This window comes from Emys orbicularis, chromosome 19 (assembly GCF_028017835.1).
Source record: "Emys orbicularis isolate rEmyOrb1 chromosome 19, rEmyOrb1.hap1, whole genome shotgun sequence".
Taxonomy (NCBI): domain Eukaryota; kingdom Metazoa; phylum Chordata; order Testudines; family Emydidae; genus Emys; species Emys orbicularis.
The window spans coordinates 21,587,646-21,649,826 of record NC_088701.1 but is presented as its reverse complement, the minus strand read 5'-3'; the positions used below and the strand labels follow the sequence as shown (position 1 = coordinate 21,649,826).

The window sequence follows — 62,181 nt, the reverse complement described above, 5'->3', positions numbered from 1 at the left end:
TCTGCCACGGGTCGTTTCCACCCAGTATGGAACCAACCTCCTCTCGGCACGAGACCCGCGTTCGGGATCTAGTCGATCTGGATCCTCCCCGCCCTGCTGCCCGGCGCGGACACGCCGCCGCTCCGGCTGGGCCTCCCCACCGAACGCCGACCTCGGATATCGGCCCTAAAGCAGTCGGACTTCATCTGTCGGGCCGATGTTGGGAGTCGCTCCGGTCTACAGACGACTGTAGACCCCCCTCCCGTGGGTGCATCGAGTCTGTTCCCCCGTTGGACCCCTGCGGCCGTGCAGAAATGGACCAAATGACGAACGATCGCCTCTCCAGCGCTGGAGAAGGGGCCCCCGACGGCTGACGCGGCCCAGTGTATCGAGCTCACCAGAGGGCAGCAAACTCACATGCACACTTCAGCTCAGCCCCATCATCCAGTGTCAAATAATTCCCGCAGCGGAGAGAGGGAGGGTGGGAGCTGCGGGGTGGGTGGGGAGAGGAGGCCGCGCCACTGCCCGGGGCAAAGGGATTGCTTGTGGCACGAAGCGCGGTTCACCCGTGGGACTCCACGCTGCAGGAGGCCACGGAGGCCTCAGCTCCTCCAGGAGACAGCACCGTGCAGCGGGGTCGTACAGCCCTGGGGGGAGCAGGGGTGCACGACCCCTCACGCGCCCCCACTAGGGGCTGGCCCCATTGCAGCTGCCACTGGGTGGGAACAGGGGCAGCAACGACAGGGGCTCTCGACTGCCAGAGTTCGGGGCTGGTGTCAGGAGGGAACGTTTCCCCCCCCACACCGTCGGGGCAGGAGCTGGGGGGGTGAAGCCTTCGTCAGGGCAGCATTGACAGGCTCCATGGGCCAAGTGGCTGCTGGGGGAGACCCCCTGGTTCGATGTGGGGTGAGTCCCACAGCCCCTGCCCTTAGGGCTGGGGGGGCACCCTGGATGCGCTGCTAACCAAGCCCCAGCCCCTGGATCCTCCCCCACTGTGGCTTCCCCCGACCCCAGGCCTCTGGGGCTGGGGGAGCTGCCCCGGGTCCCGTCCTGCCATGGCTTTCCGGGGGCTGGGGGCTCAGCAGGGGCGGGGCTGCCGGCCGGGGCTGCTGCCCTCACATCGCCAAGGCAGCTGGGGGCTCTGACCCGGGCCCCGGCCTCGCTGCGCCAGGGCTGGGCAGAAACCAAACGAGACGCAGCCCCCACCCCTGGGGGTCCCCCGGGTGTGGGCACTGGGCAGGGGGTGCAGGGGCTCTCTGCAGAGCCAGTCCCCTAAACCCTTCCGGGGCGACGTTCCGGGGCCAGGGCACTCAGGGCAGGGGGGTCTGGCCCCAGGGCCCCTTCCCAGGGCAGCGCTGGGGCCGGGCCCCCTACGAGCCCTCCGGCTCCCTCCCCAGCTGGGTACCAGCCTGCCACAGGAGCGTTGTTTTCTCGTGGCACATGGTGCCGACGCCCCCACCCGGCCCTGGCCCCCGGGGGAGCCTGAGGTCACCGGGATCTGGGCCTCCCCACCACCCGCCTGGGAATTTCCTGGATTTCCACCCCTCACCCTGGGAACATCTGGGTCGGGGGTGGGGCGGCTGACATCAGCCCAGCCTCCCGCACCCCCACCCCTGCCCCGGAGCGCCCGGCCCTCTGCCCCTTGGCCAGGCCCCAGCCAGGGGGGCTGAGGGGACAGGACCCCCTCCCCCCCTCTGTGCTGGGTGGAGCAGGGTTTGGTGAGTGGGCTCTTCCGCGGCCTGCTCCCACTCCCAGGGGGGGCCTTGGGGGGGCTCCTCAGGCCAGTCCCCTGCTCTGGGGAACGACTTGAGGGGCTGGGGGCCTTTTATGGGGGGGAAACTCATTGACAGGGGCAGGTGGGGGGACGCCCCACCCTTTGCACAGACCCGGGGCCCATCGAGGCGGCGCTCAGAGGCTCCCTCAGCCCCCACCCCCAACCCCCAGGCACTGGCTTGTGGGGCAGGCCCCTCGCTGGGGGAGGCTTTGGGGGGTTTCCCTGGCATCCCAGGCCACGGGGGGCAGGCCTGGCGGCGGGGAAGGGGGAACAATTGTCCCGGGCTCCGAGCTCAGGGCCCCCGACGTGCTGGGGCCCCACGTCTCTTGCTGGGCCGGTGCACTCCAGAGTGGGGGGGCTCTGGGGAACAAAGGGGGGCTCATTTGGGAGCGTCTGGCACCCGAGAGCGGAGCAGGGGGCTCAGCCAGCGCCCGGTCAGCACGGGTCCCCCAGCCCCCCCATGGGCACTGACCCCCCCCCCGGCTGCTGGGCGGGGGACAGGCGGCAGCGACTGAGCTCCCTGCCTCCCCCCAGGGCAGGGGGGTCACGGGGGGAGGGGGAAACTCGCTCAGACGGGAGCCGGGACCCTAGTCACAGAATTCCCAGAAGAGCCGGACTGGGAGGTTTGGGGGCTGAGCCGGGACAGCTCCCCTCCCCCCCCCCCCAAGGAAGCCATGCGGGGGGGTTAGTCAGCACAAGATGTTTTGGCCGGGGGCGCCCGGCGCTCGCTCCCTTTCCCGGGGGCCTGCGGCTCTGGGGGGCTCCGGGACAGGATGTGGGGAGAGAGGCCGGGACACGGGGCAGGGGGAGCAAAGCAGATGGGCGGTGATGGTGTTTTACATGGTTACAGCGGGGGGCTGGGAGCCAGGACACCTGGGTTCTTCCCCCGGATCTGGGAGGGGAGCGGGGCCCAGTGGTCAGAGCAGGGGATTGGGTGTCAGGATGCCTGGGTTCTCCCCCCGGCTGTGGGAGGGGAGCGGGGCCCAGTGGTCAGAGCAGGGGATTGGGTGTCAGGATGCCTGGGTTCTCCCCCGGGCTCTGGGAGGGGAGTGGGGCCCAGTGGTCGGAGCGGGGGGCTGGGAGGCCAGGACGCCTGGGTTCTCCCCCCGGCTCTGGGAGGGGAGTGGGGCCCAGTGGTCGGAGCGGGGGTCTGGGAGGCCAGGACGCCTGGGTTCTCCCCCCGGCTCTGGGAGGGGAGTGGGGCCCAGTGGTCGGAGCAGGGGGCTGGGAGCCAGGGTGTGGAGCTGAGGCAGCTGCACTGACTCACCCACGGGTTCAGGCGTCACTTCCCAGATCCCCCGGGCGGGCGGAGAGTTTTATCAGCAAACAAATGTTCCGGTAACCCCCAGTGCCCCCGTCAGGTGTGTGTGGGGGGGGCAGGCCGGGGGAGGTGGGGTCTGAGGTTGGTTCAGTGACTGTTCTAAGGAGGATGCAGGGTCGAGACTCAGGTAAGTCACGCAAAGGATGTGAAAATCTCTCCCCCTCCGCCCCCCACCCAGCTCTGCCGGTGCCCCTCACTCCCGGCCCGCAGCCCCTGCTAGCCCACCCCTGGGCTCCCCCCGGCTCTGCCGGTGCCCCTCACTCCCGGCCCGCAGCCCCTGCTAGCCCAGCCGTGGGCTCCCCCCCAGCTCTGCCGGTGCCCCTCACTCCTGACCCGCAGCCCCCCCTTAGTCCATGCCAGGACGATGCTGCTGGACGGGTGGAGTGTTGCTGACACAGAGAAGTGTCCCTGGTGCAGGATTTTCACCCCACTCACCCCCACTTCCTGCTCTCAAAGCGACAGCTGGACTCTCCCCGCTCGACCCCCCCCCCCACGCCGGACACTCCGTCTAGAACTGCCCTCAGTGCGGCCTGGGGGGGGGCTGTCCCTGGGGCAGCAGGGTGAGGTGGGGGGGACTGGAGGGATTCCTCGCTGGGCCGGCTTCCTGGCCCTGCTCCGGGCTGGAAAGTCCCAGTAATGGGAGATCTCAGAGCCCCCATCCCGCCGCATCCTGAGAGCATCACCCCGTCCTACCGGTGCGGGAACCGAGCCACACGTCCAGGGTCACACAGGGAGCCAGTGGCAGAGGGAGGGTTAGAACCCAGGTGTCTGGGGCCAGAGGGCAAAGCAGTCCAAGTGAGGGGTTCTGCTGGCGGGGAGGCGTTCCCCAAAGCCCATGTGCGGGGAGGGCATCTGGAAGAAACAGCCTGAGCTCCGGGGGGGGGGGCAATCTGCCCACGGGCGGGTCCCTCCTCCCGCGACGCCCGTGCCATGGTGCCCAGAGCTCTCGGAGCGACCCCCATGCCAGGCATGGGCACCGGGCTCTGGGATCCCGACCTAGGAGCGCCAAGGGGCAGCAGGGCGAGCTAACAGCTGAAAGAAAGGGAGGGGCTCCTGCTCTGATGTCATGGGCGGGGGTGATATCATAGCCCTGATGATGATGTCACGGCCCGACTGCCTCTTAGCCAAGAGGCTCCCGGGATGAAGATTAACCCAGTCAGCTCTGCCCTGCTCCCGCCTCCTGCCATCCCCCCTTGGGCCCGTGAGCGAGGTGGCGGGAGAGGGTCCAAGGGGACTGGCTTCAGGCCAAGCAGGGCCTGGGGCTCCAGGCCGGGGCCCATTTCACAGCAGGAGGAAACTGAGGCAGAGAGGGGAGATCACCGCGCCAGCTGCCCTGACCGGGGCTATGTGAGTGGCTAGTGGACTCTGTTCTGGCCGCGGGGGTCCGGAGGGCCGGTGGTGTGTGTGTGCGCCCTGCCCTGGCTTTCCTGTTAAAACTCACGTGTGAACTTTCCTCTGCATGGTGGAAAGCCACATGTGAGGCCACCCCCGGGCAGGTGGGCTGAGGCGAGCGGCACCTGCGTGGTGACCACGGTCCCGTTGCAGGCTGGGCGGGGGGGGGGGGGTGAGGTGCCTGGGGGCTCATAAGTGGGGGTGACGGTGTCAGTGCATGTCCCCATGTGAGTGGCCGGTGGCCGGCCTGCCAGGCCCAGCCGTCAGCCCCCATGTGGGAATGGCCGGATCCCCCTGGGCTTTGCTGGCTCCCTGGTTCCTCACCCAGCCCCGCGGCGAGGGCTGGAATCTCCCCCAATCCGCCCCCCAAAGCTCCCAGCCCTGTGCTGGGCCTCCTCCCCTGGCCACCTTGGACGCGGGACATGAGGAACCAGGGAGGAAATCCCTGTGACTATCGATCCAGCTAATATGGGGGGGGGGGGGTCCAGCCAGTGCCTCCAGCCGCATGCAAAGTGCCATTGTCCTGCAAGCCCCCCCAGAGCCCCCGGCTATGGTTGGCAGCCTCCCTTTCCCCACTGCCTGCTCCCCTGGGATGCCCCCTCCCCCCACTGCCTGCCCCCCGGGGTACCCCTAGCCCCTCCCCCCACTGCCTGCTCCCCTGGGGTGCTCCCCCCCTCTGCCTGCCCCCCTGGGGTGCTCCCTGCCCCACCACCTGCTCCCCTGGGGTGCCCCCAGCCCCTCCCCCCACTGCCTGCTCCCCTGGGGTGCTCCCCGCCCCTCCCCCCACTGCCTGCTCCCCTGGGGTGCTCTCTGACCCCCCGCCTGCTCCCCTGGGGTGTCCCTGGCCCCTCCCCCCACTGCCTGCTCCCCTGGGGTGCTCCCAGCTCCTCCCCCCACTGCCTCCTCCCCCGGGGTGCTCCCCGCCCCTCCCCCCACTGCCTGCCCCCCTGGGGTGCTCCCAGCCCGTTTCCCCACTGCCTCCTCCCCCGGGGTGCTCCCTCCCCCCACTGCCTGCCGCCCTGGGGTGCTCCCAGCCCGTTTCCCCACTGCCTCCTCCCCCGGGGTGCTCCCCGCCCCTCCCCCCACTGCCTGCTCCCCTGGGGTGTCCCTGGCCCCTCCCCCCACTGCCTGCTCCCCTGGGGTGCCCCCCCAATGCCCGTACTCCTGGGGTGATCCCCCCACTGCCCCTGGGGTGCCCCCAGCGCCCCCCCATTTACTGCCCCCCCGGCCCCTCTGCGGGGAGCGGACACCCCCTCCCCTCCCCGCTCCCTCCCCGCCCCGCCCCGCCGTCCCGTCGGGGCGGGTCCGGGCAGCGGCCCGGGGCGCCCCGCACTCAGCCCGGAGCCGGCGGCAGCTCCGCATCCCCGTCCCCGGAGCCCCGCGGGAAGCCCAGGAAGCGGCCCGAGCCCCGCGGGAAGCGGCCGGGCTCGGGGGACTGGGAGTGGAGTGAGTGGCTGGGGGGCTGGTGATTGGGAGTGGAGTGGGGGGTTGGCTGGGGGCTGGTATCAGAGGGGATTGGCTGTGGGGCTGGGAGTGGAGTGGGGTGGGGGGCTGGCTGGGGGGCTGGCAGTTGGGAGTGGATTGGGGGGTTGGCTGGGGGGCTGGTGGCTGGGAGTGGATTGGGGGGTTGTCTGGGGGCTGGTATCAGAGGGGGTTGGCTGTGGGGCTGGGAGTGGAGTGGGGGGCTGGCCGGGGGGCTGGTGGCTGGGAGTGGATTGGGGGGTTGGCTGGGGGCTGGTATCAGAGGGGGTTGGCTGGGGGGCTGGAATCAGAGGGGGGATTGGCTGTGGGGCTGGGAGTGGAGTGGGGGGCTGGCCGGGGGGCTGGTGGCTGGGAGTGGATTGGGGGGTTGGCTGGGGGCTGGTATCAGAGGGGGTTGGCTGGGGGGCTGGAATCAGAGGGGGGATTGGCTGTGGGGCTGGGAGTGGAGTGGGGGGCTGGCCGGGGGGCTGGTGGCTGGGAGTGGATTGGGGGGTTGGCTGGGGGCTGGTATCAGAGGGGGTTGGCTGGGGGGCTGGAATCAGAGGGGGGATTGGCTGTGTGGCTGGGAGCGGAGTGGGGGGCTGGCAGTTGGGAGTGGATTGGGGGGTTGGCTGGCTTTGCTGATTGTGTTTATTAATTAGCAAATTAATTAGTGATGTGGGGGGAAGCCGAGTTGGATTCCTCCTTCCACTCTGAGGGTCTGGGGGGCACAGGGCTGGTGACCCTGGGGCTGGGTCGGGGTCGGTCACTGGGGGAGTTTTACCCCCGTCCAGGTGCCTGCTGGGGGAAGTGTGTGTGTGTGTGTGTGGGGGGGGCAGGTGTGTATGGTGTGCGCAGTGTGTGTGTCAGGTGGTTGTGAATGGTGTGCACACATTAGGCGGTTGTGCAAGAGGTGTGTGTCAGGGTTGTGCACAGTGTGTGTGTGTGTATGTGAGAGAGGTGGCTGTGTGTGGCAGTTGTGAGAGGTGTGTCAAGCAGTTGTGCATGGTGTGTGTGTGTGTCAGGCCGTTGTGTGTGTGTCAGGGTTGTGAGAGGTGTGTCAAGCGGTTGTGCATGGTGTGTGTGTGTCAGGCTGTTGTGCACGTGTCAGGGTTGTGCATGGTGTGTGTGGCAGTTGTGAGAGGTGTGTCAGGTGGTTGTGTGTGGCAGTTGTGAGAGGTGTGTCAAGCCGTTGTGCACGTATCAGGGTTGTGCATGGTGTATGTGTCAGGTGGTTGTGTGTGGCAGTTGTGAGAGGTGTGTCAAGCAGTTGTGCATGGTGTGTGTGTGTGTCAGGCTGTTGTGCATGTGTCAGGGTTGTGCATGGTGTGTGTGGCAGTTGTGAGAGGTGTGTCAAGCCGTTGTGCACGTGTCAGGGTTGCTGTACATGCTCTTGCCCAGTGGTTGCTCTTTGCTCGTCGTTTCCTGGCTGGGGGGGGGGGGGGGAGCTGGAGGGGTGTTGCCCCCTCGCTCCCGGGGGCCCTGGGGAGGTATGTCCCGGTCCCTGGGCTCCTGGGCCCATCCCCCTCGCGGAGGTGGGGCGGGGGGCAGGGCAGCGTACCGGGGGCCCAACTTGTGCCCCCAGAGCAGTGCGGCCCCAGTGGGCTGGACGGTCCAAGGGCCCGGGGGTGGGATATTGGGCTCCTGGGTGGCTGGGCCACTAGCCCCCTGCCTGTGGCTCTGCCACACCCGGCGATTCGTCACCCTCTGCTCTGCGTCCTCCCAGCCCCACCGCTGGCCTCTGGCTACAGATGGGGAAACTGAGGCCCGGAAAGGAGTGAGGGAGTCACCCCAGGTCACACAGCGAGTCAGGGGCAGAGCTGGGGCTAGAACCCAGGAGTCCTGACTTCCCCCTCCCCCGCTCTAACCACTAGCCCAGAGCTGGGGCTAGAACCCAGGAGTCCTGACTTCCCCCTCCCCTGCTCTAACCTCTAGCCCAGAGCTGGGAATAGAACCCAGGAGTCCTGGGCCCAGCCTCTCTCTCATTTCTTGGCGTGAGATTTAACATGCTGCCAAGTCTCTGTCACATCTGACTTCCGGGGCGCCCTGCGCTGCCCGGCTGCCCGGGGAAGCTGGTGGTGCCCGGGCTGTGTGATGGATGGGGCTGGGCTGCTGAGCCGGGGTGGAGGCTGCGGCTGGTATCTGGTACCGGCCTCGTACAGGTACCACCCCGCCCGCATCTTCAGAGGCACCTGATGGGGTGGGGCTGGCCGGGGGCGCCAGGCCGGGCCGTGTGCCCGGGAGCCCTGCTGCACGGCTGCCCCGGGCACCTGGCTCGGGGAGGGGAACCTGCACCAAGTCGGGCCCTGCGGGAAGGGGCACCGGGGACCCCAGGCAGCAGGACCCGGGGGCTGCTCCCCTCCCACCCCACTTGAGGCAACACCCCGACTTGATGGCCCCACCCCCACTGTCCCCAGTAGACGGTGCCCCCAGGGCTGGGCTAGCAGGGGGCTGCGGGTCGGGAGTGAGGGGCACCGGCAGAGCTCGGGGCAGGGGTGACTACAGTTGACCCCGATGCCCAGGCGGGTCCCTGGGTTTGGCACCTGCCTCTGACTCCCCCCATGTGAGTGTGTGAAACCACTGCCCAGCGCCCCCCCCCCCCCCGCCCAGCCCTGTCCCCTCCCCTCCGGCCCAGCGCCTGCGTGTTATTGTGCATTTGGGCCTCTGACTGCGTGTGCCTGCGTGTCTGTGCGTGTGAGAGCGTGTGGGACTGCAGGGCCCCGTGTCTTCTGCCCTCCCCTCGGCTCATCCCTCACGCTCTCCCGTCCCTGGTGCCCCCCCCCCCCCCCGCCGGGGCTGTTCCCCGGGGTCCTCCCCCGTTCCTGGGCGGGTAGGAGCTCTGGCCACGGGGCCAGGCCTGGGCAGGGCCCTTCATCTGGGACCCGTTGTGCGGGGGGTCGGGGCCCGGCCAGTTTGAGCCAGGACCCCAGATTGGTTCCAAGTGAGCCCCCCCAGGGGGGGCAGCGATGGCACATGCAGCCCAGATGCCCATATGATGGGCTGGCTCCGGCTTTCCGCTCCCCTCCGGCTCTGGCTGCCTGGGCTCGGGGGGCACCAGAAAGGCACTGAACCCCCGACCCCACCTGGGACAGGCAGCCCCCAGCCTCAGGGGAAAGTGGTGGTGATATGGGGGGGGATATTTACCCCATCCCTGCCCAGGGCAGTGACCCTGCCAGGCCCGGGCGGTCTCAGTGCCAGGGGACGAGCTTGCCCCACGCTGCCCCCTGAGCCAGCCTGTTCCCTGCCCTGCCCCCGGGCACTGACGTGGGGCTGGGAGCCCAGCTCAGGGTTTCCACAACCCCCCACCTCCCCTGGGCTGTGTCAGGAGCCAGGCCGGGAACATTCGGCTCCCACCCACGCTGCCCGCCCTGGGGTGTCCATCTGTTCTCACGGGGCCCCGGCAGGGCGGGGGCTGGGGGGGGGGAACTGAGTCAGCGAGCGGGGAAGGAAACGGCCCCTTCTCTGCACGCGAGCGAGCGAGCAAGCGCCCACCGGGGGTGTGCGGCCGGCGTGTGCTGCGGACGCGTCTCCGGCTGCTGGCACGGCCCAGCACCGTCTGCTCAGCGCCTGCTACGGCCCCGCCTGCCCTTGGCCCCTCCTGGGGGCACCTGGCCTGGCTGGGGAGCCGCTGGGATCCAGAGCGTAATGAACCCACGGGGCAAGGGCTGGCCCAGCTACTGGTGCCCCTCACTCCCGACCCGCAGCCCCTGCTAGCCCAGCCCTGGGCTCCCCACCCCCAGCTCTGCCGGTGCCCCTCACTCCCGACCCGCCGCCCCAGTCGGAGGTGAGGATAGGGCCAGGTTCTCCCCAGCGTGGAGAGTCTCTGCAGGAAGTGAAACAGCTTCTCCTGGAAACCTCCCGTCACACCTCCCTTCCCCCAGCTCCTGGCATGACGGGGCAGGGGCAGCCCCACAGGGCAGGGGCAGCCCCAGAGAAGCTGGGGAGGGGGGGAGGTGTCCGTCTAAGGAAAGCAAAAGTCCTGCAAGGTGGAGAACAGGGAGGTGAAGCTGGGTCCTAAAGGGGCCCCCAGCCCAGCTCTGCCGGTGCCCCTCACTCCCGACCCGCAGCCCCTGCCAGCCCAGCCCTGGGCTCCCCCCATCAGCCCCCGGGTGCCAGGGGCAGGTTCTGGATACGCAGGCCAGGCTCGGGGGAGGAGCGCGTGGTGGCGATGGGGGCATGTGCCTGAGGTGCTAACCCCGTCCCCGGCTGTCTCCCCGCCCCGCGCTCCTGGCACCCTGGCGAAGATGGCGTCACGGCTGCAGCGAGGGGCTGCCAGGTCCCTGCCCCTGCGCTCCCCGCCTTGCTGGACCCTGGGGAGTTTCCAGGCCTCGCTCCTCCCTCCTGGCCCCCAAGGGCCCCGCAGGGCCCGGCTCCCCCGGATCTCGCTTGTGGTGAGTCTGACTCAGAACAGAACAGGCCACGGCCCCTGCCCGGGGAGACTTGGGCAGCAGCCGCCAGGCTCCCTGCCCCCCCCTCCACTCCCAGCCGCCAGGGCGAGCAGCCTCGTGCCCTGGAGACCCTACAAAAACAAACCAGGGCGAGCGGCCCCGTGCGCCGGAGACCCTACAAAAACAAACCAGGGCGAGCGGCCCCGTGCGCCAGATACCCTACAAAGCCAAACCAGGGCGAGCGGCCCCGTGCGCCGGAGACCCTACAAAGCCAAACCAGGGCGAGCGGCCCCGTGCGCCGGAGACCCTACAAAGCCAAACCAGGGCGAGCACGTGATGGGGGGTGGGAGGAAGGTTCTTCTAAGGAATTGTGTGTGCGCGCGATTGCGTGTGTGTGTGCGGTGAGTGGTGGGGGTGGGGGGGTGTCACACGTGCCCATGTACTGGAAGGGGGTTCAGGGGCTCTGCAGCTGTCTGCGCTGGCGGGTTTAACCCTCGCAGGCCTGGCTCTCTCTGTCCGGCTGCTATTTCTGGTCCTGTCCCAGGCGCGGGCGCTCGGGGGTTGCCCAGGCCCTGGCATGGGGCCCGCAGGGCGACTGGTGATCTCCTGAACCCGTGAGGCTGTCAGGGGAATTCCAGTCGCTGCAGGGAGCCAGAGGCCTTTGGCCAGGCCAGGGCCCCTCCAGCCAGGCGCGGGGGGGCCTGCAGGACACGGCTGCTCCTCCTCCCGGCCCCCCAGAGCCCAGGGATGGTCTGGGAAATACTTCGTCCTGGCCTGAGGGCGGGGACTGGCCTAGACGACTCGAGGTCCCTTCCAGGCCTGTGATTCTGTAACATGAGACCCCCCCAGCTGCTCCGGTGGGATCCCCACCCCGCGACCCCCCTGCAGGGCAGCGCTGTGTCCGCGCCCTGGCCTGGGCCGATTTCCGCCCCCCTCCCGGTGGGGGGCTGCTCGGCCTCGGTGCAGGGCCAGGGCTGGGCCTTGGGCGTTATCACACCTGCTCCTGCAGCGCCTGGCTGAGGCTGGGGCCGGATGTGCAAGGCGAGCTCCACCCGTGCTGCCTGGGCCACAGGGCGGGTGGCTAGTGGTGAGTCCCCCCCCAGAGCCTGCCCTGGGGCTCCACGAGGTTGTGTGGGGCTGGAGCTGCTGGGCCAGGCAGGTGATGTAGGGGGGGATTCGGGGCGCAGGCCCCCGAGGGGCTGCCCGAGTTTCTCTCCCCGGCCCTGACTGGCTCCCATCTCTCCTGCTGCAGCGCTGGCTTTCAAGGGGGCCAGGGATCCCCAGGAGACCGAGCTGAGCCAGGGCCCCGGCCCCACGGCTGCGCCCGGAGACCAAGGCAGAGCTGTGGGCAAAATGCACCAGAGACACAGCCACCCTGACCCCAACCACGGTAAGTCCTAGCGGCGAACTCCACCTTCAGCACGGGGGGTGTCCCAACCTGGGGCTGCCCCACAGCTCTGCCGGTGCCCCTCACTCCCGACCCGCAGCCCCCTGCCAGCCCAGCCCTGGGCTCCCCCCTCCCTCCCAGCCCTGCCGGTGCCCCTCACTCCTGACCCGCAGCCCCCTGCCAGCCCAGCCCTGGGCTCCCCACCCCCAGCCCTGCCGGTGCCCCTCACTCCCGACCCGCAGCCCCCTGCCAGCCCAGCCCTGGGCTCCCCCCTCCCTCCCAGCCCTGCCGGTGCCCCTCACTCCCGACCCGCAGCCCCTGCCAGCCCAGCCCTGGGCTCCCCCCCAGCTCTGCCGGTGCCCCTCACTCCCGACCCGCAGCCCCCTGCCAGCCCAGCCCTGAGCTCCCCACCCCCAGCTCTGCCGGTGCCCCTCACTCCCGACCCGCAGCCGCCTGCTAGCCCAGCCCTGGGCTCCCCCCAGCTCTGCCGGTGCCCCTCACTCCCGACCCGCAGCCCCTGCTAGCCCAGCCCTGAGCTCCCCCCAGCTCTGCCGGTGCCCCTCACTCCCGACCCGCAGCCCCTGCCAGCCCAGCCCTGGGCTCCCCACCCCCAGCCCTGCCGGTGCCCCTCACTCCCGACCCGCAGCCCCTGCTAGCCCAGCCCTGAGCTCCCCCCAGCTCTGCCGGTGCCCCTCACTCCCGACCCGCAGCCCCTGCCAGCCCAGCCCTGGGCTCCCCACCCCCAGCCCTGCCGGTGCCCCTCACTCCCGACCCGCAGCCCCTGCTAGCCCAGCCCTGAGCTCCCCCCAGCTCTGCCGGTGCCCCTCACTCCCGACCCACGGCCCCCCCAACCAGCCCTGGCTGGTGCTGTGGCTGGCGATGCTGCTCTCTCCCCAGGTCGGACTCCGGAACCCCCTGAAGCGCCGGTGCCGTGGCCGGGTGCCCCGTCCTGCGAGTGGGGCTCTCGCGCCTTCGTCTGCCTGAGCCAGCGCGCCCAGATCAGCTGGCACGTGGCCACTCACTGCCGGCCCCCAGCCCGCCCCACCCCCAGCCAGGTACGGCGCAGCCAGTGTGGGGGGGGGACGACCCCAGGGCCTGGGCTCGGGTACAGGGAAGGTGGGGGAGGCTGAGCCCCGAGAGGAGCTGGGGGGCAGGGGAAGCCAAGGGGAAGCTGGGGCGGGGGCAGTGGGGGCGCAGGGAGCTCTGGGGGGGGGGCTCTGTCCAGCCCCTAACGATGGGGGTTTGTCTCGGGGCAGGCGGAGACGCGGCGGTTCAGGTGCCCGGCCTGCGGGAAGGGCTTCAAATACAAACACCACCTGAAAGAGCATGAACGGATCCACAGCGGTGAGACGCCCCCTGCCCCCCTCCACTGTCCCCCCCCGCCCTCCCAGCCACCCCCCCACTGTCCCCCCAGTCACCCCCCCGTCAGCGCATCCACAGCGGTGAGACCCCCCACTGTCCCCCCAGCCCCCCCGCTGTCAGCACATCCACAGCGGTGAGACCCCCCTGCTCCCCCGGCCCCCCACTGTCCCCCCAGCCCCCCTGCTGTCAGCACATCCACAGCGGTAAGACCCCCCCGCCCCCCACTGTCCCCCCCAGCCACCCCCCACTGTCAGCGCATCCACAGCGGTGAGACCCCCCCTGCTCCCCCGCACCCCCACTGTCCCCCCAGCCACCCCCCCAGCTGTCAGCGCATCCATAGCGGTGAGACCCCCCTGCCCCCCTCTGTCCCCCCACTCTCTGCCCTCCCCCCTCACTCTCAGCGCATCCACAGCGCTGAGGGCCCCCCAGCCTCCCATGCAGCCCATGCCCCCCATGTCCCAGCGCTCGGGGTGAGAGCGGGGGGGGGGGCTGGGATCTCGGGGGTGGGGGGGGACGGGATGGGCCCTGCGTCTGCACGTCTCTTTTTCTCACCCCCTGCGGCTCTCAGAGCTCGTGTCCCCCCCCCGTCCATCTGTCCGTCCCCCCCCAGCACTGACCCCTGTCTCCGTCCCCCCAGGCGAGAAGCCCTACGAATGTGCCACCTGCGAGAAGCGCTTCTCCCATTCGGGCTCCTACAGCTCCCACCTCAGCTCCCGCCGCTGCCTCCTGCCCGCCCCCAACGCCCCGGCCCCATGGCAGAGCCGCCCATGTGCTGCCAGGCCTCGGGGGGGCCACGGCAGAGACCTCCGCTCCCCACACAGCCCCGGCCCGGCTTGGCCCCTTCTGGGCCCCCCTGACCTGGGAATGGAGGGACCCAGAGATGCCAATGTGCCAGGGCCTGGTCCTGACCGGGGCTCCCCCGAGACCCCCACCATGGAGCAGCCCTTGGACCTGTCTCTGCCCAAGCCAGGCAAGGAGACGGAGCCCGGCCCAGTGCCCTCGGAGGAGCCCCCGAGCCGGCTGCCCTACGAACCCCTCTACCTGCCCACCTCCCTCTGCACCCTCTTCCCAGCCTTCCTGCCCAGCACCCTCAGCCGTCTCCTCCCGCACGGGGCCCCTCGGCTGCACGGGAACCCGGAGCTGCCGGCCCCCCAGTTCCTGCCCTTTCTGCTCTACCCGTACGGGGCGGAGTCGGAGCCAGCCCTGCCCATGGGCCACAGGGAGCAACACGGGCCTCTGGTGAGAAACTGCCCTGGGAAAGCGGGGCTGCGGGTCAGGAGTGAGGGGCACCGGCAGGGCTGGGGGTGGGGCGCCCAGGGCTGGGCTAGCAGGGGCTGCAGGTCGGGAGTGAGGGGCACCGGCAGAGCTGGGGGGGGGGAGCCCAGGGCTGGGCTAGCAGGGGCTGCGGGTCGGGAGTGAGGGACACTGGTGGAGCTGGGGGTGGGGCGCCCAGGGCTGGGCTAGCAGGGGCTGCGGGTCGGGAGTGAGGGGCACTGACACAGCTTGCGGGGGGGCAGGGCTGGGCCAGCAGGGGCTGCGGGTCGGGAGTGAGGGGCACCGGCAGAGCTGGGGGGTGTTGCATTCCCTGGTTTGGCCCATGCCGGCCATGGGGGGCTACGGAGCTCCCAGCCTCGGCCCCGCTGATAGCCCCGTTCCCGCCCCAGGGAGCCGGCGGGGCCGGGTGGTGCCCCCTGCAGGTGGGCGGGGAGCCGGGGGGCGGCCGGAGGCGGTTACGCAGGACCCCCGACGGGCTGTATCTCTGCGAGCTCTGCCCCAAAACCTTCCAGAAGAGCAGCTCCCTCCTGCGGCACCAGTACGAGCACACGGGTGAGCTGGGGGGGCCAGCGGGGGGGAGATGGGGGTCCTGACTGGTGGGGGTAGTAGGGAGGATCCTGGGGACAGGGAGACGATGGGAGCCCAGTGGGGGGGACGGGGGTTGGGGAGACGGCGGGGAGAGCCCAGCGGGGAAGGCGGGGAGAGCCCAGCGGGGGGGACCTGGCATTGGGGCGACGGGGGGATCCCAGCGGGGGGGACCCGGGGTTGGGGAGACAGGGGGATCCCAGTGGGGGGCTGGGGGTTCCCCGCACTGACGTCCCCGTCCCCGCAGGGAGGCGCCCGCACCGCTGCCCGCTCTGCCCCAAGGCCTTCAAGCACAAGCACCACCTGGCGGAACACGCCCGGCTGCACTCCGGGGAGCGCCCGTTCCAGTGTGCCCGCTGCGCCCGCCGCTTCTCCCACTCCGGCTCCTACTCGCAGCACGTCAACCACCGGCAGGGCTGCTGCCGGGCCTGGGGCGCCCCCGCCCCCCGCGGGGAGACCCTGGCCTCCACCCCCCACGGGGAGACCCCGGCCCCCCATGGGGAGATCCTGGCCCCCGCCCCCCACGGGGAGACCCCCACCCCCCACGGGGAGACCCTGGCCCCTGCCCCCCACGGGGAGACCCCTGCCCCTCAAGGGGGAGACCCTGGCCCCCTGTCACCAGGGCAACACCCCAGCTCCCTCCCCCCACAGGGAGACCCCGGACCCCACCCCCTGTCACCAGGGCAACACCCCGGCCCCCATCCCTCACAGGCAGATCCTGGCCCCCACCCACTGTCACCAGGGTGACACCCTGGCTGCCTCCCCCACAGGGAGATCCTGGCCCCCGTCCCCCACAGCCAGACCCCGACCCCCCCCTGGGAGATCCCGGCCCCCAACCCCCATGGCCAGACCCCAACCCCAGCCCCCCCCGGGGAGATCCTGGACCCCGCCCCCCTGGGGAGACCCCCGCCCCCCAAGGGCGACACCCCGGCTCCCTCCCCCCACAGGGAGACTCCAGCCCCTGCCCCCACCCCCTGTCACCAGGGTGACACCCCAGCCCCCACGGGAGACCCCAGGCACTGCCCACGGTCTCCCGGGCGACACCCCAGCCCCCAGGGAGAGACCCTCCCCCCCACCCCAGTAGGGAGACCCCACCCCAGCCTACTGCGGGCACCAGGACCTCAGGGAGACTCCACCCCCCATCTGCCCCCACTGGGCCTAGGACCTGGGGCTCGGGCCCAGGGAGACGCTGCCCCCCACCCCCTGCGACTCCCCCGTGCGTCTGGAGGGGGGGTGGGCCACATGCCAGGGCTCAGGGCCCCACCCTCAGGCCAGGCCCCCCAGCTGTGGCTCCCTCCCCTGCCGCCCATGGCGATGGCCCTGCCACCGCTGGGTGGGCACCACGGGCACCCGCCCCAGAGCCCGCAGTTAACGGTGCACAGCAGAGCCTGAGCGGCAAAGCTTTCCTGCCCCCCCGGTGCCCTTGCATCCAGGCACCAGTGCGAGTCCTGCCCCCCCGCCCCCGGGGCACCACCAAGGGAGATTCGCTCTGTGGCCCACGAGGATCCTGGCAGCGCGTGGCACAACCTCGGGAGGGGGGGGAGCGGTTGTTCTGATTGTAAACTGGTCAGAGAAATCAATCAATAAATAACCATCCCCCCTCGGCATGGCTGGGTCCTGCGCGGAGCGGGGCCGATGCCCGCAGGACAGTGGGGAGTGGGGCAGGGGGCACTCAGCGCGGGGGGCAATGGGGTTGGTGCCCCCAAGGGACTCCTGGCTTCTCTCCTCAGGGAGGGGAGGGGGGAGCAGTGGGTTAGAGGGGAAGCGATTGGGGGAGGGACTAGCAGCCTGACCCCCCTCCCCAGCCCCTTGGGACCCCCCACCTCCACGTCACCGTAACTGGGGTGATCCCCTCCCCCGCGGCGAATCACAGCACAGAGACGGGGGGCTCCCTGGGCAGACGGCCATTTACTGCCCGGGCTCGAGAGTCCAGACAGACGGTGCCCTGGGCACGCACAGACCCGGCAGGGCAGAGGGCGCCGGGCACAGGCTGGCTCAGAGGGTCGGGGAATGGGGCCCGGGGCCTTTCCCCTCTAGGGGCACCGGCGCCCATGCAGCTGCCCTGAGTAGGGCCCAAGGGAGGGTCTCCATTGTCCAAAGCCCGGAGGTGGGATGGGGCCCCAGGGCCATTGTCCTTGGCTGGCGCTGAGTCCAGTCTGTTCCAGGCGGCGGCCCTGGTCCTGGCAGGGGTTCGGTGCCCGGGCGCTGCCGGGGGCTCATTTGGCGCCGGGGGCCGGGAAGATGCGCTGGAACTCGGAGAGCAGCAGCTCCACGGCCTGGTTCTGGTGGACCATGTCCACGGCCATGCTGGCCAGCTCCTTCTCCGGCCGCAGCAGCGTGGGGCCGAAGACGATGCCGATGTTCTGCCGGGTCATGCGGTTAGCGTCGGCGTGCTCCATCACCCTGGGGGGCGGCAGAGAGGGGCCTCGAGCCTGACCCGCTGCCCCCCCACGGCCACCGGGGCCGCCCGATCCCAACCTGCTGCCCCCACGGCCACCGGGCCCCCTGATCCCAACCCGCTGCCCCCACGGCCACTGGTACCCTCAATCCCAACCCGCAGGCCCCCACGGACACCGGGGCCCCTCAATCCTTACCTGCAGCCCCCCCAGACACTGGTACCCCTCAATTCCGACCTGCAGCCCCCCACGGCCACAGGGGCCCCCCAATCCCAACCCGCTGCCCCCCATGGCCAGTGGGGGCCCCCAATCCCGACCCGCAGCCCCCCCAGCCACTGGTACCCTCAATTCTGACCCTCTGTCCCCCACGGCCACCGGGCCCCCCGATCCCAACCTGCTGCCCCCACGGCCACTGGTACCCTCAATTCTGACCCTCTGCCCCCCATGGCCACCGGGGCCCCCCAAACCCAACCCGCAGCCCCCCCAGCCACTGATACCCCTCAATCCCAACCTGCAGCCCCCCACGGACACCGGGGCCCCTCAATCCTTACCTGCAGCCCCCCCAGACACTGGTACCCCTCAATTCCGACCTGCAGCCCCCCACGGCCACCGGGGCCCTCCAATCCCAACCCGCTGCCCCCCATGGCCAGTGGGGGCCCCCAATCCCGACCCGCAGCCCCCCCAGCCACTGGTACCCTCAATTCTGACCCTCTGTCCCCCACGGCCACCGGCGCCCCCCAAATCCAACCTGCAGCCCCCCCAGCCACTGGTACCCCTCAATCCCAACCTGCAGCCCCCCACGGACACTGGGGCCCTTCAATCCTTACCCGCAGTCCCCCCAGACACTGGTACCCCTCAATTCGGACCTGCAGCCCCCCATGTCCACTGGTGTCCCCCAAAACCCAACCCGCAGCCATCCACAGCCACTGAGGCCCCTCAATCCTTACCCACAGGCCCCATGTCTCCCAGGGCCCCTCAATCCTGCCCCTCTGCCCCCCATGTCCACCGGTTTCCTTCAACCCCGACCTGCTGCCCCCCATGTCTGCCGGGGCCCCAGCCCCTGGCTCTGTCCCCCCCCCCCGGATTTCCCAGCCCCCCCTTACTTGCGGAGGTGGGCCAGGATGTAGCGCAGGGTGGCGTAGTTGGGAGGGGGCAGGCTCTGGACCAGCTCGGCCAGGTGCTGCACCCGCTCGCCGTAGGCCGGCAGCTCTGTGGGGAGAAGGACGTGGCTCTGCAGCTGGACGAGATGGGGGCACGGGGGCCCCGGGGCTGCCCCCCCACCCCCAGGAGTCTGTGGGCACTGGCCGCGCAAGGTCGCCTGGGCCCCTGGGGGTTGGGGGGCCCACAAGGGGGGGTGGAGGAACACAGGGCATCAGCCAACACCCGCCTCCCCTGCCCCTGCCTGGGATTGGGGCGCAGGGCACAGGGGAGACACCATGGTGGGGGGCTGGGCACTGGATAGGCCCGGGGGGGAGGAGCTGGGCCCCAGAGAGGCCCCACAGCGGCGGGGGGGGGGCTGAGTATAGGGGAGGCCCTGCGGAGGGGCAATGTGGGGGGCGGCGGGTCCTTACTGACGGCAGCCACGAAGGCGTCGAAGAGGGCGAAGGGCACCAGGGGCTCGGGCAGCTCGCGGAAGAAGAGCTTGAGGGCGCCGGTCACCACATGGACGTCGTCCCACTCGGGGTCAGCCAGGCTCAGCCGCTCCTCTGCGGGACACGGGCGGGTCAGCCCCGGGGGGGCAGCATGGGGAGCGCGGGGGGCACCACGAGGGGCGCAGGGCCGGCCCGGCCGCGCTGGAGTGACCGAGCCAGCGCCATGGGCAATGAGCGCCCAGGGTGTGGACTACGGGAGCCACTGCACCCCCCTCACCCACTGCACCCCCAGGTCCCCCTCACCCAGTGCCCTCCCAGCCACGGGCACCCCCACATCGAACACCCCTGCACCCCCCGAGCGCAGCGCGCCCCGCTGGCGACGCCTGGCACCCCCGCATCCAAGACCCCCATGCCCCGCCGGCAACGCCGGGCACCCCCGCGTCCAAGACCCCCGCGCCCCCTGAGCGCAGCGCGCCCCGCCGGCGACACCGGGCACCCCGCGGGGCTCCACGCACAGGCCCAGCCGCGGCCCCATCGCAGGGGGAGGGGACGCGCACGCGGTGCCCGCCCGGCACGGCTCTACCTTGGCACGGCTGCTCCAGGAAGACGTAGCGCCCGTCCGAGGTCACTGCCCGCTCTGCAAAACAACACACCCCGTCACGGCCCCGCTCTGGCTGGGGGTTACGGGGAGGCCGGCTGGGTGGGGCCACTGCAGCCCCGGGGCAAAGGCCAAGGGCCCCCTCTCGCCCCCCGGGCGCAGACGCTCACCCCGGTCGACGGCAAAGCGCAGCTTCTGGATCACGGCCAGGTTCCCGCTCACCCGGTAGATCCCGTCCACGTCCAGGCCTGCAGGGGCGGGGGAGGGAGGGGTGAGACCCTGCTCAGGGCAGTTATGACCCCTGCCCCTCTCCTGCAGAACCCCGTGTGCCCCCCACCTGCCCCCGGCCCTGCTCAGAGCTCCGTGTGCCCCCCACCTGCCTCCTGCCCCTGCTCAGAGCTCCGTGTGCCCCCTGCCTGCCCCCCCGCCCCTGCTCACAGCTCCGTGTGCCCCCCCGCCCACCCCTCAGACCCTGCTCAGAGCTCCATGTGTCCCCCGCCCCACCATCCCGCTCAGAGCCCCATATGCCCCCCTGCCCCCCCTCCGCTCGGAGGTGCCCCTGCCCACCTCCCAAGCCCCGCTCGGAGGTCCCACAGGGAGCACATTTGCCCCCTGTCCGAGGTCTCTTCCCCCTCCCCGGGTGCCGGTGGCGCTGGCTGGGGCGCGAGGGGCTCTGGGACGCCCCCGTATGGGGGGCCCCTGCAGAAAGACACCCCCGAATGGCAGGCAGGGCCCCAGGGAGGGAGGGGCTCTACGCTGGGGGGGGCCTGGCACACCGGGCACCTGCCCGCGGGGCTCCGACCTCTCTTCTCCACGGCCTCCACGCAGAGCCGAACGAAGCGGGGCACCATGTCCTTCTCCCGCTGGCACAGGGCGTCCAGCCGGCAGCCGAAGACCTGGTCTGGAGAGAGGGCAGCGGTGGGCGCCAGGCCAGGCAGAAACAGACCCGGGGGGGGGAGGGGGGACCTGCTCTCACCCCAAGGGCTGCCCAGCCCGTCCCCTCGCCCCACCAGCTGCAATCCCAACAGCTGCCACTGGGGGTGCTGTGGGCACCAAGTTTCGGATGGGTGAAAAGGGGAGGCTGGGGGGGGGGGGGGGGGCTGAGAACAGGGCCCAGGGGGAGGGAGGCAGGGCTGAGTGCGGGCAGGGGACAGTTTTTACAAATATGCAAATTGCCTTATTAAATAATTTGCATCAAATGTCCCCTAAGGCCATGCAGTCCTGTATCAGCGGGAGGGGGGGCAGGGCATATGGGTCCCCACCTTGATTGAACACCCTTCTTCTGCAGCTTCTGCAGTGGTGGGGGGGCAGCGGGTGGGTTACAGGGGGGGCTGGGGGAGATGAGGCGCAAGGGGCGGGGGTGTTGTGGGGGGGCAGGGGGTGGGTTACAGGGGGGCTGGGGGAGATGAGGCGCAAGGGGCGGGGGTGTTGTGGGGGGGCAGGGGGTGGGTTACAGAGGGGCTGGGGGAGATGAGGCGCAAGGGGCGGGGGTGTTGTGGGGGGCAGCGGGTGGGTTACAGAGGGGCTGGGGGAGATGAGGCGCAAGGGGCGGGGGTGTTGTGGGGGGGCAGGGCGTGGGTTACAGAGGGGGCTGGGGGAGATGAGGCGCAAGGGGTGGGGGTGTTGTGGGGGGGCAGGGGGTGGGTTACAGAGGGGCTGGGGGAGATGAGGCGCAAGGGGTGGGAGTGTTGTGGGGGGCAGGGGGTGGGTTACAGAGGGGCTGGGGGAGATGAGGCGCAAGGGGCGGGGGGGTTGTGGGGGGCGGGGGGTGGGTTACAGAGGGGCTGGGGGAGATGAGGCGCAAGGGGCGGGAGGGTTGTGGGGGGGCAGGGGGTGGGTTACAGAGGGGCTGGGGGAGATGAGGCGCAAGGGGTGGGGGTGTTGTGGGGGGGCAGGGGGTGGGTTACAGGGGGGCTGGGGGAGATGAGGCGCAAGGGGTGGGAGTGTTGTGGGGGGCAGGGGGTGGGTTACAGGGGGGCTGGGGGAGATGAGGCGCAAGGGGTGGGGGTGTTGTGGGGGGGCAGGGGGTGGGTTACAGGGGGGCTGGGGGAGATGAGGCGCAAGGGGTGGGAGTGTTGTGGGGGGCAGGGGGTGGGTTACAGGGGGGCTGGGGGAGATGAGGCGCAAGGGGTGGGGGTGTTGTGGGGGGGCAGGGGGTGGGTTACAGAGGGGCTGGGGGAGATGAGGCGCAAGGGGTGGGGGTGTTGTGGGGGGGCAGGGGGTGGTTACAGGGGGGCTGGGGGAGATGAGGCGCAAGGGGTGGGAGTGTTGTGGGGGGCAGGGGGTGGGTTACAGGGGGGCTGGGGGAGATGAGGCGCAAGGGGTGGGGGTGTTGTGGGGGGGCAGGGGGTGGGTTACAGGGGGGCTGGGGGAGATGAGGCGCAAGGGGTGGGAGTGTTGTGGGGGGCAGGGGGTGGGTTACAGGGGGGCTGGGGGAGATGAGGCGCAAGGGGTGGGGGGTGTTGTGGGGGGGCAGGGGGTGGGTTACAGAGGGGCTGGGGGAGATGAGGCGCAAGGGGTGGGGGTGTTGTGGGGGGGCAGGGGGTGGGTTACAGGGGGGCTGGGGAGATGAGGCGCAAGGGGTGGGGGTGTTGTGGGGGGGCAGGGGGTGGGTTACAGGGGGGCTGGGGGAGATGAGGCGCAAGGGGTGGGAGTGTTGTGGGGGGCAGGGGGTGGGTTACAGGGGGGGCTGGGGGAGATGAGGCGCAAGGGGCGGGGGTGTTGTGGGGGGGCAGGGGGGTGGGTTACAGAGGGGCTGGGGGAGATGAGGCGCAAGGGGCGGGGTGTTGTGGGGGGGCAGGGGGTGGGTTACAGAGGGGCTGGGGGAGATGAGGCGCAAGGGGTGGAAGTGTTGTGGGGGGGCAGGGGGTGGGTTACAGAGGGGCTGGGGGAGATGAGGCGCAAGGGGTGGAAGTGTTGTGGGGGGCAGGGCGTGGGTTACAGAGGGGCTGGGGGAGATGAGGCGCAAGGGGCGGGGGTGTTGTGGGGGGGCAGGGCGTGGTTACAGAGGGGCTGGGGGAGATGAGGCGCAAGGGGTGGGAGTGTTGTGGGGGGCAGGGGGTGGGGTTACAGAGGGGCTGGGGGAGATGAGGCGCAAGGGGCGGGGGGGTTGTGGGGGGGCAGGGGGGTGGGTTACAGAGGGGCTGGGGGAGATGAGGCGCAAGGGGCGGGGGTGTTGTGGGGGGGCAGGGGTGGGTTACAGAGGGGTTGGGGGGAGATGAGGCGCAAGGGGCGGGGGTGTTGTGGGGGGGCAGGGGGTGGGTTACAGAGGGGCTGGGGGAGATGAGGCGCAAGGGGCGGGGGGTGTTGTGGGGGGGCAGGGCGTGGGTTACAGAGGGGCTGGGGGAGATGAGGCGCAAGGGGCGGGGGTGTTGTGGGGGGGCAGGGGGTGGGGTACAGAGGGGCTGGGGGAGATGAGGCGCAAGGGGTGGGGGTGTTGTGGGGGGCAGGGGGTGGGTTATAGAGGGGCTGGGGGAGATGAGGCGCAAGGGGCGGGGGGGTTGTGGGGGGCAGGGGGTGGGTTACAGAGGGGGCTGGGGGAGATGAGGCGCAAGGGGGCGGGGGTGTTGTGGGGGGGCAGGGGGTGGGTTACAGAGGGGCTGGGGGAGATGAGGCGCAAGGGGCGGGAGGGTTGTGGGGGGGCAGGGGGTGGGTTACAGAGGGGTTGGGGGAGATGAGGCGCAAGGGGCGGGGGTGTTGTGGGGGGGCAGGGGGTGGGTTACAGAGGGGCTGGGGGAGATGAGGCGCAAGGGGCGGGGGGTGTTGTGGGGGCAGGGGGTGGGTTATAGAGGGGCTGGGGGAGATGAGGCGCAAGGGGCGGGGGGGGTTGTGGGGGGCAGGGGGTGGGTTACAGAGGGGCTGGGGGAGATGAGGCGCAAGGGGCGGGGGTGTTGTGGGGGGGCAGGGGGGGTGGGTTACAGAGGGGTTGGGGGAGATGAGGCGCAAGGGGCGGGGGGTGTTGTGGGGGGGCAGGGGGTGGGTTACAGAGGGGCTGGGGGAGATGAGGCGCAAGGGGCGGGGGGGTTGTGGGGGGCGGGGGGTGGGTTACAGAGGGGCTGGGGGAGATGAGGCGCAAGGGGCGGGAGGGTTGTGGGGGGGCAGGGGGTGGGGTTACAGAGGGGCTGGGGGAGATGAGGTGCAAGGGGGTGGGGGTGTTGTGGGGGGGCAGGGGTGGGGTTACAGGGGGGCTGGGGGAGATGAGGCGCAAGGGGTGGGAGTGTTGTGGGGGGCAGGGGGTGGGTTACAGGGGGGCTGGGGGAGATGAGGCGCAAGGGGTGGGGGTGTTGTGGGGGGGCAGGGGGTGGGTTACAGGGGGGCTGGGGGAGATGAGGCGCAAGGGGTGGGAGTGTTGTGGGGGGCAGGGGGGTGGGTTACAGGGGGGCTGGGGGAGATGAGGCGCAAGGGGTGGGGGGTGTTGTGGGGGGGGCAGGGGGTGGGTTACAGAGGGGCTGGGGGAGATGAGGCGCAAGGGGTGGGGGTGTTGTGGGGGGGCAGGGGGTGGGTTACAGGGGGGCTGGGGGAGATGAGGCGCAAGGGGGTGGGGGTGTTGTGGGGGGGGCAGGGGGTGGGTTACAGGGGGGCTGGGGGAGATGAGGCGCAAGGGGTGGGAGTGTTGTGGGGGGCAGGGGGTGGGTTACAGGGGGGCTGGGGGAGATGAGGCGCAAGGGGTGGGGGTGTTGTGGGGGGGCAGGGGGTGGGTTACAGAGGGCTGGGGGAGATGAGGCGCAAGGGGCGGGGGGTGTTGTGGGGGGGCAGGGGGTGGGTTACAGAGGGGCTGGGGGGAGATGAGGCGCAAGGGGTGGAAGTGTTGTGGGGGGGCAGGGGGTGGGTTACAGAGGGGCTGGGGGAGATGAGGCGCAAGGGGTGGAGTGTTGTGGGGGGCAGGGGGTGGGTTACAGGGGGGCTGGGGGAGATGAGGCGCAAGGGGCGGGGGTGTTGTGGGGGGCAGGGGGTGGGTTACAGAGGGGCTGGGGGAGATGAGGCGCAAGGGGCGGGGGTGTTGTGGGGGGGCAGGGCGTGGGTTACAGAGGGGCTGGGGGAGATGAGGCGCAAGGGGCGGGGGTGTTGTGGGGGGGCAGGGGGTGGGTTACAGAGGGGCTGGGGGAGATGAGGCGCAAGGGGTGGGAGTGTTGTGGGGGGCAGGGGTGGGTTACAGAGGGGCTGGGGGAGATGAGGCGCAAGGGGCGGGGGGGTTGTGGGGGGGCAGGGGGTGGGTTACAGAGGGGCTGGGGGAGATGAGGCGCAAGGGGCGGGGGTGTTGTGGGGGGGCAGGGGGTGGGTTACAGAGGGGTTGGGGGAGATGAGGCGCAAGGGGCGGGGGTGTTGTGGGGGGGCAGGGGGTGGGTTACAGAGGGGCTGGGGGGAGATGAGGCGCAAGGGGCGGGGGTGTTGTGGGGGGGCAGGGCGTGGGTTACAGAGGGGCTGGGGGAGATGAGGCGCAAGGGGCGGGGGTGTTGTGGGGGGGCAGGGGGGTGGGTTACAGAGGGGCTGGGGGAGATGAGGCGCAAGGGGTGGGGGTGTTGTGGGGGGCAGGGGTGGGGTTATAGAGGGGCTGGGGGAGATGAGGCGCAAGGGGCGGGGGGGTTGTGGGGGGCAGGGGGTGGGTTACAGAGGGGCTGGGGGAGATGAGGCGCAAGGGGCGGGGGTGTTGTGGGGGGGGCAGGGGGTGGGTTACAGAGGGGCTGGGGGAGATGAGGCGCAAGGGGCGGGAGGGTTGTGGGGGGGCAGGGGGTGGGTTACAGAGGGGTTGGGGGAGATGAGGCACAAGGGGCGGGGGTGTTGTGGGGGGGCAGGGGGTGGGTTACAGAGGGGCTGGGGGAGATGAGGCGCAAGGGGTGGGGGTGTTGTGGGGGGCAGGGGGTGGGTTATAGAGGGGCTGGGGAGATGAGGCGCAAGGGGCGGGGGTGTTGTGGGGGGCAGGGGGTGGGTTACAGAGGGGTTGGGGGAGATGAGGCGCAAGGGGCGGGGGTGTTGGGCGGGCGGGGGGGGTTACAGAGGGGTTGGGGGAGATGAGGCGCAAGGGGCAGGGGGGTTGTGGGGGGCAGGGTGTGGGTTACAGAGGGGGCTGGGGGAGATGAGGCGCAAGGGGCGGGGGTGTTGGGCGGGCGGGGGGGTTACAGAGGGGCTGGGGGAGATGAGGCGCAAGGGGTGGGGGTGTTGTGGGGGGGCAGGGAATGGAGGAGACAAGGTGGAGGTATGGAGCAGGGGGTGGGGAAGGGGTACAGGGGGATGGGATGCAGGGGGATGTGGGGAAGGTAGATGGGGGCAGGGGGAGCGATGGGGGAGGGTGTCCCCACCTCGGATGAGCCCCATCTCCTGCAGGCTCTGCAGCGGTGGGGCAGGGGAAATGGGGTACAGGGGGATGGAATGCAGGGGAGTGGGACCCAGGGGGATGAGATGCAGCGGGTGGGGGGGCAGGGGAATGGGGTACAGGGGGATGGGATGCAGGGGGCGGGGGGCAGGGGGATGGGATGCAGGGGGATGGGATGCAGGGGGGTGGGGGGCAGGGGGTCCCCACCTCGGATGAGCCCCTTCTCCTGCAGGCTCTGCAGCGGGGGCCGTTTGACGATGAAGCGCCTGAGTTTGCTCTTGACCCGCTTCCTCTCGGTGCTGTCCGGGCTGCGGAGGGAGCCTGGAGGGGGGGCAGAGGCGGTGAAGCAGCCAAAGAGCCCCCCAGGCCCGTCACCCCCTCCCCTCCCCCGAGCCCAAGGCCAGCCCCCTCCCCCCCATGTGGTGGGCACCTACCGGAGGATTTCCAGCTGTCCTTCGGCCTCAGCCCCTCGTCCTCCTCGTCCCCGCTCAGGTCCCCCAGCTCGGAGCTGCCCGCCCGGCGCAGCACATAGCCCGGCTCGTCCAGGGGGTTCTCCCGGTCCTGGGGCGCAGGGGGTGTGTCAGGCCAGGGAGCAGCCAATGGGGGGGGGGGGTGATGTGACGGGGGATGGGAACCACTCCCAGACACACAAGGGGACAGAGGGGGAGGGGCAGCGTGCTGGGCATTCCCCACATTCGGGGCAACCCAGGGCTGGGACAGCAGGTCGGGATTGAGGGGGGCCAGGGGGGCAGAGCCCAGGGCTGGGCTAGCAGGGGCTGCAGGTCGGGAGTGAGGGGCACCGGCAGGGCTGTGGGGAGGGAGCCCAGAGCTGGGCTAGCAGGGGCTGCAGGTCGGGAGTGAGGGGCACCGGCAGGGCTGTGGGGAGGGAGCCCAGAGCTGGGCTAGCAGGGGCTGCAGGTCGGGAGTGAGGGGCACCGGCAGGGCTGTGGGGAGGGAGCCCAGGGCTGGGCTAGCAGGGGGCTGCAGGTCGGGAGTGAGGGGCACCGGCAGGGCTGTGGGGAGGGAGCCAAGGGCTGGGCTAGCAGGGGGCTGCAGGTCGGGAGTGAGGGGCACCGGCAGGGCTGTGGGGAGGGAGCCCAGGGCTGGGCTAGCAGGGGGCTGCAGGTCGGGAGTGAGGGGCACCGGCAGGGCTGTGGGGAGGGAGCCGAGGGCTGGGCTAGCAGGGGCTGCAGGTCGGGAGTGAGGGGCACCGGCAGGGCTGTGGGGAGGGAGCCGAGGGCTGGGCTAGCAGGGGGCTGTGGGTCGGGAGTGAGGGGCATTGGCAGGGCTGTGGGGAGGGAGCCCAGGGCTGGGCTAGCAGGGGCTGTGGGTCGGCAGTGAGGGGCACCGGCAGGGCTGTGGGGAGGGAGCCCAGGGCTGGGCTAGCAGGGGGCTGCAGGTCGGGAGTGAGGGGCACCGGCAGAGCTGGGGGTAGGGAGCTCAGGGCTGGGCTAGCAGGGGCTGCGGGTCGGGAGTGAGGGGCACCGGCAGGGCTGTGGGGAGGGAGCCCAGGGCTGGGCTAGCAGGGGCTGTGGGTCGGGAGTGAGGGGCACCGGCAGAGCTGGGGGTGGGGAGCCCAGGGCTGGGCTGGCAGGGGGCTGTGGGTCGGCAGTGAGGGGCACCGGCAGGGCTGTGGGGAGGGAGCCCAGGGCTGGGCTAGCAGGGGGCTGCAGGTCGGGAGTGAGGGGCACCGGCAGGGCTGTGGGGAGGGAGCCAAGGGCTGGGCTAGCAGGGGGCTGTGGGTCGGGAGTGAGGGGCATTGGCAGGGCGGGGTGGGAGGGAGCCGAGGGCTGGGCTAGCAGGGGGCTGCAGGTCGGGAGTGAGGGGAACCGGCAGAGCCGGGGGGGGCGGGTCGGCAGGGGGCAGCTCCCTTATCCCCTCCCGTCCCCAGCTCTCCCATGGGTGGGGCCCCCCAATACCCAGGCCTGGGCCGCGTTAACCCTTTGCCCGCCGGCACTCACCAGCCTACGGATGACGCCCTTGATAGTCTGGTGCCAGTCCTGGATCTCGGCCTCGCTGTCCGACTGCAGCAGGAACTCGTTGCCAGTCACTGTGCGCAGCTGCCGGAGGGGGGGCACGGACAGGTCAGCGGGCCAGGCAGGGGCAGCCCCCCCCTCCCGCAGGGCCCCCCTTGGGCAGTTGAGGGGACCAGGCTGCTCTGGGGCAGGGACCGTGGGGTGCAGGGGTCCAGGAGCCCCGGAGTTCGGCAGTGGTGCCAGGACGGGACACTGGGTGCCAGGGGAGGGTCTGGATCCCTGGGGGGGCATTGCAGGGAGCAGGGGGGGTTCTGGATCCCTGGGGGGTGTTGCTGGGATCCTGGGGGGGTTCTGGGTCCCTGGGGGGGCATTGCAGGGAGCAGGGGGGGTTCTGGGTCCCTAGAGGGGCATTGCAGGGAGCAGGGGGGGTTCTGGGTCCCTGGGGGGATGGCTGGGAGCCGGGGGGGTTCTGGGTCCCTGGGGGGGATGGCTGGGAGCCGGGGGAGGGGTTCTGCGTCCCTGGGGGGGCGTTGTTGGAAGCTGCAGGGGTTCTGGGTCCCTGCGGGAGCATGGTTAGGAGCCGGGGGAGGGGTTCTGGGTCCCTGGGGGGCCGTTACTGGGAGCCGGAGGGGGGGTTCTGGGTCCCTGGGGGGGATGGCTGGAAGCCGGGGGGGGGTTCTGGGTCCCTGGGGGGGATGGCTAGGAGCCGGGGGGGGTTCTGGGTCCCTGGGGGGGCGTTGCTGGGAGCCGGGGGGGGTTCTGGGTCCCTGGGGGGGCGAAACTGGGAGCCGGGGGGGTTCTGGGTCCCTGGGGGGGGGCGTTGCTGGGAGCCAGGGGGGGTTCTGGGTCCCTGGGGGGACGTTGCTGGGAGCCGGGGCTCCCCCCACGCTCACATGAATGACGTTCTTCTTGCTGGACATGTCTCGCGCCCGCTCCAGCACGGCGCCCCGCAGGTCCACGCTGCTCTCCGGCCTGCTGCTGGCGGGTCTCTGGGGGGCCATGGGAGGGGGTGTCAGGGCAGCACCCATGGGCATCGCTCAGCCTCGGGCCCAAAGCACCCCCTGGGCTGCAGCGTGGGCTGGCACGGGGGGGCCTGGGGGCAGGGCGGCCCCTCCCCAGACAGCTCCCAGCTCCTGGGGTCTGGGACAGGTGTGACCCCCTCCTCTGCCCCTCTCACCTCTGCCCCCTCCCACTCTCCCGCTCACTCCCCCCCCAGCTCCCCACTCACCCAGCTGGTGGGGGCCGGGCCCTTGAGATCCTTGTAGAAGACGAGGCTGTTCCCAGCCAGCACCACCCAGGAGACGCCCCAGCTCTTCCTGCCAGAGAGAGGGGGCTGAGCCCAGCTGGGATAGCTCCCTGCCCCCCGCCCCTTGCTGCCCTGGAACCCTCCCCCTGGGAGCCCCAGCTCCCCCCCCCCCGCCATGCCCTGAGCTCCCCCCTCCTTGGGCCCCGAGCTTTCCCCCCCGCCCCCCCGCGTGCTCTGGGCAGCTAGAAAGGCCCCATTGTCCATTCATGCCCAGGACGTCCCTTGTCCAAACCCCCTGGGCTGTGAGAGGCTGAGCGGCTCCCCGCGCCCCGCCACAGGGACCCCCCCTGCTGCCCCCGCAGGCCACCTCCCCCCACCACAGGGACCCCCCCCTGCCTCCCCAGGATGCCTGCCACCTGCTGCAGGGACACCCCCCCACACACGTACCTGAGTTTCCGGCCACCCTCTGCAATCTTGGTTTTGTTCAGGTGCCCAGCCTTCTCCACCTCCTGCCGCGGGGAGAGTCGTCAGCCCCCCGACCCCTCACAGCCCCTGCCCCCCACTCCCTGCCTCTCCTCCACAGCCCCCTGGTAACCCCACCCCTCACCCCCCACAGCCCTGCCTCCCACTCCCTCCCCCCAACCTGCCCAGGCCAGCACCCCCCAGCCTGAACCACCCCAGGCTACAGCCAGTTCTTGGGAATCTAATCAATTTGGGGGTGACCAAGGGGATGGGGGCAGGGCCCATTCACCCCCCCCCCCGGCTCTGGGAGCTGCTGGCTCAGAGCTTCCTGTGCAGTCAGCGGGGGGGGGGGGGAGGTAACTCACATGGGGTAAGTCGGAGGAGCGAGGGGGGGAGTCCCCGGGGGAGGAGGGGGAGGTGGAGGGTGGACCGGTCCCCACCCAGTCCTCAAAGTTGTGCTGGGAGCGATTCCTGCGGTGAGACACCTGCAGAGAGAATGAGAGAACAGGGGAGATGGGTCACTGCCCCCCAACGCCCTGCCCCCCAACGCCCTACCCCCCCACCTGGCCCCCAACACCCTGCCCCCAACGCCCTACCCCCGCCCTGTCCCCCAACACCTGGCATCCACACCCGGCCCCCACCATGTCCCCCAATGCCCTGCCCCCCAACACCCTGCCCCCCACACTACCCCCAACGCCCTACCCCCACCATGCCCCCCAACACCCTGCCCCCAACACCCTGCCCCCAACGCCCTACCCCCGCCCTGTCCCCGAACACCTGGCATCCACACCCGGCCCCCACCATGTCCCCCAATGCCCTTCCCCCCAACACCCTGCCCCCCACACTACCCCCTACCTCCCCAACACCCTGCCTCCCCACCATGCCCCCCAACACCTGGCATCCACAACTGGCCCAACACCCTGCCCCCAACGCCCTACCCCCCAAAACCCTGCCCCCCACACTACCCCCAACACCCTGCCCCCAACGCCCTACCCTCACCATGCCCCCCAACACCTGGCATCCACACCCGGCCCCCACCATGTCCCCCAATGCCCTACCCCCCCAACACTACCCCCAACGCCCTGCCCCCCAACGCCCTACCCCCCCGCCCTCTCCCCCAACACCCTGCCCCCACCATGCCCCCCAACACCTGGCATCCACACCCGGCCCCCACCATGCCTCCCAACACCCTGCCCCCCCCATGCCCCCCATACCCCCCCATCCTGCCCCCTGAAAGAGGATGCGGGATTTGCATGGGGCTCCCCCCAGAATGCTAACCCACACCCCAAACACACTGTCTCCCTGAGAAATAACATGGGGCTGCTGCCCCAGACACCCTCCTGCCCCCCCAGAGCCAAGGACCCACCCCCCATGCACCCTGCGGCCCCAGAGACAGAACAGTCCAGACACCCCTCTCCTGACATTCGCCCCCCCCCCAGATGTGGCCCGAGGACCAGCCCCGCCCCCAACACACCGACCCTACAGAAACAACACGGGCGCTGCCCCCAGTCCCCCCCACGCGACCCCAGTCCCTTGCGGGCATCTCACCTTGGGCACGTGGGACTCCGGCAAGATCATGGATTTGGTGTAGCCGAGCCGGGTGGCCCGGACGCTGCCCCCACCCTGCGCCAGCGTCTCCCCCGGGTCAGCGGCTGCCGGGGGCTCGGGGCTCAGGGCCTCCACGGGGACCAAACTCTGCAGGGGAGAGGGGAGCGAGTCAGGGAGTGCCCCCCATCCCGCACCATGGTGATGCCCCTCACTCCCGACCCGCAGCCCCCTGTCAGCCCAGCCCTGCCCCTGGCCAGCTTTGCCGGTGCCCCTCACTCCCGACCCGCAGCCCCCTGCTACCCAGCCCTGGGCTCCCCCCACCCAGCTCTGCCGGTGCCCCTCCCCCCGACCCGCAGCCCCCTGTCATCCCAGCCCTGCCCCCGCCCAGCTCTGCCGGTGACCCTCGCTCCCGACCCGCAGCCCCCTGTCAGCCCAGCCCTGCCCAGCTCTGCCGGTGCCCCTCCCCCCCAACCCGCAGCCCCCTGCCAGCCCAGCCCTGGGCTCCCCCCACCCAGCTCTGCCGGTGCCCCTCACTCCCGACCCGCTGCCCCTGCTAGCCCAGCCCTGCCCCCGCCCAGCTCTGCTGGTGCCCCTCACTCCCGACCCGCAGCCCCTGCTAGCCCAGCCCTGGGCTCCCCCCACCCAGCTCTGCCGGTGCCCCTCACTCCCGACCCGCTGCCCCTGCTAGCCCAGCCCTGCCCCCGCCCAGCTCTGCTGGTGCCCCTCACTCCCGACCCGCAGCCCCTGCTAGCCCAGCCCTGGGCTCCCCCCACCCAGCTCTGCCGGTGCCCCTCACTCCCGACCCGCAGCCCCTGCTAGCCCAGCCCTGGGCTCCCCACCCCCAGCTCTGCCGGTGCCCCTCACTCCCGACCCGCAGCCCCTGCTAGCCCAGCCCTGGGCTCCCCACCCCCAGCTCTGCCGGTGCCCCTCACTCCCGACCCGCAGCCCCTGCTAGCCCAGCCCTGGGCTCCCCACCCCCAGCTCTGCCGGTGCCCCTCACTCCAGACCCGCAGCCCCTGCTAGCCCAGCCCTGCCTCCCACCAGCTCTGCCGGGGCCCCTCCTGACCTGCACTGCTCTTGGTACCGCGCTCCTGGGACACTGTCGCAGCAGGAGACTCACGGGTTTTGCCCACGGCCCACCCAGCTCCCTCCCTTCCCTGGGGTGCTTCGTTAGAGCAATTAGTGCTGAGCCTTCTAAAGCACCTGGCGGGCAGCCCGGATGCTTGGCTCGGCCAGGCCAGGGCATGGGAGGCCGGGCAGCACACCCGGCCCAGGGGGACAATGGGGCAGCCCCCCCGCTGCCTACCATCTCCCGGTGGCGCCGCGGAGGTTTCCAAGACTTGTCGCCTGTCTCCGGGTTGTAGAAGTAGCTGCGGCTGGTGCTGGGGTCGAGGTGGCGCTCCCAGGTGTCCAGCACCTGCAGTGGGGGGGCGCTGGGGTTGGGGGGCTCCCCCCTCACCCTCTTTATCTCCTCCAGGTTGCAGTAAATCGGGGGCTCCTCCATGGTGGCTCCAGGGGGCGGAACCTGCAGGGCATGTGGGGGGCTGGTTACTGTCAGGGCTGCTGCCCCCAGCGGCTACAGGGAACCCCCCAGCCCAATGTCAGAGTTGGGGGTGCACAGTCAGAGAGAATCCAGGAGGGGCTGCGGGTCGGGAGCGAGGGGGGGGGGGGGAGCCTGGAAAGTGGTGGCCCGAGCCAGAGGTGCTGGTGCAGAGCAGGTGACCTGCTGGCCCGGGAAAGAGACAAAGTGTGGGGGGGAGGAGCGGAAGGGGGACAGCGGGGGGGGGGGAGACTGTGGCTGGGCAGCTGGAAGGGGTCAGTCTCCTGGGTTGGGACTCAGGGGGAGGGCCGTGGGCTCTGGCTCCCCCCCAGATGCACTTTGCTGAGCGTCCCTGGTGGGTGCTAACCAGCTCTGTCCTACGCTGGGTTCCCGGCGACGAACAACCCGCCTCTCACCCGCTGGCTGGGAGTCACTGCCGGCCGCAGGTGGGGGGCAGAGCCCTTGGGGGCGTGTCAGGCTCCCCCAGGGGAGCTCACCGGGTGACAGAGGGCAGACCCACGAGGCGCCGAACCGAGCCGGTTCCTTGCCCGGGGGGAGTGAGCCCCGAGGGGAGACCCCGCCCCAGAGTCCTGGGTGGCGGCATCCGGAGCGGGTGCCGAGCACCGGGCCTGTGACCCCGCCACCACCCCCCGGCTCCTCCTCCCCCCCCCCCCCCCCCCCGGCTCTGGGCGAAGCAGAGAAACTTTTGCTTTAGCCAAGGTTGGGAACGGTTTCCCCAGAGCGGCTTGGAACAGTGCCAGGGGCCCTGAGCCGCCCGTCAGCTGGTGCCCCCTGCAGCCTCCCTGGTCCTGAGCCCCCTGTTCCCTCCCCCCTCCTGAGCCCCTGTTCCCTCCCCCCCCCGAGCCCCCGGCTCCCTCCCCCCTCCTGTACCCCCAGTTTCCTACCCCTTGCTCTGCCCACTCCACCCTACCACTTCCTGTGCCCCCCATCGTCCCCACCCCCATACCCCAGGCCCCCTCGTCCCTGCTCAGCCCCTCTGTCCCCTATCCTGTGCCTCTCTGCACCCGGTTCCCGCCCCGCAGTGCCCTTCCTCCCTCCCCATGACTGTCTCCTCTTCCTCCTGCCCCCCAAGCCCCGCTGCCCGCCCTCCCCCCAGGTCCCAAGCAGACACTCACGGCTTGGCGCTGCTGCCTAGCCCGTCAGTCCGCCCCCCCCTCCTGGGGGGGCAGCTGAGCACTCAGCCCCGGCCCCCAGCAGCAGCTGGGCCTGTAACTCTTGGGGAGCTGAGCCTGTAGCGTTGCTCCAGGCCGCACCCCATGGGGCAGCCCCTCCCACCGCTCACCCCACATCCTGTGGGTTAGCACAGCCCCTGCACCTACACTTCCCTCCCTGTGGTCAGAGAGAGGAAGAAAGAGGAAGGCGGGTGGGTGGGACGGGGGAGGCTCCCAAATGAACCCAAGGCCAGGGCCAGGCAACAGGGAGCCCAGGCTGGGCTAGCAGGGGGCTGCAGGTTGGGAGTGAGGGGCACCGGCAGAGCTGGGGGTCTGGAGATCCCAGGGCTGGGCTAGCAGGGGCTGAGGGTCGGGACTGAGGGGCATCGGCAGAGCTGGGGGTGTGGGGAGCCCAGGGCTGGGCTAGCAGGAGGCTGCCCACGTGCTGTGGGACTGCTCCACCCCTGCCCGTCTGCTCTGGGTGGGTGATATGGAGAAGGGCGGGGCAGGATGGGGGGGAAGCCAGATGCGCACACCCCACCCCTGCCCCTCCCCCAGGAGGCCATACTCACTCCAGGGGGGCTGACCCCCTGCCTCACCGGCTCCGGGCACCGCTCCTGCTGGCATCTGGGGGCGGGCGCGTCCCTGCCGGGGCTCTGGGCCAGGCCGGTGGCGCTGACGCTCCTGCTGACGGGGTGGGCCGGGCCGAGCTGGGGGTTGGGGTCCCAGGCCGGCAGGCTCAGGCTGTGGCAGGAGTGGTGGCCAGGCTGGGCAGGCCGGGCTGGGGGGCTGGACAGGTCCTGGAGGGATCGGTACCGCGGCTGCAGGCCTGGCGAGGGGGAGAGAACAGCTGGGTCAGAGCCTCTGGTGCGCCAGGGGGCAGCGGGGGGAGGGGAGGGGGCGTCTCGGCTTGTGAACAGCACGTGGGGCGACAGAGGGTACCCCACTGCTCAGCTCAGAGCCTGGGACCCCCCCCCCCAGCTCAGGGCATGACCCCACTGGCCCCCTGGCTTCACAGCTCATTCGACAGAAGCCTCCTCTAGCGCCCCCTACTGAGCCCCCCCTCCCAGCAGCACAGCGCCCCCTGCTGAGCCCCCCCCCCCCCCGCTCTCTGCAGCACAGAGCCCCCCAGCGCCACACTGGGGCCAGCCCTGACTGCCAGGGGAGAGCCCCCCACCTGCTCCCTGCAGCACAGCGCCCCCTGCTGAGCCCCCCCCCCCGCTCTCTGCAGCACAGAGCCCCCCAGCGCCACACTGGGGCCAGCCCTGACTGCCAGGGGAGAGCGTCCCCTGCTGAACCCCCTGTGACAAAGCGGGAATTTTGTAACATTTCCACGAAGCCTGTGCGTGCCTCAGTTTCCCGCTGTGCTGCCCTGTTCCCCGGGGGTAGCAAAGGGCCGTTTGCTCCCAGGGCAGGCGAAGAGGTGGAGGTGCGGGTGGCGCCCCCACTGGCCCGGCCTTAATCCCAGGAGCATCTGAGAAGACAATGGCCACCCCAATTGCCCAGACACCGATACCTAGCAACCAAGGACAGAGATCTGGGCCCCACCTCTCCGCAGGGGGGCTGAGCCGCAGCTCCAGAGAGGGGCGAGGGGGGGAGAAGGGCTGGCTACTGGGAAGGGGGTGGGCTCACAGAGAGTCAGAGCTGGAACAAGGGGGTTTCCCACAGCCTGGCTGGGTGCTGGGCTACCCAGAGCCTTTGTCCCTCGGCACTAGCCCAGGGCCTCCCTGGGCCAGGCTCCAGGTGACGGACGCCCGGCTGCCTGGCCCCGCCGTGTGAGCGCCCCTGCGCTGGCAGGCGAGGGGCACAGAGCGGACTAGTCGCCCTCAGGGGTCTGTCTCAGTGAGACTCGCTGGTGGGACGCAGGGGGGCTGACGGCCACGGGGCCGGTCTAAGGAGGCGAGGAAGCCACGTGGGAGACCCTGGAGGGCGAGCGACACCCCGAGAGGGTCTGGGTCCTCCCAGAGACGGTCCTGATCCTGTGGATCTGTGACACCCCCAGGCTGGTCCCTGCAGCCCAGTACCCCCTCGTGCCAAGCTGGGAGGGGAGAGAGCCCCCTGCTGAGCCCTCACCCCACTACCTGGCAGACACTCACCCGGGGACGGGTGCTGCCCGGTGCCAGCAGCTGCGAGCAGCGTGGCGCTCAGCCACGGGCCACCCTCCACGCAAGGGCCCACCTCCGCCACGTAGGTGGCCGGCACGAAGATGGGCCGCGCCCTCCGGGGATCGCTGAGCCGCCGCACCTGCCACCAGTCCTCGTTGGACTTGTGCAGCAGCAGGAAGCGCTCGCCCTCTGCGATGGCCACCTGGCGCCCGTCCTCCGCCTCGTACTGGTAGTCGTAGAGGGCTCGCAGCGCCACGGACGAGGAGGAGCCGGGCGAGGAGCCGGCCCGGCGCCAGGACCGGCCTTCCAGCCGCCACCGCCCGGACAGCATCTTAGCGAGGGGGAGAGCGGCTGGCCGCCGTGTGCGCGCCGCCAGCCCAGCCCAGCCGGGGCCCAGCACCGTCATCTGGAAGGAGAAGGGAGGGGACCAGGCTGAGACACGGGGCGTCGGCCCCAATGGCATGGGGAAAGGTGGACCAGCTGGCTTGGAGAATGGGGGCTTTCCCCTCTGGGACGCACGGTGCCAGTGTGATCCACTCCTCCCCCTGGCCCCAGACCTCCTGGCCTCAGGCCTGCTGCTGGACCGGCGGGGGGGGGGAGGGGGGCTGCAGAGACTGGGACATGGCTGCTTGCCCTGCCCCGCCAGAGGACATGTCCGAGGCAGGGCTCAGTGCCCTGGTAGCGGCCAGCGGGTGAGGCCACGTGGCTACAGGAAGCCCAGATGCTGCTACAACAGGAAGCCAGCCAGCTCTGCGGCTTTCCAGCCAGTGGCTCATCGCAGGCGGCCACGTACAGCTCGGGGTGACTGGCTCTGTTGGGGGGGGAGGCAGGGCCCTGGCATGTCCTCCCCTCCCCAGACCAGGGAGCCTTGGGCAGAGGGGTGCAGAAGCGGCTCTTGCTCCAGGGCCCGAACCAGCAACACAGCCCTGGGGATCCCCCCTCCTCCCCGGGTGACCCCAACATTTCCCCCAGAGGCGGGACATTGGGACTCAGAGTCCCCCATGTGGGGCATCTTCCAGGCCCCTTCCTCCCCCCATGCGCCCTGGGCCGTGGGGATGGAGGTGGAGCCGAGAACTGGCATGGCAAGGGGGCTCTGCCCATGCTCTGTGCCCATGGGTCCGTTGCACGTGCCCAGAGCCACAGGGGCAGGCGTCTGCGTGGGGCTGTGCAGGGGAGGGGGGCCAGCTGCCCTCATTCAGGCCCAGCTGAACCCAAGGAGAGGACGTGGCCAGGAGGGAGCTCAGGCTCCGGGACGGGCTGGGCTGAAGGTGCTGGCGCGGCACGCAGGGACTCACCACCGCTGGGGTGCTGCCATGGGGTGGCCTGCAGCACCTGCGGGGGGGAGAAGAAAAACAGGCACTGAAGGGTTAATGCTCTCCGGGCACCAGGGCGCCGAGCCGGGTGCATCTGTCCCCAAGGGGCGAAGGTCGGGGCTGTGCTTACGAAACTGGCACCCCTGCCAGCCCAGGCTCTCAAAGGCCTGTCAGCAGGTCAGCCTCCTGGGGCACGGCGTGGGGATACCCCCAAGGCAGAGTTACCAGCAGAGCCAGGGGTGGAACCCAGGAGTCCTGACTCCCAGCCCCCCGCTCTAACCGCTAGATCCCCCCTCCCGTCTCAGAGCTGGGGATGGAACCCAGGAGTCCTGGCTCTTGACTGCCCATTCTGCATGTGACTATGGGAAGGGGGAGCCAGACACAGCGCGCCTGTCGGGATCTCCAGTGGCGGGATTGGTGTTTGCTCTGCCGTGCGTGGGGCCAGTCCACACCCTCTCCTGTGCAGCCAAGAACCAAGGCGCCGGTTGGCACCAAGGAGGGGAATTAAGGACTGGCGTGACTGGCCAAGGGCCGGGTGGGGGTATGTGTGTGTTCTTGGTGCCCGTCTCTGAGATGCTCCGGCTGGTTGGAGGAGCGGCTGGGGGGTCTTGAAGTCAGGGACCCCGAAAAGGCAGCCGCTGGCCCAGCCTCACTCCCCTCCCCCCGCCCTCGAGGCAGCACAAAGGACCTGGTTTTAATTGTTTTCGTACAGTCACCCCCACCCCACCCCCCCGGCGCACAGAGCGCAGGTACCGCATTTCCGCTCGGCGAGGGGCACCGGCTTCCTGTGAGCCGAGCTGCGGCGTGAGCAGAGTGAGTCTCTGTCTCCAGCACCCTGGGGCGCAGCCCACGCTCAGCACAGATGGGAAGGAGGGAACTGGGTGGGGGGGGAAGACCCATGTGGAATAAAACAATCATGAGAGGAGAGTCCTGTTCCCTCTAACCCACCTCCCTGCCGGGGCCTCATCAGACTCCATCGCACCCCCCAGGACAAACCTCAATTTGACGGGATGCAGCTAGCTCTGGGTGGTGCCCCTACATTGCAGCCAACGATGAGGATTAACAGCCCTTCAAGACTCTGCATCCCCCAGGCCCTCTCTGCTTCTTTATCACTGATTCCAAAATACGCCATGCCCCCCCTTGGCCAGGGGGCTATTCCCCGGAGACCCCTTCAATCGAGTCGCTTTGGGGGACTGCATCTGACAACCAAGCCTCGTCAATTACCCCTGCCTCTGTCCAGTTCTGTCCCTTCCCCTCGCCCTGAGTTCTGAAATGGACTATCCTTGGCACGTCACCAGTTAAACAGGACCCTCGGCCCGCGCGCGAAACCAACGGCAGTCCATCGAAAATGCAGCCCTGCGGCTGAGGCGCTGAGCAAACAGCAGCCAACTCCAACCGGAGCCGCGGGGAGGCATGATGCCTCCGACAATCAGAGACACACCCACTGAGAGGGAGGGAGGCTGCCATGGGGATGGGGTACAGGGCAGGGATCCAGGAGATCAGGGTTCCTCTGCTGCCTGGTGACTTTGGGCAAGTCATGTCATCTACCCCTGGCCTCAGTTTCTCCATCTGGAAAATGGGGATCTGCGTCTCCCACAAACAACACACCTGGATTTTCCTCCTTCTCTCTCTTACCAATCGCATGCCCCCCTCGTGGGTGTTGGGAAGCCTGGGGCCTTGTCCTAGGGCTGCCACTTCAGAGGTACAAAAACATAGGACAGGTGGGGTGATCCTGAGCCTCTAAAAATGGACAGCCGGCAGCGTGTGCCGCGCAAGCATCCTTGCACATTTCCCAGGACAGCTACCTCCAGAATCGGCCCATCCTGGGAAAATCTGGACAGGCAGCAGCGCTGCCTAGTCCGCCCCTTTCGACCATTCCCAGGAGTAGAGTCCCACCTACCACCCCTCTGTTTTATTCTCCGTCCCTGCAGCCTGGACAGCCCGGCTTAGCCTGGGTGGCTCCCCCAGACGTTGTTTTGAACGCTGCATTTCCTTGCGTGCCGGGGGCGGTGTGGAGACAGACAACATGTGGTTTGAATCGCCGGCTCAGCGCCTTTCCTCTTGCAAAGTTGTGCCTCAGACAACCTGCAGCCGCGCGTGGCACCAGCCTGGCGGTGGCTGTGCGTGGCTCCTGCCCGATCATGGCCGTGCGTGGCACCAGCCCGGCGGTGGCTGTGCGTGGTTCCAGCCGGATGATGCCCGTGCGTGGCTGTGGTGGTAGGATTTAGCCCGGCGGTGGCTCTCTGCACCTGTATGGGATGCCCAGGCCGCAGCACCACAGGGTTTTTCCTACGGGCGCATGCTCTCGGCGGGAGCCTTGCAGAGATGCCCCCCTCCCCACGTATCTTTCTAGGGAGCCCCATGGCTCTGAGCAGCATCTCACAAGGGCTTCAGCCCTAGAACGGTGGGCAGCCTGCGACTGGCGAGCCCCCCGCCAGCGCCAGGAGCCTGGGGACCTTCTCCCTGGCTAAGAGGCTGGCCAGAAAAGTCCTTCCCCGCCCCATTAGGCCCCTTACCTGGCCGCTCACTGTCCAGTCGCTCCCCTCATTGGAGCGGGACCTCCTCAACTTTGCTGGCAGCTTCTCAGCAGCAGCTGCCAAAGGAGGAGGGTCCTGGGACAGCTCGGGCCCACGTCAGCAGCTGTAGTGACACCTCCCCGGCCATGTGACAGGCAGCCAGGGCTGGCCCTGGGCACAGAGCTTGGCTGTCTGCTGGGGGCACCAGTACTCCTGGGTTGTATTTCTGGTTGTGGGAGAGGAGTGGGGCCTAGTGGATGAGAGTGGTGGGAGAGGCTGGGTGTCAGGACTCCTGGATTCTATTCCTGGTTGTGGGTGGGGAGTGGGGTCTAGTGGTTAGAGCCGGGGGAGGGGTGTGAGATCTCCTGGGTTCTAGTCCCAGTTCTGGAAGGAGATGTGCTCTAGCAGCAAGAACAGAGGACTGGACTCAGGACTCCTGGGTCCCCTCTGTGTCTGTGTCACAGGGTGAGCAGCGGGCGTTCTCCACTCAGGCTGTGCCAGGGAAGGTGAAGCTATCCAGCGCCGCCGGGCTGACGCTGAACCGAGCGTGCATCCGGCAGTGGAATCCGGTGCGCATTATCGCTCGTTGCTCTCTTGTGCCATGCTGTGCGGTACCAGCTGGGTTAGCTGAGCTCTGGAGCACACGCTGGCCTCCTCACAACCCCAGTGAGCACTCTGGGGTGCTCCCAAGCGCTGCAAGTCCGAGGGCTTGGGAGTCTCCATCCTCGTCCTGTCTGTTATGAAGGAAGCTGTTAGCCCCAATCTGAAAAAACTTTCCTGGATTTTCCCAGCCAACTCCACAGCCCACACCGAAAGGAAGGGTGGACCAGCGGTGGGGCACATGCATAACCTGGGTTCAATGCCCTGCTCTGGCAGCCTCACTGGGTGACTATGGGCACGTCACTTAGTGTCTTTGTGCCTCAGTTTCCCTTCTGTGCATCAATGGGGCCAGATAAGGGTTAAACCCTAGACAGATCGATCCAGCCCATTGTCCCTGGGAATGCTGTGAGGTCTCGACATCATGACATCATTCTCCTACGTCAGATGTGCTATGACATCACCAGAGGCGGCGCCCAAACGTGAGGGCGAAGGCGTGTGCGAGGTCAGAAATGGCGTGCGTGTCACGCGTGATGTAGGGGTGCAATGCCGTGATGTTGTGGCTTTCCGTCGGGCCGCACACCCCCATGATGTCAGGGCGTGTGCTGGTGACATCACAGCGTGGTGCAGGGATGTTCCCACGGCCATTTTGGATGGGGTAATGAGGTGAGGTGTGTGAAATGAGACTAATGGGGGGGGGTCTGCCGCGTCCCATGGTAACCATAGTAACCACGGCCATCCCAGCCCCGTTTCCTGGTAACCATAGCAACCCTGGCCAGGACCCCTCTCCTTGGTAACCACCTGCCTAGCGGCCTTTTCACGACACTTCCGCGCTGCGCCGCGGTGCATTGTGGGGCTCGTAGTCCCGCCGCGGCTGGCGGGCGCGGGCGGCGCCGGGGAGCGAGGCCGGCGGGACTACAGGCCCCAGGCGCCGCGGCGCGGCCCGGCCCGGCCCGGCCCGGCCCGGCGGACCCGTTGCATCAGCTGGCGGCGGGGAGCGTGGCCGGGCGAGGATGCGGCTCTACCTGAGCGAGGGCAGCGCCCAGGGCCTCAAGGTGCTGGCGGCGGCCGGGGCCAGCGGGGCCCGCGTGCGGCTGGAGCGGGTCCCCCCGGACGGTGAGTGGGGCGGGGACCCCCCCGCTCCCCGGCCCAGCGCCCGCCCCTCGGCCCCTCCCCCCATCCCAACCCCCTCCTGCCCCTCGGCCCCTCCCCCTAGCGCCCCCCAACCCCCTCCTGCCCCTCGGCCCCTCCCCCTAGCGCCCCCCTCCCAACCCCCTCCGCCCCTCCCCCCAGCGCCCCCTCCCAACCCCTCCTGCCCCTCGGCCCCTCCCCCCAGCGCCCCCTCCCAACCTCCTCCTGCCCCTCCCCCCAGCGCCCCCAACCTCCTCCTGCCCCTCGGCCCCCCAACCTCCTCCTGTCCCTTGGGGCCCCCCACCTCCGCCCTCTCCCAACTCCCTCCTGCCCCTCGGCCCCTCCCCCCAGCACCCCCCTCCCAACTCCCTCCTGCCCCGTGCCCCCCGGACCCCCCAACCTCCTCCTGTCCCTCTGCTCCCCCCACCTGCGCCCCCTCCCAACCCCCTCCTGCCTCCTCCCCCCAGTGCCCCCCCAACCCCCTCCTGCCCCTCGCCCCCCCGTGCCCCGCCCCCCCCCGCGCCCCCATCCCAACCCCTTCCTGCCCCCAGCGCTCCCCTCCTGCCCGCCCCTTGGTGCCCCCCCCCCCGGACTCCCCTTCCCGGGTGCAGATCCCTGAACCGCCACCTGCCTGACCTGCTGTCCCGTGCCTGGGACTCCCCCGGCTCAGCCCCCCCCCAGTGCCCCCCAACTCCCATCTGCTCCAGTGCCTGCCTCCCAATTCCCCTTCCCCTCCAACCCCAGCCTCCTAGTGCTCCACTCCCCTGGTGGTCCTCCCCCCTTCCAGCCGGGGACCCCCAGGGCTGCTTCCTCCTCCTCCTCTCCCCAGGACCCCTCCCGTCCAACCTCCCCCTGCTCCCCCAGAGAACTGTGCCTCCCCCTCCCCCAGGATTACTCCTGGCCATGCCCGTGTGCCCTCCTCCCCATATCATCCCCCCTTTCTGCCCAGGGCACATCCCCTCTGTCCCCTCAGGAGACCTCCCCTCCTGCCCATGGCTCCCTCACAGTGCTCCCCTCCCACCTGGAGCCCCCACAGGTCCTTGCCAGATGTGTCCTCCCACATGTGTAAGGACACCCCCCCCCTTAGCATGGACCATCTTCTATGACCCCCTTCCTGATATCCCTAGGGAGTGTCCTCTCCCCCTTCTCAGGGACCCGTCTCTACTGCCCCGTTTCCCTAGCCCCTTTTTCTCTGGGGTCACCTCCCTCAGGGCCCCCCAATCCCCCCGTTGTGCCTTAGCTCCCTCAGGGCCCTCCATCCTCCTCTCTCACTAGGCCCCGGTCTCCTTGGCTCACAGTCCAGTGCCCTAATGCCACGTGCTTTCCCCTCGGCAGGTCGCGTGGTCCCTTTCCTCACCCACCCGCGGGTGCCAGCCCTGCACCTGGACAGCGGCACTTTCCTCTTCTCCCCAAATGCCATCTGTCAGTAAGTGTCCCCTGCTGGTTTCTGGGCTGGAGGGTCTCCCGGCCCCGGGGCGAGGCTGTGCTAAGTCGCCGGAGGGTCAGCGCTCCCTGAGCACACGCTGTCCCGCTGCTGGGAACGGGCCCCTCCAGTGGCTCCCCGGTGCCTGCTGCAGTCGGACGAGGAACTTGGCATCTTGCTGTTCTCGGGCCCTGGCCGGTTCTTGGGCAATCAGCGTTTAGGGCCGGGTCCCGCCCCAGGATCTCGGGCCTAGCAACCCTCTGGTTTTGCTGAAGTGTTTCCTGCAGCTTTCAGGGCCTGGGGGAGGGGTTCCTGGCGGCAACTGGGGAGTGGGCTCTGGTGCAGCAGTTCTCAAATGCGGGGTGTGGCCACCAGGGGGCCAGAACAGCCTGGGTGGGGGGGTTTGCAAAGTATCGACCTCTTCCCCTCCCTCCCTGTTGCTCCTGGCTGTGCCTCTGGAGACAGGTGGGGCACAACACTGCAGGAGTAAGGTGAGTTCTCGACCCACCTTGGGCAGGACGGGGGGGGAGGCGGGGCTTCTGCTGCCTCCTCAGGCCCCCCATGCATCCCCCCATGGCTCCCGCTACCTCCCCCTCTCACCTCCCCCCCCCCACACCTTCCAGGGCTTAATTTGTCCTGGGGCTTGCTGAGAAAAGGGATATTAAACAGGCAAGTATCACTTTTCCCAGCAGACTACTACATGAAGAAATGACAGGGATTTGGGGGGGTGGATCTGCACGTTTATTTGTTTCTCCGAACGTTAATTGAGTGTGTTAGGAAAACGTGCCAGTGCGGCCGCCAGCGAGAGTTGGTGGCCGCCCTCTGAGGCCACCAAAAAAGTGTTAAATCCCCTGCCTAGTGGTTAGAGCAAAGGGTACGTTGGGACTCCTGGGTTGGTGACGTGCTGTGTGAGCGTGGGGAAGTCAACGCTCCGGTGACGGGCGCTGAGTGGAGTGACCTGGGCTGCTGGATCTGCCACGTGCGTTCAGCGCTCCCCTTCCTTCCTGTCCTGCAGGTACTTCTTCCTCTTAGCTGGAAAGGAGCCCAACGATCTCACCAATCAGTGGCTTGAATGGGAAGCAACGGAGCTGCAGGTGGGTCACCTGGAGAAGCACTGCGTGTCCGACGCGCGGGATCTCTCCGACGCTGCTGCGGCCCAGCTAAACCTTTGTCTCTGTCCTTAGCCGGCCGTGTCCACAGCCCTGTATTGCTACCTGGTGCAAGGAAAGAAAGGAGGAGAGGTTCTGGGGGCCATCAGGAAAACGTTAACCTACATTGATCAAAGCTTGACCAGCAAGGCCACGCCTTACCTCGCCGGGGTGAGTAACTTACGGACTGGGGAAACCGAGGCCCGCTGAGCTGAAGTGCCTTGTCTCTCCCACACCAGGGGCATGGCCGGGTTGGGACTAGAACCCAGGAGTCCTGGCTTTTGGTCCCCTGATCTTTAGAATCACTTAAATCGTTAGCCATGGGGAGCCCCGGCTTCACCCCACAAATGGCCATGCGGGCAGCTGGCCAGGTGCCCAAAGTCACGTGAAGGAAGCAGCTTGTAGCTTCTGTCTCTGATGTGGTGAGCTCTGCCCGCGGAGGCCGAGTCCCAGCATGCAACGCTCGCATCTCGCTCGGAGCTGCAGGGCCGTACCGCTCTCCTGCAGTAAAGATGGCTGCACAAAGACCCCCGGCGTCTGGCTCCCCACTGCTCTCGCCCTCACGCGCTCTGCTTCCCTCTAGGAGGCAGAATCGGTAGCCGACATTGTCCTGTGGGCCACCCTGTTCCCTGTGTTGCGGGATGAATTCTGCCTGCCAGGTAAGAGCTGCTGCCGAGGGCCGTGGTGCTGGCGAGGGTCCTGCGCCCACCCGGGGTGACACTGTTGGTGCTGACACCCTTCTTCTCTTTCGAAGACGAGCTGGAGGCTCTGAGGAGCTGGTTCCAGACCATGAACCTCTCGGAGCCCTGCAGAAGCGCCGTGGCGTCCGTGCTGACGCCCCAGGGAGCCCAGGAGTTCAAAGCCTATCTGCAGAAACAGCCAGGGCCCAGCCTGCACTGGGAGAAGCCAGCAGCTAACGAGCCAGAGGTACCGTCCCACCGTCGCTCCGGCACGGCTGCCCCCCTGCCCAGGGGAACCTGGGAACTAAGCCAGGCTGGGGATTCCCGCAATTCTTCAGAGCATGGAAACTGTCTCAAGAGAGAGGTGCTCTACAGAGCCTCTCTGGCCCCGTCTGCTCAGCCATGGACCCGTGCTGCTGCCGTTCTCTGCCCGGCCCAGGGGATCAGGCTGGGAAGGGTGGGGGGGTATCCCTGCTGGTCAGAGAAACCCACAGGCCTTTAAACAGCGGCTGGTCTGAGCTCTGGGCCCCAAACCCGAGTGTGTGTCATAAAACCAGCTGAATGGAAACACGACTGGGAACAGTGAGGCTTACGGTGGGTGTGCGGGCGCCTGCTTCGCGGGAGGAGCCTGGAGCAGTGCCCGCCCTTCCCCCGGGCGTGGGGACGCTCTCCAGCCCCACATTGGGGTGCAGGGCTCCAGCTGGCAGCTGTCACTGCCGGTGGCGTTGCCTTGAGCATCTGCGGCCCTAGCGCCAAGCCCAGCTGCCGCTCATCCGGCATCCCTCCCGCTAGGAAGAGGAATTGGCCGAGCGCTCGTTGTCGGAGGAAGAAATCGCAGCTGCCGCGGAAGCCTGGGCCAGAGGCCCGGCAGCCCTGCCCGAACGCTGGCAGCCGGCGAGCCCTGTGTGAGTGCCACGGGGTGGGGAGAAGGGGGCTGAGCGGAGGGCTGGAGGGCGTGGGACTGGCTGCTGAGCTCGCCCATGGCGGGAGGCGCTGCTGTGTAAGGGGCCGGCTCCATCGCCCGTGAAAGGTGTCATGGAGTTTGGGGGAGACAAGGCCCTGCACCCCCCGCTTCCTGCGATTCACCATGACTTTCAGCCAGCCAGTAAAACAGAAGGTTTATTTAGACGACAGGAACACAGTTCAAAACAGAGCTTGTAGGTAGAGACAACACGACCCCCTCAGTCAGGTCCATATTGGGGGGCCAGGGGAGGCCAGGAGGTCTGTCTGGCCTCCCCTCCATTTTCCCAGCCAGCTCCAAACTGAAACTCTCCAGCCCCTCCTCTCACCTTTGTCTCTTTCCCAGGCCAGGAGGCCACCTGATCTTTGTTCTCCAACACCTTCAGTTGGCACCTTTGCAGGGGAGGGGCCCAGGCCATCAGTTGCCAGGAGACAGGGTGTCGGCCATTCTCTGTGCAGACTTCATCACACTGGCCCCCTAGGGCCCTGCAACAATCACCCCCCCCAGACACTTGAGAAATGCATAGGGGAAACTGAGGCACCCACACAGCACTCAGAGAAAACATTAAGAACATTCCCACTTCGTCACAAAAGGCCCTTTGGCTGGCCCATGATCGCTAGGGGAGCGATGGGAGGGGGCACCTCGTCCTGTTCTCTCCCTGGGCAGCGTACCCAGCCCCTGCTGGTTTGGGGGTCAAGGGCCCAGCCATCTGCCCCCAGCCTGCAGGCCAGGATCCCCCTCCCCTTTGTTCTGCAGTGTCCTGCCGTCCCTGGGCGGCTCATGGCCCTTCTCTCCCCAGGCTGCCCGTGGAGGGCAGAAGGAACGTCCTGATCACCAGCGCCTTGCCCTACGTCAACAACGTGCCCCACCTGGGGAACATCATCGGCTGCGTCCTCAGCGCCGACGTCTTCGCCAGGTACGGTGGCCCGGGGCAGGCCCCGGCGGTTTGGCGGCTTTGGCCGGGAGCCTCGGCCAGCCCCCAGCGCAGCCCTGCTGGGCTCCTAGAGGAAGGGGAACGCAGGGTCTTCCCAGCTGGAGCAGCCGAGTCCCAGCCAGGAGGAGGGCAAGGGTTGGGCTGGCAGAGGGGGCCAACGCTGCTGACTGGCACCCATGGCCCTGGGTAGCGCGGGCACTTGTACCAGGGGTGGTAGGTCCGTCTGTCCCCTTGGGTCAGTGAGATAGAAGGGTGCCCAAGGACAGAGCTTAGAGGCCACTTCCCAGAGCCTGCCCCACAACTCCTCCCCCCCCCCCCCCCCCCCCGCCCAAGGGGTCCAGTGCAGCAGATCTCAAACCCCACGGGCCTCTGCAGCCCCCGAGGGCAGCGGGGCTCAAGCCCCCTCCAGGGAATCCCGTCTCCTAAGGCGCGCCCCCCCCCCCCCCCTCGGCCAGGTACTGCCGCCTGCGGAACTGGAACACGCTCTATGTGTGCGGCACGGACGAGTACGGCACGGCCACGGAGACCAAGGCCCTGGAGGAGGGGCTGACGCCCCAGCAGATCTGCGACAAGTACAACGCCATCCACGCCCAGATCTACCGCTGGTTCGACATCTCCTTTGACTACTTCGGCCGGACCACCACGGCCCACCAGACCACGTAGGTGTCGCGCCGGACTGGGGAGGGCGCGCGGGAGCAGCGAGATCCGGGGAGGGAGGAGGATGCAGAGCTGGGGCTGCCATGACTCCGTCAGGACACGGTAGTTGTCTCCCGGGCCTGGCGCGTTGGGCACTGATGCCCCGAGCGCTGGGCACTTAACTGAGCATGGACAGATGTTCCCCCTCCGGACCAAGGCACGACCTACCCTCCGCGTTCCTTGAGCAGCTGTTGCAGTCTGGGGGTGGTGGCTGGGAGGAAGCAGCGCCCCTAGTGTGGCTCTTGCTCTAGGGGGGCTGTTCTCCCATCCTTCCCTGGCGTGTCTCAGAATAGCCCAGGACATCTTCCGGCGCCTGCTGGAGCGCGACATGCTGCTGACGGACACCGTGGACCAGCTGCGGTGCGAGCGCTGCCAGCGCTTCTTGGCCGACCGCTTCGTGGAGGGCACCTGCCCCTTCTGCAACTACGAGGAGGCCCGGGGCGACCAGTGTGACAAGTGCGGGAAGCTCATCAATGCGGTGGAGCTCAAGGTACCACAGTCAGCGGGGGGTAGAGTCGCTCTCCTGGGGCCACACGGGGCTGGAGTCGGGCCCCCCACGGCGTGATACTCCCCAAGGACCCTGGGAAGGCGGCTCTTCGCTTGTGCCCATCGGCCCATGAGCCCCTGCCCCATGTGCTGCGGTCTCTGCATCTCCCCCCCCCCCCCCCGTGCTTCACAGGCCGTGTGCTTCCTCCTCCCAGAAACCTCAGTGCAAAGTGTGCAAAGACTCCCCGGTGGTGAAGTCCTCGCAGCATCTCTTCCTGGACCTGCCCAAGGTGAGTGCAGCTGCCCGAGGGGGGCGGGGTGGGGGGAAGAGTCTGGAACAGGGGGTGGAGGACCTCCCCCCCCCCCCCCCCCCAAATCCTGCAACAGCGGGTTCTAGCTCCGGCTCGTTTCTCGTCCCCCGGCAGCTGGAGGGGCTCCTGGAGAAGTGGCTGGAGCAGTCGTGGGCCACGGGCGACTGGACGGCCAACTCCCGCTTCATTACCCGCTCCTGGATCCGCGACGGCCTCAAGCCCCGCTGCATCACCCGCGACCTGAAATGGGGGACGCCCGTCCCCCTGGACGGCTTCCGCGACAAGGTGAGCTGAGCCGCGGGCGGGGCCGGAGCAACTCTGCCTGGGACCCCCTGCTGCTCGCTCTGTGCCCGGGTGCGTCCTCTGCCCTGGCGCTCCAGCGGGGCGTCCGCCTTGCAGCCGTGGGCCTGCTCTTGGGCGGGCTGGCCTGGGACATGCTGCCCCTGAGGAACCGCCCTGCTTCGTCCCTGGGTGCCCCCTGGGCACGGGGGTGCCACATATGTGCCCTGGGCAAGGGCAGCGGGCTCCGCCTCGGAGACTGACCTGGCCAAAGGCGAGCGAGCCCCTGGGCTGGAACTGTGCTGAGCCCTTGTGCCGCTCCGTCCCTGTCCCCCCAGGTGTTCTACGTCTGGTTCGATGCCCCGATCGGCTACCTGTCCATCACGGCCAACTACACAGACCAGTGGGAGAGGTGGTGGAAGAACCCGCAGCAGGTGAGGCGCCCGGGCCCCTCGGTGGGTTGGGATCTGGCCCCAGCTGGGAGGGGAGTCGGGACTCCTGGGTTCTGCTCCGGATCTGCAGCCTGTCCCCTTCCCCTCTCGTGGTGCCATGGCTAGGAAATGCTCTAGGCCGGGGTGGGAAGACTTTTTGGTCCGAGGGCCACATTTGGGTAGGGAAATTGTATGGCGGGCCATGAATGCTCATGAAATTGGGGTTGGGGTGTGGGAGGGGGTGAGGACTCTGGCTGGGGGTGCGGGCTCTGGGGTGGGGCCAGAAATGAGTTCAGGGTGCAGGAGGGGGCTCCGGGCTGGGACCGAGGGGTTCGGAGGGTAAGAGGGGGATCGGGGCTGGGGAAGGGAGTTGGGGCATGGGGAGAGGCTATGGGGTACAGGCTCCAGGTGGCACTTATCTCAAGCAGCTCCCAGAAGCAGCGGCATGTCCCCTCTCCGGCTCCTACGCAGAGGCGCGGCCAGGTGGCTGTGCGCTGCCCTGTCTGCAGGCACCACCCTTCAGCTCCCATTGGCCGCGGTTCCCAGCCAATGGGAGCTGCGGGGGCAGCGTGCAGAGCGGAGCCCCTTGGGTGCCCATACGTGTAGGAGCTGGAGGGGGGACATGCCCCTCCTTCTGGGAGCCACGCGGAGTGGGGCAAGCCCCGGACCCCACTCCGTGGCGGGAGCTTGAGGCCACATTAAAACATCTGGAGGGCCGGATGCAGCCCCAGGCCATAGTTTGCCCGCCCCTGCTCTAGGAGGCAGACTGGGCACCCAGCCGGGACTCGTTAGGAGTCTGGAATGGGCAGAACTTGCCAATGAGATGAGAAGGGGCAAGGGAGGGGCAGCGCCCACGGTGCCACCCAGCTCCAGGGTGCATGGGGGCCAGGCTGGCTCCGAGGGTGGGGCTGACCCCCTCACCCCCCCCAAGCCGTGCCACTGGGCTCAGCACCGCGAGGACTGACACCCCCCCTCCCCATCACTCCCCCCTCCCCCAGGTCCAGCTGTACAACTTCATGGCCAAGGACAACGTCCCCTTCCACAGCGTCATCTTCCCCTGCACACTGCTCGGCGCCGAGGATAACTACACGCTGGTCAACCACCTAGTCGCCACGGGTACCGCGGGGGGGGGAGGAGGGGCGGTGTGGGCTAGGGGGCAGGCCAGGGCGGGACTGGGGGCAGTGTGGGGGCCGGGGCAGGGTTGGTTGCTAGGGGGCAGTGCTGGGTGGGCCAGGGAGGAGTTAGGTCATGGGGGGTGTCAGCCAGGGAGGGGGTGGGTGTGTGCAGGTAGAGGGGCAGTGCTGTGTGGGCTAGGGAGGGGCTGGAGCCAGTGCGGGGGGGGGGCAGGGCAGGGTTGGTTGCTAGGGAGCAGTGCGGGGGGGGGGGGCAGGGAGGGGTTGGCTGCTAGGGGGCAGGGTTGGTTGCTAGGGGGCAGTTCTGGGTGGGCCAGGGAGGAATTAGGTCATGGGGGTGGGGGGTCAGCCAGTGGGTGTGTGCAGACTAGGGAGGGGCTGGGGCCAGTGCAGGGGGGGGGCAGGGCAGGGTTGGTTGCTAGGTGGCAGTGCGGGGGGGCAGTGCTCGGTGGTCCAGGGAGGAGTTAGGTCATGGGGGCTGCAGGTTGTGGGGCAGGGCTGGGGGGCAGGCTCGGGGGGATGACGTGCAGACTCCAGTCTCTCGCGTCGTCCCCAGAGTACCTGAACTACGAGGACGGGAAGTTCTCCAAGAGCCGCGGCATGGGGGTGTTTGGGGACATGGCCCAGGACACGGGGATCCCCGCCGACATCTGGCGCTTCTATCTGCTCTTCCTGCGCCCCGAGGGGCAGGACAGCGCCTTCTCCTGGACCGACCTCATGCTGAAGAACAACTCCGAGCTGCTCAACAACCTGGGCAACTTCGTCAACAGGTACCGGGTGGGCCCCGCAGGGGGCGCCGGGCTGCAGCGAGGTCTGCGGGGGGTGGGAGCTGGAGCGGGCTGTGGATGTGGGGGGAGATGGGCCGGGCTTGGCGTGGGTGGGATGTGGCTCACTCTCTCTCCCCCCACCCTCAGGGCCGGGATGTTCGTCTGTAAGTTCTTCGGGGGGCGCGTCCCCCCCATGGAGCTGGGCGCGGATGACAAGCGGCTGCTGGCTCATGTCACCCTGGAGCTGCGCCAGTACAACCAGCTGCTGGAGAAGGTCCGGTGAGTCCCGGGGGCTGAGGGGCACCGGTGGGCTGGCTCTAGCCCTGCCCTGCCCAGCTGCGGTCAGCGTGGTGGTGGTGGGGGGGGCACAGAGCAGCCAGCCCCCAGAGGCCCCGCTGCCCTATGTTGGTTTGCTCCAGAAGGGCGTGGCCTGCAAGGGTACATGGGGCAGTAGCTGGCAGAGGAGGCGTCCGTGCCCCACGCGGCCAGGGACAGCGAGCTGGTGAGATTCCTGCCCCCAGCCCATCGCGGCGTGTGGCCGCCGGGTCTCGCCTGCATGCTCAGGGTCCATCTGGTCACCATAAGTGGGGTCGGGAAGGAATTTCCCCTGGGACAGATTGGCTGAGATTTTCACCTCCCCCTGCAGCGAGGGGCCCGGGCAGATTTGAACTGGCGTCAATGGTGCCTTCTCTGGACCGTGGGCTCTGGAACCCGGGATTGGAGGAGGTTGGGGGGGCCTGCGAGGTGCAGGGCAGACTAGGTGATCACCCTGCTCCATGCTGGCCGCAGAGTCTGAGTCTCCACCCCCCCCCCCCGCAGGATCCGGGACGCCCTGCGCTGCATCCTGAGCATTTCTCGCTACGGCAACCAGTACATCCAGGTGAACGAGCCCTGGAAACGGATCAAGGGTCACGACGCTGACAGGTAGGGGGCAGGGCCAGACCCACCCACCAGCTCGCCCCTGGGGGGCAGAGGATCCCCCGGTTGGGGGGGGGGGAAATCGGGGCTGCCTGGCTCAGCAAGGCGGGGGAGCTGTTCCACTGGCTTAGCCAAGTCCTAGTGACCAGGTGAATGGGCCAAACTCACCTCCCCCCACTTGATATGGGATCCCCCCCTGCTACCCCAACCCTGGGCTCCCCCCCACAGCTCTGCCCCTCACTCCCGACCCGCAGCCCCTGCTAGCCCAGCCTGCCCATGGTGCTGATTCTGGCCGTTAGTTTTGCGGCTGGGAGCCAGGCTGATGCCCCCCAAAACACTGTGATTGCTAGAGTCTGCGCCCCGCTCTGACGGGGGGGGTCCCGTTTTCCAGGACTCGGGCGGGCACAGTGACGGGCGTGGCCGTCAATATCGCCTCCCTGATCTCAGTCATGCTGCAGCCGTACATGCCCAGCATCAGCGCCACCATCCAGCGCCAGCTCTGTGTGCCGCAGGCCTGCAACGTGCTGACGGACACCTTCTTCTGCCTCCTGCCCCCCGGGCACCAGATCGGCACGGTAGGCGCGCAGCCTGGGCCTGGCGCGGGGGGTTGGCGGAGTCTGCAGCCCCCTGCAGGGGAGGGAAGGCGGTGGGCAGGCCGGGCGTTAACGTCTTCCCTCTCCCCTGCCAGGTGACCCCCCTGTTTCAGAAGCTGGAGGGCGAGCAGATTGAAGCTCTGCGGAAGCGGTTTGGTGGAGGGCAGGTGAGCCCCAATCCTGACCCCTGTCCCCTGCCTGTGGAATCTGTGGCACTCTGGGGCCATTTCCTGGGGGCTGGGGCAGGCCCCCCAGCTCCTGCGTGACCCACTGCTGGAAGGAAAGCCTTGCCCATCCTCATGGGGGGCCCCAAGCTGGTGTGTGCCGGGGCTCCCCCTGCTGGCTGACTGGAAGGAAGGAGCCCTGGCCAGCAGGGAGGAAATGACCCGGGAACCCCTCACTTGCCTTGCCCAGCCACATGCTTTGCTCTCTTGCTACCTGTCCTCACCTGCTCTCTCCTCTCTCCTTTCCCAGCCTGAAGACTCCACCTTGGAGCTGAAGGTAACGCTCGCCCCGCTCTCTGGGGCATGCCTGGGGCTTGGCGGGGGGGCATGAGTGACAACCCCTGTCCCTTCCTTTCCTCCCACCGCCTCCAGTGCAAGGGCCAGATGCTGTGTGGCCCAGCCCTGCGGGAGTTACGCATGCGTGGTGCCCTCTCCGATGCTATGGGGGCTCTGACCCTACACCCCACCTGGCTCCACCAGGGGGAACTCTCCCTCAACCCCCCAGGGAGGGGGCTCTGCTAGGCCTGGCAAAGGCCAGGCAGAGCCTGTTGTGTTGGGACTCCCTGACTTCCCTTCCCCTCCGCAGGCACATGCTGCCCGCATGGCCTCGGCCGATATGACACCCCCTGGGCCTGGGGGAGGCGCTGTGCTGGCAGGGGACCCCCAGAAGGTCAAGGAGCTGGCTGAGGAGGTGGCCAAACAGGTGAGTGGCACCTCTACTTGTGCTCAGGGCAGGCTGCGTTCCTGGTAGGGCTAAGCCCCCTGGGGCTGGGGATCAGCTGTGGCCCTGCGGCTCAGCTTCTCCCCCGCCTGGGGCCAGAGCCTCTCCAGCTCTGCATGGAGCCAGAGCCTGAGCTAACAGTTGCCCTCTGTGCCCAGGCCGACTGCGTGCGCCAGCTGAAGGCCAGCCAGGCAGAGAAGGGGCAGATCGACGCCGAGGTTGCCAAGCTGCTGGAGCTGAAGAAGCAGCTGGCGCTGGCCGAGGGGAAGACCCCCGAGCCCCCGGCCCCCAAGGGGAAGAAGAGGAAATAGCTCCATTGGCAGCACTGGTTCTCCCCCTGCTGGGGGATCTGCACCTGCCCCCTCCAGCCCCAGAAGAAATACCTGTGAGCAGCCCAGGCTGTGTGGCCCAGCCCAGCCCAGCGTCCCCTTTCGGGCCCCTCCTGCAGCAACTGCGCCGAGTGCAAGGAGCCCCTGACCCGCCTCCCACCGTTCCCAGCCCACACAAGGACCCGCAGAGCCGCTCGGGCAGACAGGGTGTAATGGGGGAAGCGCTGACCGCGCGGGGACATACAATAAAGGGTTTGCTAGATGTGCTGTGACGCTCATTACAACAGCCCCTTCCGCAGCTCCAGGACTCACCGGCCCTCGTTAAATAGCAGTTCGTCATGTGCGGGGTTGTGCCAGCTGGCCCGGGAGAACGTGGCTGAGTGCTTGCTAGCCCCAGCATCACGCTGGCACAACCAGGAGCGGGAGTTCCCGCCATCCAGGTCTTTGCCGGCTCCCCCCCGCAGCACCAGCGGACGTAGGGCCCTCCAGGGCTGTGGTCTGAGTCAGTCTGCCCAGGGCAGCCACTGCTCCGTTCAGCCTCAGGTCCAGCCCCTGGCTCTGCACAGCTGTCTTGTGGCAAGCGGGCCACACACTACCAGGGCCCAGCTGCCCCCCGTGAGTCCAACAGGCACAGGGCACTGCAGCCCCTTGGGCTCAGTTCAGCCCTACACCTTCTGCAGGTTCACCATGCGCTCAATCAGCGCCGCCCTGGTGGCCTCCACCTCTGCGCTCAGCCGCTCGATCTCCTGCTTGAGTCGCTCGTTCTCGGCCATCAGCTCTGTCACCCTCCTCTCGTTCTGCTCCTTCTCCCCGCTCCGCTTCTTGCCCTGCCCCTGGGGCTGGCTGCTTCTCTTCCTCTTCACGCCACGGGCCGGGCCTGCCCCCTCCTCATCCTCCGTGCAGGTCTGAGCCGGGGAGCTCTGGCTGGAGTCCGATTCAGGGAGCCCCGCCAGCTCCTCGGGCGTTCCGCTCAGCAGCTCCAGCAGCTCGGCCGTCAAGCTGGCATCCAGCTCGCAGCTCTCGGGGGCATCGCCTGTCGGCTCCGCCAAGGGGGCCGGGAAATCCAAGCCCCATAGCAGCGCTGTGGCATCAAGTGTGGCAAGGTCTTTCTAGAGAGAGAGAGAGTGTGTGTGTGTGTGTCAGTGGGGCCAAGGGGCAAGCCAGGCTAGTGGGCCCCCCCTGCCTGCCCGTTACTAACCTGTTCCACTCCCCCGGGGGGCAGGGATGTCCCCCCATTCTCATCTGAGGACAGCACCTCCTGCAGGTCCTCGTACCAGGCCTCCAGCTCCCAGCTGGGCAGGGAGGCGGGCACCGGCTCGGCTGCCATCGTCAGCTCTGTCAGGCAGTCTCCCTGGCGAAAGAGGGAGAAAACCATTAGCAGCAGGCCCAAAACCGGGCCCAGGGGGCAGCGTCCAAAGCTCCCCTCAGCAACCCTACAATAAAACAAACCAGCTGCTGCGGGAAGAGCTGAAAGGAGCCCAGGAGAGGCTCTAAAGGCCAACACCCCCTCCCTCAGTCATGCTAGGTGGGGCCATCGGCTTCAGCCCAGAAGCCAGGCAAGGACACGAGGCCCTGGGGAGAAGCAGCATGTCTCAGCCTGATGCCCGGGCAGGAGGAGCTGTGGCCAGGTGGAGGGCAGGCCAGCTCTCTCCAGCTCAGCGAGCAGGAAAGCTCCCTTTCACCGCTGCAGAGGGATCCCTGGGGCAGGGACCCGGCCCCACGGGACACCCATCTCAGCTGCGTCCCCCCCAACACGTAACGACCAGCCCCGGGCCTTACCTGCTCTCACGTGTGGTGATGTATGAAGACACACTTTCGTCTGGAAGACTGGGGGGAAAAGCAAACACAGAATCAGACAAGGCAGCGGTTTGGCAAATCTCCCCATGGGCCCAGAACCAGGCAGCACTAGCAGGGATGGAAAGGAAGAAATCTACAGGGAACGGCTGCCTGCCCTCACCTCCAGCCTGGTGTGACCCCAGGACCCCTCCCTGCCGGGAACTGCTGCCTGCTCTCCAGCCTGGTGTGACCCCAGGACCCCTCCCTGCCGGAAACTGCTGCCTGCTCCAGCCCGGTGTGACCCCACGACCCCTCCCCACTGGGAACCGCTGCCTGCTCCAGCCACTGGCTATTTTTAGCCTATGATGTTCGGGAAGTTCCAAGCAATGAGCCAACCCGCCCGCACGCCTCGCTGTGGCCCTCTCCCAGCCGGCTGCTTCCACCCCGCTGCTGGGGGAAGAGGCAGGATCTCCTCCCAAGTGCTAGAAGCGCAGACATCAGAGGCAGTGCTGCTGAAAGCCACCCTGAGCCTGGGCTTTGCGGCTGGGATCAAAGGCTAAGAGGAACTGGATTCTCTTGCAGCTTCAGGCCGAGCTGGCCTGGGAGCCTGGGGAGAGGAGCTGCCTCCTCTAACCCTGCGCTCGTCCCCGTGGGATCTCCGCATCTTGCTTGTTGTAGGGCAAGGTCCCCAATCTCCTTCCAGTGCCCCCACAGGGGCTCCTGGCCCTCCCTGGGGGGGTTCCCTGGCCAGTTAAGACAGCATTTCAGAGCAGTGCTTCCAAGGTAACCCCCAGAGAAACTCCAAGGGCTTTCATCAGCCATCCCGCGCTGTGCTTCTGGGGCAACTGATGCAAGAAGGCGGCTGAGGTAGGGGCCCAGAACTACCTTGGGGCCTGGCTGCATGGAGCCGCCACCAAGGTCCCAGAGGAATGGGAGCAGAGGCTGGGTGGCTCAGACGTCCATGCAGGGGAACCTGGCCTCTCAGTAGCATTAGGGAAGGAAGTTGTGTTACCCTGCAAGGCTGCAAACGGCCATGGATCTCCTAGAGCAGGAGGAACTGGTCTCCTCATCCTGGGCAAGTCTAATCTGCCCCTCGCCCCAGCCTCTAAGTGCCACTGCGGGGTGGGGGGAATTCACAGCGGGAGTCTGGCAGTTGTATCAGTTCCCTAGATGCCAGAAGCTAGCCCCTCCCTGCATTTCACCCTGCGTGGGGCAGGGGCAGTTTGGTTATGGCCTGCCCCGCCCCGGTAAGGACACTGACTGCAGGGGTCAGGGAGGGAAGGGCTGATCTCACGCAAGGTCAGAGCTAGGAATAGAACCCAGGAGTCCTGGCTCAGGCAGGTTCCTCCCTCCCCTCATTGGGACAGAACCAGAGTAGCCCAGACACCTAGTCTCCTGGTACTACTCCTCTCCCCGAGCTGGATAGAACCCAGGAGTCTGGGCTCCCAATCCCCGCCCCCCCCCCCATATAGAACCCAGGAGTCTGGGCTCTCGGCCCCCCCATATATAGAACCCAGGAGTCCAGGCTCTCAGCCCCCCCATATATAGAACCCAAGCCCCCCCATATATAGAACCCAGGAGTCTGGGCTCTCGGCCCCCCCCATATATAGAACCCAGGAGTCTGGGCTCTCGGCCCCCCCCATATATAGAACCCAGGAGTCTGGGCTCTCGGCCCCCCCCATATATAGAACCCAGGAGTCTGGGCTCTAGGCCCCCCCCATATATAGAACCCAGGAGTCTGGGCTCTAGGCCCCCCCCATATATAGAACCCAGGAGTCTGGGCTTCCAGTCCCCCCCCCCATATAGAACCCAGGACTCCGGGCTCTCGGCCCCCCCATATATAGAACCCAGGAGTCCGGGCTCTAGGCCCCCCCATATATAGAACCCAGGAGTCCGGGCTCTCGGCTACCCCCCCCCATAGAACCCAGGAGTCCGGGCTCTCGGCTACCCCCCCCCCATAGAACCCAGGAGTCCGGGCTCTCGGCTACCCCCCCCCCATAGAACCCAGGAGTCCGGGCTCTCGGCCCCCCCCCCCATAGAACCCAGGAGTCCGGGCTCTCGGCCCCCCCCCATAGAACCCAGGAGTCCGGGCTCTCCCCCCCCCCCCCCAGAACCCAGGAGTCCGGGCTCTCCCTCCCCCCCCCAGAACCCAGGAGTCCGGGCTCTCCCCCCCCCCCCCCCAGAACCCAGGAGTCCGGGCTCTCGCCCCCCCCCCCCATAGAACCCAGGAGTCCGGGCTCTCGCCCCCCCCCCCCCCAGAACCCAGGAGTCCGGGCTCTCTCCCCCCCCCCCCCCAGAACCCAGGAGTCCGGGCTCTCGCCCCCCCCCCCATAGAACCCAGGAGTCCGGGCTCTCGGCCCCCCCCCCCATAGAACCCAGGAGTCCGGGCTGCCAGTTTAGCGCTGGCCAATGGGCTGGTGATAAGGCCCCGGGGGCTCTACCCCCCCGCACCTTCCTTCGCGGCCCCTGCTCCCCCTGGCCCCGGCTCCCGCGCTGCCTCCGGCTCATCCTCGCCCGCATCTTCTCCCTGCTGCTGCCGGTCTGGAACCGCCGCTTCGGCCGCCGCGCGCCCTTTAAGGAGCCCGCATGACGCAACCCTTGCACCAGCTCTGGCCAATCGGCGGTGCCCCCTTGATGACGTGCCCCTCGCCGCCGGCCAATCGGCCTGGCGGGCCCCGCCCCCTGGCGGTGACGCCGAGAGCGCCCGCCGCGTCGCACCCGGAAGTGGCTCCCGCTGGGTCACGAGTCTTAAAGGGTGAGTCACGCGGCGGGTGATGCAACGTCTGGCAACGGGGGCCCGGGCGCGCGGCGAGCCGCTCCGAGAGCCGGCGTGACGTCACGCCACGCCACACCCGCCAGCCCCTTAAAGGGCCAGCCCCCCCAAAGCCCCCATCCCAGGGACCCCCCAGGGTAATGCCCCCTCATGGGACAGCCCCTCCAAGAACCCCCCCATCCCAGGGTAACCCCCCACAACCCCCTCCGGGCCAGCTCCCCCAGACCAGGGACCCCCCAGGGTAACACCCCCTCCTGGGACAGCCCCCCCAAGAGCCCCCCATCCCAGGGACCCCCCCCACAACCCCCTCCGGGCCAGCTCCCCCAGACCAGGGACCCCCCAGGGTAACACCCCCTCCTGGGACAGCCCCCCCAAGAGCCCCCCATCCCAGGGACCCCCCCCACAACCCCCTCCGGGCCAGCTCCCCCAGACCAGGGACCCCCCCAGGGTAACACCTCCTCCTGGGACAGCCCCCCCCAAGAGCCCCCCATCCCAGGGACCCCCCCCACAACCCCCTCCGGGTCAGCTCCCCCAGACCAGGGACCCCCCAGGGTAACACCCCCTCCTGGGACAGCCCCCCCCAAGAGCCCCCCATCCCAGGGACCCCCCCCACAACCCCCTCCGGGCCAGCTCCCCCAGACCAGGGACCCCCCAGGGTAACACCCCCTCCTGGGACAGCCCCCCCCAAGAGCCCCCCATCCCAGGGACCCCCCCCCACAACCCCCTCCGGGCCAGCTCCCCCAGACCAGGGACCCCCCACGGTAACGCCCACTCCCGGGTCCAGGTCCCCCCCATCCTAGGGCCTCCCCCTCCCGGCGTAGGCCTCCCCCAGACCAGGGATCCCCTGGGGTAACTCCCCCCCCAGGCCAGAGAGCCCCACTGAGGCTCCCCCCACGCCAAAGATCCCCCAAGACAAGGGCCTGCAGCCCCTGGGGAGGGACAGACAAGGATCCTCCAGGCCAGAGACCCCCCAGGGCAAGGACCCCCAAACCTGTGGGACCTCAAGGGAGCCCTGGGGCAAGGACTCCAGCAGGAACATCCCAGGGAGGGGGTCAAAGACCCCCAGCCAATGTCAGGGACCCCTCCAGGGCTAAGGCCTCCCAGCCCCCCCCCCCCACACACACACACCAGGGGAGCCCCAGACTGGGGGCAGTCTGAGCACACCCTGGGGGAGCTAGGAGGGCTGAGCCCCCAACCCCCCCCCCAGGAAGGAGAGGCTCTACATGAACCCCAAGGGCCTGAGGGAGGCGGCCTGGCCATGGGGGTGCATGCCCTGCCTCTGGGGTCTCTAGTGGCCACCTATGGGCAGGGCCTTGGCTTCCCCCTTCGCTCCCATGACCGTGGGGCTCAGCTCCCTCCAAGGGGAGCACCCCACTCTGCCCCAGCACCTCTCCCCGAATGCCAGGGTCCCCCGGCCTGCATCCCAGCACTGGGGGCAGGAGGTTGGTGGGACGGGGTCAGACATTGGACAGTTCGATACCGGGGAGGTGGAGCTGCTGGGCTCCCACGTTCCCTCAGCCCCCCAGACGGGGGTGGGGGGCAGCGCTGGGACTGCTCCCCAGAGTCACCGGCCCCAGCCCTTGGCTCGGCAGCCACCTTGCTGCTGGGCAGCACCGGGCAGGTGGCCCCGGCCCACCTGTTACACCAATGGCCGTGCCAGGGCCCACCCTGCCACCCCAGGAACTGCCCGCGGAGGAGGTTCCCCCTGAACCCCCGTGAGCTACAGCTGGGTGGGTCCGTCCCCCCGAGAAACCCAACCTCTGTGTGCCAGGCGCCCCCTGGGCCACAGCTCTGGAGCCAGGGCCCTTCCCCAGGTGCCATGGCTTGCAGAGCCCCATTGGTGACCCTGCCATCTGGGGAGGGGGCTGCCCCAGTGATGCCCCCCCCGGGCTCCCCACCCCAGTGTCTGGGGGGCTGCCCCAGTGGAGCCCCCCCCGGGCTCCCCACCCCAGTGTCTGGGGGGCTGCCCCAGTGATGCCCCCCCCGGGCTCCCCACCCCAGTGTCTGGGGGGCTGCCCCAGTGATGCCCCCCCGGGCTCCCCACCCCAGTGTTGGGGGGCTGCCCCAGCGATGTCCCCCCACCCCCAGTGTCTGGGGGGCTGCCCCAGTGGTGCCCCCCCCGGGCTCCCCACCCCAGTGTCTGGGGGGCTGCCCCAGCGATGCCCCCCGGGCTCCCCACCCCAGTGTCTGGGGGGCTGCCCCAGTGATGCCCCCCCGGGCTCCCCACCCCAGTGTTGGGGGGCTGCCCCAGTGGTGCCCCCCCCCGGGCTCCCCACCCCAGTGTCTGGAGGGCTGCCCCAGTGATGCCCCCCCGGGCTCCCCACCCCAGTGTTGGGGGGCTGCCCCAGTGGTGCCCCCCCCGGGCTCCCCACCCCAGTGTCTGGGGGGCTGCCCCAGCGATGTCCCCCCACCCCCAGTTTCTTGGTACCCCCCCGTGTTCCCTCCCCTCCCAATCCCTGCCCGGGGCCATGGAACAGCCGGGGAGGGGGGGTGGCCCCGAGGAGCCCACCCCGGGTTTTCCCCGGAGCCCGGTGCATGCTGGGAGAGCAACCCCTCCGCCCTGGGGCGCGGGGCATGCTGGGAACGGAATCCCCAGGGCTGCCCCTGGCCCCCACTGCGCATGCCAGGGAGGAAGCTCCCTGCTCTGCCCCCTCCTCTTCCTGGCACTGGCTCCGCTCCGGAGGGGGGAGGGCGCGAGGGGCCGCCGCGAGACCCCCCCGCCCCGCCATGAGCCGAGGTAGGGCCCGGGCTCCCCCCGCCGCGGGGCTCCGGCTGCTCCCCGCGGGGCGGGGCGGGGCCGCTCCCTGCACGGGCCGGGGGGGGGGCAGCCCCCCTGCAGGGCCCCAACCGGGGGGGTCCCGCCCCGTCCCGCCGCTGGGGGTCCGGGGGCAGCGAGCCCAGCCCGGCGGGTCCCGCGGGGCTCCCTTGTGCCCGGCGCTGCACGGGCACGGGGCGGGGCCAGCCCGGCCCCCGCCGCCCGGGAGGTCCCTGCGCCCCCGGCTGCCGGTCCTGGCTTTGTCCCGCCCCCTGGACGGTGGCTGGTGCCCGTGAGATGGGGAGGGGGCCCCGCGACCCATAGCCAGGGGCCCGGCAGCCCCATGGGGGAGTGGATCCCAGCGCAGGGGGTCCTGGGCTCTGTTGCCCGCGAGCCTGGGCCGTGGGACTCCCTCCTGCCACCTAGGTAGACCAGAAACTCCTTGGGGACCGGGTCGCATCTGTGCGCGTACAGCGCCTGGCGCGGGGGATCGATGCCATCCTGGCCCGATCCCTGGGGCTGGGGGGTGACTCTCTCTAGTGTCAGTCGCAGCTGGCAGCCCCCTGGCAGGGACTGTGGGCTTGGCGCTGCCGGCCCTTGGTCTGAGCTGGGGGCCTGCAGCGTGGCGCTAAGGGCTGCTGGGCTGGGCCCCAGGGCGTGCTGGGACCCCGTCGCTCCTGGCCTGCCGGAGGCTGGAGTCCCGCAGCTGGTTCAGGGAGGGGACAGCAGCTCTGGACCCTTGGGGCTCGGCTTATTTAGCAGCTTGAGCCGTTTTCTCCCACTCCTGGGTCCAGAGGTGCCGCTGGTGTATAGTGCCCCTCCCTGGGCCTTGTTGGGCGCTAATAGACGCTGTCCCTGCAGGACTCCTGGGACCCCGCAACCAGCTGCTTCCCTGAACCCTCCTCCCCAGCCCCTGCTGTCCCACATAGGAGTCGCTGGGCCTGACACTGAAATGCAGCCACCTCTGGGGTGGGATGTGGCAGCTGTTTTAACACTCCCCAAAGACCCCTGGGGGGTGGGGCTGGAAATGCTATTAATTGAGTCTCCCTGTGTTTTTATCCTGGGCATCAGTGTCAGAAATCTGGACTTCCAGGGCCCCGATCCTGGCAGCGTCCCTTGGCATGGGGGGCATCATCTCTGGGGCGCTGTTAGGTTAGGTACATGCCATGTCTATCAGGCTGTGCCGAATCCCAAAGGCGGAGCCGTCCTTCCATCCCAGGCCCCTGGCCTCGGCATTTGGGCAGAGAGAGCCGCAGGCCGCATGAGCGTCCCGGCTTCCCACCTCTGAGCTCACGGTCTCCCAGCCCCTCGGTTTGCATTTTGAGCCCCAGAGCTAGCGAGAGAATCCGGCGCCAGCGCAGCCCCGGGAGCCTGGGGTAAACCCCGCCTCTCCTGCGGCTGCCCGGCTCGGATGGAC

The 62,181-nt window shown here is 69.1% G+C and overlaps 3 protein-coding genes across 3 annotated transcripts; 1 reads left to right on the top strand and 2 right to left on the bottom strand.

Annotated features, from left to right (window-relative positions):
• Nucleotides 1-17,140: 17,140 nt before the first annotated feature.
• On the bottom strand, nucleotides 17,141-36,275 carry ARHGAP9 (Rho GTPase activating protein 9). Its single transcript, XM_065419244.1, has 17 exons — nucleotides 35,861-36,275; nucleotides 34,337-34,593; nucleotides 32,359-32,577; nucleotides 31,053-31,199; nucleotides 29,870-29,989; nucleotides 29,490-29,551; nucleotides 29,025-29,112; nucleotides 28,690-28,785; nucleotides 27,782-27,880; nucleotides 26,255-26,381; nucleotides 26,028-26,141; nucleotides 20,313-20,411; nucleotides 19,681-19,758; nucleotides 19,496-19,549; nucleotides 18,892-19,026; nucleotides 18,424-18,529; nucleotides 17,141-17,327 (listed from the first exon to the last, which is right to left on the bottom strand). The coding sequence occupies exons 1-17, from the start codon at nucleotides 36,273-36,275 to the stop codon at nucleotides 17,141-17,143; spliced, it is 2,403 nt and encodes an 800-aa protein (XP_065275316.1).
• Nucleotides 36,276-41,308: 5,033 nt separating this feature from the next.
• Nucleotides 41,309-53,722, top strand: MARS1 (methionyl-tRNA synthetase 1). The gene is made up of 21 exons (XM_065419797.1): nucleotides 41,309-41,411; nucleotides 42,762-42,852; nucleotides 43,865-43,943; nucleotides 44,034-44,168; nucleotides 44,581-44,656; nucleotides 44,752-44,924; nucleotides 45,470-45,582; nucleotides 46,438-46,554; nucleotides 47,028-47,231; nucleotides 47,557-47,758; nucleotides 47,970-48,044; nucleotides 48,180-48,350; nucleotides 48,683-48,778; nucleotides 49,774-49,891; nucleotides 50,465-50,678; nucleotides 50,823-50,954; nucleotides 51,495-51,599; nucleotides 51,985-52,168; nucleotides 52,282-52,353; nucleotides 52,997-53,113; nucleotides 53,290-53,722. Exons 1-21 carry the CDS (start codon nucleotides 41,309-41,311, stop codon nucleotides 53,440-53,442), a joined length of 2,730 nt encoding a protein of 909 aa, XP_065275869.1. The 3' UTR covers nucleotides 53,443-53,722.
• On the bottom strand, nucleotides 53,654-57,712 carry DDIT3 (DNA damage inducible transcript 3). The gene is made up of 4 exons (XM_065419799.1): nucleotides 57,688-57,712; nucleotides 55,240-55,287; nucleotides 54,659-54,811; nucleotides 53,654-54,569 (listed from the first exon to the last, which is right to left on the bottom strand). Exons 3-4 carry the CDS (start codon nucleotides 54,785-54,787, stop codon nucleotides 54,126-54,128), a joined length of 573 nt encoding a protein of 190 aa, XP_065275871.1. The 5' UTR covers nucleotides 54,788-54,811; nucleotides 55,240-55,287; nucleotides 57,688-57,712; the 3' UTR covers nucleotides 53,654-54,125.
• Between the last annotated feature and the right edge of the window lie 4,469 nt (nucleotides 57,713-62,181).

Excerpts from the sequence above, each read along its gene's own strand:
- ARHGAP9 (XM_065419244.1), bottom strand. The coding sequence starts at position 36,275 with ATGACGGTGCTGGGCCCCGGCTGGGCTGGGCTGGCGGCGCGCACACGG. Across the intron at positions 32,578-34,336 it reads AGGGGGTCAGCCCCCCTGGA|GTTCCGCCCCCTGGAGCCAC; the intron begins GTGAGTATGGCC and ends CATGCCCTGCAG. Across the intron at positions 29,990-31,052 it reads CGGAGTCCCACGTGCCCAAG|GTGTCTCACCGCAGGAATCG; the intron begins GTGAGATGCCCG and ends TTCTCTCTGCAG.
- MARS1 (XM_065419797.1), top strand. The coding sequence starts at position 41,309 with ATGCGGCTCTACCTGAGCGAGGGCAGCGCCCAGGGCCTCAAGGTGCTG. Across the intron at positions 44,169-44,580 it reads CCACGCCTTACCTCGCCGGG|GAGGCAGAATCGGTAGCCGA; the intron begins GTGAGTAACTTA and ends GCTTCCCTCTAG. Across the intron at positions 50,955-51,494 it reads CAGCTGCTGGAGAAGGTCCG|GATCCGGGACGCCCTGCGCT; the intron begins GTGAGTCCCGGG and ends CCCCCCCCGCAG.
- DDIT3 (XM_065419799.1), bottom strand. The coding sequence starts at position 54,787 with ATGGCAGCCGAGCCGGTGCCCGCCTCCCTGCCCAGCTGGGAGCTGGAG. Across the intron at positions 54,570-54,658 it reads CCCCCGGGGGAGTGGAACAG|AAAGACCTTGCCACACTTGA; the intron begins GTTAGTAACGGG and ends CTCTCTCTCTAG.